Source organism: Anolis sagrei, chromosome Y (assembly GCF_037176765.1).
Source record: "Anolis sagrei isolate rAnoSag1 chromosome Y, rAnoSag1.mat, whole genome shotgun sequence".
Classification (NCBI taxonomy): domain Eukaryota; kingdom Metazoa; phylum Chordata; class Lepidosauria; order Squamata; family Dactyloidae; genus Anolis; species Anolis sagrei.
This window is the reverse complement of record NC_090035.1, coordinates 38,299,454-38,371,542: the sequence shown is the minus strand read 5'-3', so window position 1 is coordinate 38,371,542 and position 72,089 is coordinate 38,299,454. Positions and strand designations below refer to the sequence as shown.

Below are 72,089 nucleotides of genomic sequence, written 5' to 3'. Positions count from 1 at the left end.
CAGTTGGCACACAGGTTTTAATTGTGCAAAGGCCCTCCTGGCCACCTCCGACAGCTGGGCCTCCAACACTGAGTACAGGAGGCCCCCCAAATTGCAGACCTGTGTTTTCAGGGGGAGTGTGACCCCATCCAGCGCAGACTGGATCCCTATTCCCTGGATTAATTTTGAACTTGTTTTCCCTCATCCAGTCTATTACTGATGACAGACAGTGGGGTCAGGACAGCTTCCTTGGCATTACTTACTTATTTACTTACTTACTTAGGCAAGCTCTCATTGTCCGAGTAAGATTGCCCTCCAAATGTGGTGTCCTGGCGGTGGGTGACTGTGGCCCTATTCTTGATCTGCATGTTCTCCTCCATTCGTGCCTCTTCAAATTCTACAACACTGCTGGTCACAGCTAACCTCCAGCAGGAGCGCTCAAGGGCCATGGCTTCCCAGTTCTCGGTGTCTATGCCACGGTTTTTAAGGTTGGGTTTGAGCCCATCTTTAAATCTCTTTTCCTGCCAGCAACATTCCATTTTCCATTCTTGAGTTGGGAGTAGAGTAACTGCTTTGGGAGCCAGTGACCGGACATTTGGACAATGTAGCCAGTCTAGCTGAGTTGATGGTGGAGGACCATCACTTCAATGCTGGTAGTCTTTGTTTCTTCCAGTACACTGACATTTGTCCTCCTGTCTTCCCAAGAGATTTGTAGGATTTTTCAGAGGCAACGTTGATGGGATCGTTCCAGGAGTTGCATGTGATAGTCCACATTTCGCAGGCATATAGCAGGGTTGGGATTGGCATTAGGTGGAAAGGAATAGTAGACCTGGGTGTCATCTGCATATAGGTGGCACCGTTCTCCTACCTTTTGCCCTGCCTAATCCTGGGCTTTGCAGAGGCGACATGACTCACCAAAGGGCTGACCCCTGGCCTCCAGGCCATCTTTGTTTCCTTGTTTCTCTTTCTCTGGAATCCAATCTGATGCTTTGCAGGCAGGAAGAAAAGCGCATAGGCAAATTCTGAGATGGAAAGGCCCAGTGGCATCTTGGGTGGGAGCCAGGATGATAAAGATGGATCAAGATACCTTGGCAATCTCTACACCTCTGCCTCCTGCAACAGGAGGGTGAGCTCAATTACCTGGGAGGTAAACCCAAGGATCCCTTGAGAAAAGAGACACCCCCCTTTTTTTGACTTGGGGGGCTTTTCCTGGCCATGAGCCTGAGACCAGGCAGTCCCTCCAACAACGCTCAGCTGCAAGCGCAGGTGCTGGCCAGGTGCAAAAGTGGGACCCATCCCCCCAAAAAACACCAATTTTCCCTGGTGTGCACCCAAAGATGATCCAGCCCCAATCAAGAGACCTCTGCCCTCCCCCCTTCTCACCATCACAGCGCGGGAAGAACTTCATTCCAAGTCAGACGGGATGTTTTCAACAATTTGTTCTCAGCCAATTATGTGGTGCTGTGCCAAAGAATGAATGTTTTGATGGAGGAAGAATAGATGACAGAGACCTTATTCCAGGAATGGAGGCCGTGTGAGGCGGCCCTTTCCCTTCCTGGTGAATGCATGAGTAAGTGAATGAGTGAGTGCACACCGCAGAACTGCCAGGTTTTCCAAAGGGAAACCAGGGAAAGTCGAAAGTGGGATTTGAAGGGCTGACCTGTGAGGAGAACAAAGTGGACTAGTCTCTTAGGAGCCTTGGGACTGTTGCAGTTTTTAAATACTCAACTGCTGTTTTCAGATCTCAATTCCTTGGGAGTGGAGAAGGAATCTCAGGGCAAGAGCACTGCTTTGAAAGGTAGGTGTGCTCTATGTTTGTAGAACAGTGATGAAGTGAGAAGAACAAAGTGGACTAGTCTCTTAGGAGTCTTGGAACTGTTGCTGTTTTTATTACCCAATTGCTGTTCCCAGATCTCAATTCCTTGGGAGTGGAGGAGGAATCTCAGGGGAAGAACACCACTTTGAAAGACAGGTGTGCTCTGTTACTGTTTGTGTGCATTGCTCTTGGTGTTTTACAGCTATACTTGGGGTTAGCATAATATAATGTGTGTCATGACCATCCTAGTGCATGTCATAGTCTTAGAACCAAGCTGCCCATTAATTGCCTAAGTAGGTTATTGGGAAATATCTATGTATTGTTGGAGGTTTTCATGGCCGGAATCACTGGGTTGTTGTGAGTTTTCCGGGCTGTATGGCCATGTTCTCACCTGAACTCATAACCTCTAAAGAAGCCTGCCATAGAAACAGGTGAAATGTCAAGACTCAGGAGAGAATGCTTCTGGAACATGGCCAAACATCAACCCAGTGATTCCGGCCATGAAAACACGAACATGAAAGGCACTGCAGACTACTTCAACCAGAGAAGTCAGCCATAGCAGAGCACCTGATGAACCAACCTGGACACAGCATATTATTTGAGAACACAGAAATGCTGGACCACTCCAACAACCACCATGTTAGACTACACAGAGAAGCCATTGAAATCCACAAGCATGTGGACAATTTCAACAGAAAGGAGGAGACCATGAAAATGAACAAAATCTGGCTACCAATATTAAAAAACTCTAAAATTGCAACAGCAAAACAGCAGAGAGGAAACAACCAGGCACATCTTAACACCTCTCAACAGAACATTTTCCCATGCTCAGCCAGGCCTTCAAATGCTAATGAAGGTGGTCAGCTGAAACATTCACACCTAGCTTCAGCAGAGAGCTCTTTGCCCCACCCCAGTCATTCCACAGATATATAAACCCATTTTCCTATTTCCAACAGACCTCACTACCTCTGAGGATGCTTGCCATAGATGCAGGCGAAACGTCAGGAGAAATGCCTCTAGAACATGGCCCTATAGCCCGAAAAAACCTACAAGAACCTAATACATAGATATTTCCCAATAACCTACTTAGCCAATTAATGGGCAGCTTGGTTCTAAGACTACGACACGCGCTAGGATTTTCTTGCTTCTTGGCTTTGGGTTAGACTGGATAGCCTACGAGGTCTCTTCCAACTCAAGGATTATCTTCCAACTCAAGGAGAGCTCCTTCAGGACGAAGAATAAGACGAGAGGAAAAAGGAGAGGAGGAAGAAGGGATCCCTCTGCCCCCCTCCCCCCCCCCCCCCTTGTGCTCGGCGGCGGGGTCTCTGCGTTGGGCTGCACTCACGGCGCTCCAGTCCAGGTTTTGCATCCGTCGGGCGCTTTTTTTGGGCAGGGTCCCGTCGTAGGAGGAGGCGGAGGCGGGGAGGGATTCCCTCCGTCCGTGGGAGTCCGCGCGGGGCGCCTCCGAGAGGCTGCCAGGCTACCTTCGGAGACAAGGAAAGAAGGAAGGACGGAGTGGCGCTGGAGGAGTGGGAAGAGCCGTCCGCGCAGAAGCACGGATGCCCAGGTGACTCTGGGGACCCGTCGTCTCGCCCGCCCTCCTGCCTGCCTACCTACCTCTTTTGCAGAACGGGGAGAGGACCCTCCCACAGCAAGCCTGTCCTGCTCTGAGCACAGGTCCGAAAGCCCTGGGCAGACAAGACAGGCAGAGGGTCATCTTCTTGAGCAACTCCGAGGTAAGGCAGCCCTCAAAGGGGAGGAAACAGAGGGTCTCTTTTTTGGGGTGGGGGTCGTGCTCAGCAGGGGGGCGAAGAAGTCAGGCGCCCCTTGGGCTGTGAGGGGAGGGGGCAGGCAGACGGGGAAGGAAACTAAGCAGTATTAAATGTATTTTTGTGTGTGCCATGAGCGACCTGTGAAACTGCAAGTCGCTTCTGGTGTGAGAGAATTGGCCGTCTGCAAAGACGTTGCCCAGGGGACGCCTGAATGATTTGATGTTTTATCATCCTTGTGGGAGGTTTCTCTCACGTTCCCGCATGAGGAGCTGGAGCTGATAGAGCGAGCTCATCCGCCTCTCCCTGGATCTGAACCTGCGACCCGTCGGTCTTCAGTCCTGTCGGCACAGGGGTTTAACCCAGTGCGCCACCGGGGGCTCCATTAAATGTATTAAATGTATTGTCGGAGGTTTTCATGGGTTGTTGTAGGTTTTTCGGGCTGTATGGCCTTGTTCTAGAAGCATTCTCTCCTGACGTTTCGCCTGCATCGCATCTGTGGCAGGCATCCTCAGAGGTTGTGAGGTCTGTTGGAAACTAGGAAAATTGGGTTTATATATTTTTGGAAAGGACAAAATCTGGCTACAGTGTTTTAAAAAACTCTAAAACCTAACTGTAAATAAAGAACAACATTCAAAAACAGGGGAATTCCAGACAAGAAACAATCAGGGCTGTCTAATCATATCCCAACAAAGGATTCCCCCAGGCAGGAATCAGCCAGTCTTTGAAGCTGCAAGACCATCAAATGATAATCAAAGTGGCCAATTGCAACATTCACACCTGCCTCAAACAGGCAAGAGTTCTGAGGATGCCTGCCTCTGAGGATGCCTGCCACAGATACAGGTGAAACGCCAGGAGAGAATGCTTCTAGAACATGGCCATACAGCCCGAAAAGCCTACAACAACCCACTAAGCAGTGTTAAGTAGGTAAAGGTTTTCCCCTGACATTAAGGCATTTAATGGCCTTGCAGCTTCAAAGCCTGGCTGATTCCTGCCTGGGGGAATCCTTTGTTGGGATTATATGGCCCTGATGGTTTCTTGTTCCATGTCCAACTCTGGGGCATTGGTGCTTATCTCCATTTCTAAGCCAAAGAGTCTGCGTTGTCCATAGACACCTCCAAGATCATGCAGCCGGCATGACTGCATGGAGCGCTTTTACCTTCCCACCAGAGTGGTACCTATCGATCTACTCACATTTGCATGTTTTCAAACTGCTAGATTGGTAGAAGCTGGGGCTGACAGCGAGATTCAAACCTGTGCATTCGAACCTGCAACCTTTCGGTCAGCAAGTTCAGCAGCTCAGTGGTTTAACCCACTGTGGCATCGGGGCACAGTGTTAGCCCTGGTTGAATTATTGCCAAATAATACCAGGTGCTGTTGGCTTTACTTCTAAGGAAGGAAATGGCCAAACCACAGCTGAGTGTCCCTCAACTTTTACCACTTCATAACATTTACTAAATCCCATTGAGTGCTACACTTAAAAAGTCTTAAGCCACAGTGTTCATCACAATAGGTTGGGTTCAAATGTAGGGTGGAGCATTCTTTGTGTTACACGCCTCTTGAGAATGCCGGTCTGCAAACTCGGGGTCCTTCTGGACTCAATGCTGACTCTTAATTCTCAGGTTTCCATAGTGGTTGGGAGGGCCTTCGCACAGTTAAAGCTTGTGCACCAGCTGCGACTGTACCTCGAGAGGGCTGATTTGGCCACAGTGGTCCAAGCCTTAGTTAAATCCAGATTGGATTACTGCAATGCACTCGACGTGGGGCTACCTTTGAAGATGGCCCAGAAACTACAACTGGTGCAAAGATTGGCTGTCAGATTGCTAATTATAAGGAGTGGATGAAACCCCTATTAAAACAGCTCCAATGGCTGCCAATAAGTTTCCGGTCCCAATTTAAAGAGCAGATAATCTATATAAATAAAAATGTAATGTTCGTTTGTGGGATTAACATAATTCAAATTGACAAATTTGAAATTTGGACATAATGCACGTATCAGGCCAATGAGTGACCATCACTTATTCAGCGGAAGCAAAAAGACACTACAGCACATGCGCAAAATGACTCCCCATGGCAAACAAAACACACAATAGCATATCCACACTCTACAGCTCCCAACATCCCCTACACCAGGCCATTTAGGAGAGGAGGATGATCCAAATGCACTACTTCCAAGCTACAAACTTTCTTCTCCTTGGATTTCTTTTAAGAGCATCCCAATCTCTGCATATCTCCAATTTCCTATTCCTGGACTACAGCTCCCAGCAATCCTCCAGATAGCTAAGATAGATAGATTAAATAGAGATAGATAGATAGATAGATAGATAGATAGATAGGTAAAAAGATGGATCAGGAGGAGTGCTGGGAGTTGCAGTCCAAGAATAAAGAAAGGAGAAAGGAGAAAGAGGAAGGGAAAGAAAAAGCGGGGGGGGGGGGGGAGAGAGGAAGAGAAGGAAGGTAGGAAGAAAGGAGATAATGTATTTTCGAAGGCAACAGACCTCACTACCTCTGATACTTGCCATAGATGCAGGCAAAACATCAGGAGAAAATGCCTCTAGAACATATAGTCTGGAAAACCTACAACAACGAAGGAGATAATGAAAGAAAAAAGGGAAGAAAAGAAAGGGGGAAGGAAGGAGAGAAAGAAAGGAGAAAAGGAGGGAGGGAAGTTTGGCCAAAGCAACACGTCGTGGGTGCAGCTAGCCACCTATAAAGCCCTAAATAGTTTGGGCCCTGCCAATCTTCATGACTGCACCCCCCATGTACCTGCGCGAATGTTAAGATCTGCTGGGGAGGCCTCCCCACGGTCCCACCATCGACACAAGCACGGTTAGTGGGGACGAGGGAGAGGGTCTTCTTGGTGGTGGCTCCCAGCTTTGAAACGCCTCCCCGGGAGATTAGGCCGGCCCCTCCCCTGTTCTCCTTCCAGAGGGAGTTGAAGACTTGGATGTTTAGACAAGCCTTTGAAAATGTCTAGCCCAGTGGTTCTCAACCTCCCTAATTCAGTTGTTCATGTTGTGGTGACCCCCAGCCATAAAATTATTTTTGTTGCTACTTCATAACTGTAATGTTGCTACTGTTATGAATTGTAATGTAAATATCTGATATTCATTCACTGGACCAAATTTGGCATAAATACCCAATATGCCCATATTTGAATACTGGTGGGGTGGGGATTGATTTTGTCTTTTGGGAGTTGTAATTTGCTGGGATTTATAGTCAAAGAGCATTCTAAACTCCACCAACAATAGAATTGGGTCAGATTTGGTCCAACAGAAAATGCAGGAAGGATTTGGTGGACATTGACCTTGAGTTTTGGAGTTGAAGTTCACTTGCATCCAGAGAGCACTGTGGACTCAAACAATGATTGATCTGGATCAAACTTGGCACGAATACTCAGTAGCTCAAATGTGAACTGGTGGGGTTTTGGGAAAAAAGGCCTTGACATTTGGGAGCTGTAGTTGCTGGGATTTATAGTTCACCCACAAAGAGCATTCTGAACCCCACCAACGATAGAATTGGGGAAAACTTCCCATACAGAACCCCTATGACCAACAGAAAATACTGTGTTTTCTGATGGTCTTTGGCAACCCCCCTGACATCCCCTTGCGACCCCCCCTAGGGGTCCCAACCCCCAGTTTGAGAAACACTGGTCTAGCCAAATGGTCTGCATTCATGATACAGCCCAGCACTTTCATCTCATGCCTTTGTTCCTTAGCAACAACTTGCACTATCCCTTTCCCTTCCTCTTGTTTACAGTTTGTCATGTTTTTATGATAGTTGACACCATAGGTTATTGGGTGCCATTTTGAGTCAAACTGTTGTTTTATATACTACTGGTTTATCTTGTAATGTGTTGTGTGTTTATTCTATTTTATGTATTGTTTTAGGCATTTTGTGCCATGTGTAAGCCGCCCTGAGTCCCTTTGGGGAGAGGGAGGCGGGATACAAAGATAAAGTTATTGTTATTATTACTAAGCGTGGGGGCCAGCATTCTTTTCAAATGTTTCAAGAGGTGGTGGGGAAGTGGATTTTTGGAAATAATCTGGATGTTTGGCCAGTTCTGTAATGTGATGACATTCGTTGCTCTCAGGTTTAAAATGAAATGTTTCCCCAATTTGTGAGAGGGGAAATTGTGGGAGGAGTCAAAAGTAGCCTTGTTAGGGAAAGTTCTGCCATTAACTTTTACTTAGCCAGAACAAAGTCTTTTTTTTTTAAATAGCCTTTCTGGGCCCTTCCCTTTCCTGGGAAGTTATAGTCCTGGGAGTTAAAGGGCCCTTCCATGCAGCCCTATATCCCAGAATATCAAGACAGAGAATCCCACATTATCTGAGTGTGGACTCAGATAACCCAGTTCAAAGCAGATATTGTGGGATTTTCTGTCTTGTTATTCTGGGATATAGAGCTGGGTGGATGGCCCATAGTTTCCCAAGGTTCGCAGCCTCCTCTGGGTGCATCTACACTGGAGAATAAATGCAGTCGGGACCCACTTTAAATGCTGCTGCTGCTGCTGTTATTATTATTATTATTATTATTATTATTATTATTATTATTATGCCATGTCTTCAAGCTGTGCAGTCCTGGGAGTTATAGTTTTGGAACACAGTACTCACGATCGTGTTAAAAAAAAAAGTATGGATTGTCGATGTTGCAATTCCAGGCAACAGCAGGACTGAAGAGAAACAACTGGAAAAGCTGACACGATACGAGGATTTAAAGATCGAACTGCAAAGACTGGCACAAGCCAGTAAAGGTGGTCCCAATGGTGACCGGCACACTGGGTGCAGTGCCTAAAGACCTTGGCCTGCACTTAAACATGATCTGTGCTGACAAAATTACCATCTGTCAGCTGCAAAAGGCCACCCTACTTGGATCTGAGCACATTATTCGCCGATGCAATGCAATCGGATGAAGATTCTGGGAAATAAATACGGAGGATTTATGTTTTATTGATTTTATTGTTTATGGAATATTAAGGATGTTTATATGCTTTCAACTGTTTATATTATTGTGGCATCGAATTCTGCCAGTTTTGTAAACTGCTCTGAGTTGCCCTCAGGCTGGGAAGGGCAATATACAAATATAGTAAATAAATAAATAAATAAATACATCACACAGTCCTAGACACTTGGGAAGTGTCTGACATGTGATCCAATACAACAGCCAGCGGAGTGATATTGTTTGCTGTGTACTTATCTTTTTGTGTTTCAAATAATAATAATAATAATAATAATAATAATAATAATAATAATAATTATTATTATTATTTGATTTCTTACCCACCTCTCCTCCTGGCTCAAGGGCAGCACAGTCAAAACGCACAACCATTGCAAAAATTTATTGTCGAAGGCTTTCATGGCTGGAATCACTAGGTTCTTGTGGGTTTTTTCGGGCTATAGAGTCATGTTCTAGAGGCATTTCTCCTGACGTTTCGCCTGCATCTATGGCAAGCATCCTCAGAGGTAGAGGTCCAAAAAATTCTATAGAGGTGCAAAAATTCTATAAATATGGCTGTTAAAAGGTAGTTCTATTAAAATACATAATAAAATGTATTTTTAATATGAAATGCATATTAAACACACAAGACAGAGATTAGAACACAGGACACAAGTTCAAAATCCATGCTTAAAACTGCCGTAGCCTCACCTGTCTAGCCTGGCTTGTTCCCAGGGAATGAGAAGGAGCCACATTAACCCTAACAAGGTTGGCCCCTGGGATGCTGCCGAGACTCCATTGGTTTTTTTTTTGTTTCTTCTGATGCAATTTTAAACACTAAGGGAATGCTCCAAAGGAAGCACTTAGCTTTCTGTCAGGTCCTTCCTCTCCTCCTCCCTCCCTTTAGGCCAGTGGTTCTCAACCTGTGGGTCCCCAGGTGGGGTTTTTGCCTACAACTCTTAGAAATCCCAGTCAATTTACCAGCTGTTAGGGTTTCTGGGAATTAAAGGCCAATATATCTGGGGACACATAGGTTGAGAACCATTGCTTAGGCTTTTATGCCCTTGGGATTGGTCTTTGGTCACTTGAATGATCCTGAAGGAAACAGGTGCCTGGTTGTAGAGGCATTGGCCATCAATACAAAGCCTTCCCCCTCTATACAGTTCCCAGTTCTCTTCCTTGCAGGAAGGAGAAGGCAAAATGAGGGCCAAGGGGATGGTGTGGTTGCTGGGCATCCAGAGTGGATGAGTTGTCTTTGGATTTAGAGCAGCTTTAGTCAAACCCTGGCAGGGACCTATTAAAACCTCTATTTATGAAAGCAGATTCCTTTCTTGCTGTCCAGGAGGAGAGGGATGCCTTGGCAGGAGGCAGTTCAGCGTCAGCACTGCATCATCCCGACCCAGGGGCCAGGGCCAAGAGAAACAAAGGGAGCATGCTGGAATGGGCAAATGGCATGACGGGGAGGGGGGAGCATCAGGAGGGGGAGCATCCTGGGGGGGAGGATGGCTGTTGTCCCCAGGGTTGGTGTTGGAGTGGCTTCAAGAACAGTGGGACAGCAGCCCACACCAAAGTGGACCAGAGAGGAGGGGCAAGCAGGGAGAAGCAGCCAATGGCCCTCACAACTCTGTGTGTGTATGTGTGGAGGGAAGGGAAGGGAAGCTCCCCCTCCCTCCAACCCCAGACTTGCCTCCCTTGGTGTGGAGCAGGAGTGGGACAAAGCTGTCCCTGCCCCCTTTTTCCAGTTCAAGGCTCATTCCTCTAAGGCTGGACTTAGGCTGCCATTTCTCCCCTGGGAGGCGGGATGTCCATACACGGAAAGAGACCAAGCTCATTGCTCTCCCTCTTTCTTGGAAGGGAGTCCTGGAAGTGGTTTTCGCAACATTTATTTATTTTATTTATTTCAATTACTTCTACCCCGCCCTTCTCACCCCCGAGGGGGGACTCAGGGCGGCTTACAAACGAAGGCACAAGTCGATGCCTAAATCAATAAACAAACAATACATAAAAGCAATTTAAACGATTAACAAGTTAAAAACATTAATACATAGTAAAATAGCAAAACAATCTCATGCTCAGTGTTCAGAGTCCGTTTATCCATTCCATTCCATTCGCCCTTTTTTATCGTCAGATCTTTCCTTAGCTGCCAGAAAATCCAAAAGCTTGGTCCCATATCCAGGTCTTCAATTTTTTTTCTGAATGCCAAAAGGGAAGTCGCTGTTCTAATCTCCCCGGGGAGTGAGTTCCACAGGTGAGGGGCCACCACTGAGAAGGCCCTGCTCCTTGTCCCCGCCAACCTCACTTGTGATAGTGGCGGGGTCGAGAGCAGGGCCTCCCCAGATGATCTTAAATTTCGAGATGGGATGTAGAGGGAGATCCGTTCGGACAAATACACTGGGCCAGAACCATATAGGGTTTTGTAGGTCAAAACCAGCACTTTGAATTGTGCTCAGAATTGGATCGGCAGCCAGTGGAGCTGGCGTAACAGAGGGGTGGTATGCTCCCTGTACGCCGCTCCGGTGAGTAATCTGGCTGCTTCTCGCTGGACTAGTTGAAGTTTCCGAGCAGTCTTCAAAGGCAACCCCACGTAGAGTGTGTTGCAGTAATCCAACCGGGATGTAACAAGAGCGTGGACCACCGTGGCCAGATCTGACTTCCCAAGATACGGGCGCAGCTGGCGCACAAGTTTTAATTGTGCAAAAGCTCTCCCAGCCACCGCTGAGACCTGGGGTTCCAGGCTCAGCGATGAGTCCAGGATCACTCCCAAGCTGCGAACCTGCGTCTTCAGGGGGAGTGTAACCCCGTCTAACACAGGCTGTAATCCTATACCCTGTTCGGCCTTACGACTGACCAGTAGGACCTCTGTCTTGTCTGGATTCAATTTCAATTTGTTAGCTCTCATCCAGTCCGATACAGTGGCCAAGCACCGGTTCAAGGTCTGGACAGCCTCCTTGGTGACAGGTGGAAAGGAGTGACAGATTTGGACATCATCTGCGTAAAGATAACATCTCATTCTGAAACTCCGGATGATCTCCCCCAGCGGCTTCATGTAGATGTTAAATAACATCGGGGACAGAATTGAACCCTGTGGGACCACACAACAACGGTCGTGGAGCTGAACAGGTGTCACCCAGTAACACCTTCTGGGTCCGTCCCTCAAGGAAGGATCGGAGCCACTGCAAGGCAGTGCCCCCAAGCCCCATGTCGATGAGGTGCCCCAGAAGGATACCGTGATCGACGGTATCGAAGGCCGCTGAGAGGTCCAGCTGAACTAACAGGGACACACTCCCCCTGTCAAGCTCCCTGCGCAGATCATCTACCAAGGCGACCAAGGCTGTCTCAGTTCCATGTCCCGGCCTAAAGCCATACTGTGCCGGATCTAGATAATCAGTGTCTACCAGAAACCCCTGGAGTTGTGTTGCCACCACACGTTCCATGACTTTGCCCAAATAGGGAAGATTGGAGACTGGCCGATAGTTGTCGAATTGAGTGGGATCCAGTGATGGTTTTTTCAACAGCGGTTTTATAATAGCTTGTTTTAAGCTCGCTGGAAATTTTCCTTCCTGTAAGGAGGCATTAACCATCACCTTCACCCACTCTGCCAATCCCCCTCTGGTTTTCTTAATCAGCCAGGATGGGCAGGGGTCTAGGATGCATGTGGTGGGTCGCACCTCTCCAAGGATCCTGTCCACATCCTCAAGCTGAACCAATTGAAAAGAATCCAACAAAACTGGACAAGCAGATGCTCTCTTTACATCCCCAGAGACTGCCGTTAACATGACGTCAAAACCCGACCGAATCCGCTCAATTTTATCCGCGAAGGATCGAGCAAATGCTTCACAGTGAGCCACCGAGTTGTCCGAGGCCTCGCCTTTTGGCGAATTTAACAGGCCCCTGACAACTCGGAAAAGCTCAGCTGGACGATTCTTCGCTGATGCAATATTGGCTGTGATGAATGTTTTCTGAGCTGCTGTTATTGCCACACTGTAGGACCTTAAGAAGGCATTCAGGTGTGTTTGGGCTGGATTGGTGGGGTTCTGGCGCCACACGCACTCTAACCTCCTCTTCTTTCGCTTCATTGCTGCCAGCTCCTCAGTAAACCAAGAGGCTGGTTTAGCTCGGTTACTCGAGAGGGGGCATTCCGGAGCTATTGTGTCAATTGCCCTGGTCAACTCACTAATCCAGCGAGAGACCAGAGCATCGACAGCGTCGCTAGCCAAGGAGGTGGAAAAATCCCCAAGAGCCGTCAGGAGTCCATTTGGATCCATAAGTCTCCTGGGGCGGACCATTCTAATGGGTCCACCACCCCTGCGAAGGTTAGAAGGCACAGTTAGTCTAAAACTGATCAGGTGGTGATCGGTCCATGGCAATGGAGCGATGGTCGGCTCCTCCATCCTGTCACCTTCATCCCATCCTTGGACAAAGACCAAATCCAAGGTGTGCCCGGCACTATGGGTGGGACCAGATATTAGCTGGGACAGGCCCATGGTTGCCATGGTGACCATGAAGTCCTGAGCCGCACCAGAAAGAGAGGCCTCAGCATGGACGTTGAAATCTCCCAAGACCAGAAGCCGTTGGAAGCTCAACGCCATGTCCGAGACCACTCCCGCTAGCTCAGGTAAGGAGACTGTAGTACAGCGGGGTGGTCGGTACACTAACAGAATCCCTATCCTGTAGGCCTGTTTGATCAAGAAAAAATTTGTTTCTAAAATCGATTTGTAATTGGGGTGTTTTTTTGTTTCGATATTTAAAATATTTACAAAACTTTCCAAAAAAATGTTTTGTTATTTACGAAATTTCGTAAATATTTACAAAACATTTTAGAAACAATTTTTTTCTTGATCAAACAGGCCTAATAAATAATAAATAGCCTGAGTAACTTTGAGGAGCCACCTACCTGCTTGGCCAAAAGATCCCCCTCCAGAACGCTATCACTTTGCTCTCCTGGGCGCCACCATCTTTACTGCTCGACGGCGTGAGCAAAGCATCCCTTTCCCTGCTTCACCTACGGAAAGCCTGAAGGGACATACTTTCTTCCTCAAAAAAAAAAATACGTATTTGAATACTTGCTTGGTCTGTGAAGCTTGGTTGGCAGGTTGAGGCGTGTGTGGGGAGGGAAACTGATGGTCAAGGCGAAGGCAGGGGAGAAGGGCGCGCGCGAAAGGGAGGGAGATGTGATTGGCCGGCGGGGCAGATGATTGACAGAAACAGGAGAAGGTCGTTGCAGCCAAGCGAAGAGAGAGAGAGGAGGGCGCAGCAGCCGGAGCCGATCGGATGGCGCGCGCGGTCCTGCGCCCTCCTCCTCCTCCTCCTCCCAGCTGTGTTGCAGGAAGTGCCAGGAGGAGGAGGAGGGCGCAGGACCGCGCGCGCCATCCGATCGGCTCCGGCTGCTGCGCCCTCCTCCTCCTCCTCCTCCTCCTGACACTTCCTGCAACACAGCTGGGAGGAGGAGGAGGAGGAGGAGGGCGCAGCAGCCGGAGCCGATCGGATGGCGCGCGCGCTCCTGCGCCCTCCTCCTCCTCCTCCTCCTCCCAGCTGTGTTGCAGGAAGTGTCAGGAGGAGGAGGAGGAGGAGGGCGCAGGAGCGCGCGCGCCATCCGATCGGCTCCGGCTGCTGCGCCCTCCTCCTCCTCCTCCTGACACTTCCTGCAACACAGCTGGGAGGAGGAGGAGGAGGAGGAGGGCGCAGCAGCCGGAGCCGATCGGATGGCGCGCGCGCTCCTGCGCCCTCCTCCTCCTCCTCCTCCTCCCAGCTGTGTTGCAGGAAGTGCCAGGAGGAGGAGGAGGGCGCAGGAGCGCGCGCGCCATCCGATCGGCTCCGGCTGCTGCGCCCTCCTCCTCCTCCTCCCAGCTGTGTTGCTCGCGCTGCCCCTTCACGCCGCCCGCCCCATTTACTGCTGGGGTGCTTGGGAGCACCGGATTGGCTCCCAGGCACCAGCAGCACAGCAGCCTCCATCCCATTAACGAGACGAGCTGAAGCTCGTAAAAAAAATGGGGCTGCTGTTTCGATATTTTTAAACCCTTCCGGGTTTGAAAATATGTTTTGAAATCGCGTCGGATATGGTAAAAATAACGATTAAATTACGAAATAACGAATTAACGAACTAAAACCGACAGGCCTACTATCCTGTCCCGGTCACCAATCCTAAAACCAGCACATTCAAAAGAAGATGATTGTGGGATGGGACACCTGATCAGGGGGATAAAATCCTTATAGACCACTGCGACTCCACCTCCCCGCCCTCCAAGCCTTGGTTGGTGCTGAACAGAATAGCCTGGTGGACAGAGTTGGGAGAGATTAACCCCTCCCCCCTCGTCCAGCCAGGTTTCTGTTATACAAGCCAGGTCGGCTCGTTCTTCTTGAATTAGATCTTGAATAATGGACGTTTTTCCATTCACCGACCTGGCATTGAGCAGCACCACCTTTAGCTTGGAGGGGCCACCATCCTGGCACCTCAGTTGTATTTTGTCAGAAGAAGATTTTGGAATTGCCAATCTGTTTTTATTAATTTCGGGCCGAATAGTAGTGGTAATTTTTGGAGTTGCCAATGTCCTATTGAAAATTTTGGGCCGAATTTGCTTTTGTCTTTGATTTCTAACATCTTTAGAGGTTGCCAATTTGTCATTGTAAATTTTGGGCCAAAATCGATGTTTGGTTCTCCCTTTCCCATATCTCCCTCTACCAGTCACCACCTCTATGGCGGCCACCCCACCCGTAGCCCCATACCCCCCGGGAACGCTCCCTCCATTTCCAGTAGTTGTGATCTCAATACTCGACGCATGCTTATAGTTATGGTTATCTGTCTCTGGGTTCCAATATTCCCACCCCTTAGTGCAAAAATTAGGGTGTGCATTACATAGTAATCTTAGTGCTGAGCCAAAGCAAAAGGGGAAGCTGCTTCAGGAACACAAGGAGCTCCTATTTGAGGGACCTCATCTCTAATTTAATGGCTAGGGCTCAATGTTATGAGATTCATGGATTTTTAGTTTAGTGACGCATTAGCATCCTTTAACAGAGAAGGTTCAAAGTCTTGTCAGACAACGGCCCCCATGACTCCAAAGCAGTTAAAGTGGATTCACTCTACAGCATAGTTGCACTTCAAGGTTAACTTCCCATTGCTTGAAGCTTTGGTGCTTTAACACTTTTGTTTTTTAAAAAAGAAGTCTAAGCTGGCTTTAGCACAGCAGGTTAATCACCAGCTGCAACTGCAGTAAATCTTGCCAACCAAAAGACTGACAATTCGAACTGGGTCAGGGTGAGCTCCTGACCTTCAGCCCAGCTCTCCCGCCCATTTGGCAGATCGAAAACAGCAGTGTGAGTAGATGAATAGGAACCATATTAAGCAGGAGGTATTTTAGGCATGGTGTTTTGGAGGGAAGTTTACACACAAAGAAAGATCTTCAGCAAGGAGATTGAGCGACAACACCCCCCTGTGGCCAGAACCAAACACAGCCTCCAAAAGGTGCCGAATTATGAGAAAAAGCCTAAATATACCTCTATTTCTTATCTGTCTAGTCATTGTAAAATCGGAATTGAATGTTTGCCGTATATGAGTTCTGTGATTTGCCCTTCAGGGTGAGAAGGGTGGAATATATAGACGTGAAATATAATATATCGTGATGAATTGAACACAAAGACATAGTTTTATAATTTTTATAATTTTATTGCTTTTATGGTTTTTAAATGTATTATTATGTAATTTTTTGCTTTTAAACGATGTATGTATTTATATATGGCATCTAATTATTGCCGATTTTTACGCCCTGGGTCGCCTTCAGGCTAAAATGGGCGGGATAAAAGTGACGTAATATAATATAAAATTATATAAGTACTGTAAATAAAATATATAATAAATAAGCAAGCCAGAAACTGTACTACACACATTTTTTGGCCAAATTACAAAGAGTGAACTTTTTGTAGCTGTGCATGACATTAGGCAGCGAATAATTTTTGGTTTCAGGGTTTTGAACATGGAGGTGCACATTACATTCGATGGTGCATCAGATTCAAGTCAAAACCATAGGCTTTCAGGCAACTACATCACATACACATATACAGAGCCAGGGCCAGTCAATGTGAGGGCCATTGACTGCCTCTTCCTGCCTGCCCCTCCTCTCTGGTTCACTTTAGTGTGGGGCGCTGCCCCACTGTTTCTTGAAGCCATCCCAACACCAACCTTGAGGACAATACATTAGAAAAGGAGATTTTGATGGTTGCAGTCCGTTTTCTGGTATCCTTTAAAGTCTTTTACATCGTGTGTAAAGCAATGGATTATAAATTGTTGCTTATAAACTGTCTTAATCTTCTCTCCTGTGAAGCTTAGGCTGGCCAAGAGTTTCTGTTGTCCTTTGGACTGTGGGTATAAAATACTGCTAAATGCAGCAGATGCTAAAAATGCCTGTTTGAATTGCTTGGGCCTAGAACTACCAAACAATCCCAAGCTTAAGTCACAGTAGAGAGAGGAGGAGCCCAGCAAGAGCTCTATACAGGGAAATGGAATAGATCAACTAAGGCTAACCTTTGAGGGGTGTTATGCTCCACCCAAAAACTAATACAAAGGTGTCTACACTATTGGGAAAATCTATGAACAGGGGGAACTGAAGCAAAGGAGAGGAGAAGGCAGAGCCAAGATTTCACACAACTACATATCATATATATGTATACAGAGCCAGGGCCATCCAGTCTCTAATACCAGATGGTTCTATCTGTAAATGGGTCCTGCACCCTTGGGCTTTGCCCAACAGGCTTTGGGATGGCTCATGGTTTCATGGCTGTTGCCATGAAGTAGACTGCTGCTGCTGCTGCCACAGGGGTCCTGAATCCTTCCATCCAGCTTGGCTGTTCCCTGGACTACTTGTGAGTAGGAGAAGCCCCAAGCCCTTTCCAACTGGGTGTGACTCAGCAATCCTCCAAGGAGGGAGTGACTATAAAGCTGTGTTGCACCTGCCTTGGCCTAGTCTCAGACTGCTGCTGCTGCTGCCACAGGGGTCCTGAATCCTTCCATCCAGCTTGGCTGTTCCCTGGACTACTTGTGAGTAGGAGAAGCCCCAGGCCCTTTCCAACTGGGTGTGACTCAGCAATCCTCCAAGGAGGGAGTGACTATAAAGCTGTGTTGCACCTGCCTTGGCCTAGTCTCAGACTGCTGCTGCTGCTGCCACGGGGGTCCTGAATCCTTCCATCCAGCTTGGCTGTTTTCTGGACTACTTGTGAGTAGGAGAAGCCCCAGGCCCTTCCAACTGGGTGTGACTCAGCAATCCTCCAAGGAGGGAGTGACTATAAAGCTGTGTTGCACCTGCCTTGGCCTAGTCTCAGACTGCTGCTGCTGCTGCCACAGGGGTCCTGAATCCTTCCAGCCTAAACGTAAAACCAGAAGCTCTGCCCGCTCGTGACTCAGTGATTTTTAGTACAATCCTCAGAGCTCTATGCTAAAGAACTGGACACTCATTCCTTCACACTGCCCTCTGTGACCAAGATAATAAGTGTAAATAACATCCTTCACACATCGGGTAACCTGCAATTTTGTGCTGCTAACTAGCAAGAACTGCACCTATTGTCTTCACTACTGCACTTTGTGTCATCTCCGCACAAGACGGTCAAGAAGAACCGGGGCCTGGCCTTGGGTGCCGGCTTGTTTGCTCCACGGGCCCAAGGAGCCGGGTTCTTTGGTGCAATTTGTCTGTCTTGTTGAATGGTTTGAAAGTGAATTTACTTATAGAAGACAAAAAAATTTTGCATTATTTTGCACTATAGAACTATCTCAGCACGAAATCACTTTTATCTAAGCACTTTAGATCCCCTGCCAGAACCCATACCATTACCAAGTGGTCCAAAGTATCAGATCAAGTAGCTACAACGATTGCACTTTATGTTTCGAACTCTGGGTTCCCACACCATCACCTGAAGTTAATTACATATACTAGTAACATCAGTATATTACCTCTATGATAATGTTTACTTTACCCTTGCTGCTATTGATATTCCTCCAACCTTCAGCACAAGTGCACTTTATAATAACCTCAGCACAAGTGCACTTTACAGCCTTTGCCATACTTTGGCTACTTTTTTTAGCCAAAAAAAGTATTAGATTCAAGTAAAATATTTCCCCTCTTCCAGGCACAAATCCAGGACTCTCTAGCAGACGTTTGGTGCCAAAGGTCTGCCTGCTGTTCTTTCTGGGGCCAGGATTCTGCCTACTGGAAAGAGGCAGAGACCTCCTTCCAAACCCATGCCCCATGTTTCCCCTTTGAGCAAGGGGCATCTGAACCATCTACTTTCTGTGAACCCCCATTCTTTGCAACCCACTTTGGGATGTCCTCTTTGTTGGGGAATCTGAGCTGTTAGGCTGAATAATAACCCCCAGCTGGGGTGATTCCACCATAAATATAGCAGAGTACCAGAAGTACACTTCATAACCAGCAGAAACTTATGTGTATTGAGCTGGGAAAAGCTTCTATTCCTTAGGATAGTTTTGGGACCTGCCTATCTTCGCGACTACATCTTCCCTTATGAACCTGCACAATCTCTAAGATCCTTCGGGGAGGCTCTCCTCTCGCTCCCACCTCCGTCACAAGTGCAGTTGTTGGGGATGAGGGAGAGGGCCTTCTCGGTGGTGCCCCCCCCCCCCCCCCAGCTCTGGAACTCCCTTCCCAGGGAGATTAGGGTAGCACCTACCCTGTCTATCTTCCACAAAAATCTAAATACATTGATGTTTCGTTGTCCTTTTGTGTTTGCCTTTTATGTTTGGAATCTGCCCTGAGTCCCTTTGGGGAGATAGAGCAGAATATAAATAAAGTTTTTATTTATTTATTTATTTATTTATTTGACAACTCCCCAGATATTTTAACCCAGCTAGGGCCCAAAATCTCTTCCTCACACTTTACTACCTTTCTGTACTCAAAACTATAATGCTCCATTTTACATTGCCCCTATCCTTACTGTTGCCATTTGACTTCGTGCTTTATCCATCAGGCCTATCCTCACAATTGATTTGAATTAGTCCATTGCCTACCCATGCCCAGAAATTGATTATTAATCGCATGTTTATTGGTTGTGGTTGGTTGTGGTCTCTGATTCGCCAGCCTGAAATTCCAAGATTCTGATTGGCTGGGCAGCGGTGCTATTTGCATATGGTCTCTGATTGGCCAGCATCAAGAGGAGCCCCTGGTGGAGAAAAGAGTGCATGGCAGAAACCGGGACATGAGAAGGAAATTTGCATATGGTCTCTGGTTGGCCAGCCTCAATTCCAAGATTCCGAGATGACAAAGACAGGAAAGGAAAAGGCTAGGGGCTGAGTCAGAAAATTACTAATACAGACCACACTTGGCACACAGAGCCTGCAAGACCGACTCGACATCCTACTGCAACCATGGATGATGGGACTTGCAGTACCATCACTCACATTCTGAGACCGCTGTTAACCTCATCCAATGACTGATCAGGACCAAACTTGGCACATAGACCTCTCATGACCCACCTTATGTCCTGGTGTGGTTTGGCCGGGGATGGACCATGGATTATGGGACTTGCAGTACCTTTGCTCAATTCCTGAGACCACTGCAACCCTCATCCAATTATCGATAAAGACCAAACTTGGCACACTGAGTCTCCATGATGCACTCCACATCCTGGTGCAGTCTGGAGGAGGATGCACCATGGACGATGGGACTTGCAATACCTGCACTCCCTTCCTAAGACCATTACAACTGCCAACAATGATGGATCAGGACCACAATTTACAGTGAGTCCGCATGACCAACTCTACATCCTGTTGCGATTAGGAAAAATGTGTCAATGGATGATGGGACTTGCAGTCACTTCACTCACTTCCTGAGACCACTGACTGATCAAGACCAAATTTGGCACACAGAGTCCCCATGACCCACTCTACATCCTGGTGTACCTTTGAAGAGGACAGACCATGGATGATGGGACTTCAAGTACCTCCACTCCCCAAGACTGCTGCAACCCTCACCTAATGTCCGATCAAGAACAAACTTGGCACACAGAGCCCCCATGACCCACTCTATATCCTGCTGCAGTTTTGGAGGAGGACGGACAATGGATGATGTGTCTTCCAGTATGTTCACTCACATTCTGAGACCTCTGTAAACCACATGCAATGACTAATCAAGACCAAACTTGGCACATAGACCTCTCATGACCCACTTTACATCCTGGTGTCATTTGGAAAAAAAATGGAGATGGATGATGGGACTTGCAGTAACCTCACTCACTTTCTGAGACCACTGAGACCCTCGCCAATGACTAATCAAGACCAAACTCGGCACACGGAGCCCCAATGACCCACTCTACACCCTGGTGCAGTTTGGAGGACAGACAATGGATGATGGGACTTCAAGTACCTCCACTCCCTTCCCAAGATTGTTGCAACCCTCATCTAATGACCGATCAAGACCAAACTTGGCACACACAGCCCCCATGACCCACCCTACATCCCGGTGCTGTTTGAAGGATGGACGATGGATGATGGGACTTGCAGTACGTTCACTCACTTCCTGAAACCATAGCGACACTCATTCAAAAACCAATAAAGACCAAACTTGGAACATAGAGCCCCCATGGCCAACTCAACATTCTGGTGAGGTTTGGGGGAATACAGACTATGGATGATGGGACTTCAAGTACCTCCACTCACTTACCAAGACCTCTGCAACACTCAGCTAATGACCGATCAAGTCCAAACTTGGCACACAAAACCCCCATGACCCACTCTCCATCCTGGAGCAGTTTGGAGGGGGATGGCCCACAGATAATGGGACTCACAGTAACTTCACTAACTTCCTGAGACAACTGTGAGTCATATAAATAACTGATAAAGACCAACCTTGATACACAATTCCTTTCTCAAATAACCTGGGCAGCGCCGGGTCCCCAAGCTAGTCTATGTATATAATAAAGGTGAAAGTTTGTATGCGGCGGACAAAAGTGTGGCGGTGCGACGGGAGGAGTATGTGCCAGCGTTTTGATTGGCCAGCCTGAAAGTTGCAAGATTCCGATTGGCTGGGCAGCGGTGCTATTTGCATATGGTCTCTGATTGGCCAGCTGCAATAAGAGCCCCTGGTGGAGAAAAGAGTTCATGGCAGAAACGGGGACATGAGAAGGAAATTTGCATATGGTCTCTGATTGGCCAGCCTCAATTCCAAGATTCCGAGATGACAAAGAGAGGAAAGGAAAAGGCCAGGGGCTGAGTCAGACAATTACCAATACAGACCACACTTGGCACACAGAGCCTACAAGACCGACTCGACATCCTACTGCAACTATGGATGATGGGACTTGCAGTGCCATCACTCACATTCTGAGACCGCTGTTAACCTCATCCAATGACTGGTCAGGACCAAACTTGGCACATAGACCTCTCATGACCCACTTTACGTCCTGGTGTGGTTTGGCCAGGGATGGACCATGGATTATGGGACTTGCAGTACCTTTGCTCAATTCTTGAGACCACTGCAACCCTCATCTAATTACCGATAAAGACCAAACTTGGCACACTGAGTCTCCATGACCCACTCTACATCCTGGTGCGGTTTGGAGGATTATGCACCATGGACGATGGGACTTGCAATACCTGCACTCCCTTCCTAAGACCATTACAACTGGCAACAATGATGGATCAGGACCACAATTTACACAGAGAGTCCGCATGACCCACTCTACATCCTTGTGCAGATTGGAAGAATTTCACTATGGATGATGGGACTTGCAGTCACTTCACTCACGTCCTGAGACCACTGAGACCCTCGCCAATGACTGATCAAGACCAAACTTGTCACACAGAGTCCCCATGACCCACTCTACATCCTGGTGCACTTTCGAGGAGGACAGACCATGGATGATGGTCTGGGAAGGGAGTACGTCCACTCCCTTCCCAAGACTGCTGCAACCCTTACTAATGTCTGATCAAGACCAAACTTGGCACACAGAGCCACCTTGACCCACTCTACATCCTGGTGCACTTTCAAGGAGGACAGACCATGGATGATAGAACTTCAAGTACCTCCACTCCCTTCCCAAGATTGCTGCCACCCACATCTAATGACCAATCTAGACCAAACTTGTCACACAGAGCCCCCATGACCCACTCTACATCCTGCTGCAGTTTTGGAGGAGAGTTGACCATGGATTTTGCGACTTGCAGTACATTTACTCACTTACTGAAACCACTGCGACCCTAATCCAATGACTGATCAAGACCAAACTTGGCCCACACAGCCACCTTGACCCACTCTACATCCTGGTGCACTTTCAAGGAGGACAGACGATGGATGATGGGACTTCAAGTACCTCCACTCCCTTCCCAAGATTGCTCAACCCTCATCTAATGACCAATCTAGACCAAACTTGGCACACAGAGCCCCCATGACCCACTCTACATCCTGCTGCTGTTTGGAGGATGGTGCACTATGGATGATGGCACTTCAAGTACCTTCACTCACTTCCTGAAAACAATTCAGCCATTATCCAATGACCAATAAGGACCAAACTTGGCATACAGAACTGCCATTACCCACTTTCTCTAATAACCCGGGCAGCGCCGGGTCCCCAAGCTAGTATATAATAAAGAAGAGTGTTTGTATGGGAAGGACAAAGGTGCGGAGGGCGGAAGGTATATGTGGCAGCTTTCTGATTGGCTGCCGCTGTGGTGCTATTTGCATATGGTCTCTGATTAGCCAGCTTCAATAGGAGCCCCTGGTGGAGAAGAGGGTTCATGGCAGAAACGGGGCATGACAGAAGGAAATTTGCATATGCTCTCTGATTGGCCAGCCTCAAATCCAACATTTCGAGATGAGAAAGAGAGGAAAGGAAAGGCCGGGGGCTGGGTCAGAACACTACCAAAACAGACCGAAATAGGCACACAGAGCCCCCATCACCGACTAGACATCCTACTGCAGTTTGGAGGAGTATGAACCATGGATGATGGGACTTGCAGTACCACCACTCACATTCTGAGACCGCTGTTAACCTTATCCAATGACTGATCAGGACCAAACTTCGCACATAGACCTCTCATGACCTACTTTACATCCTGGTGTGGTTTGGCCGGGGATGGACCATGGATTATGGGACTTGCAGTACCATTGCTTAATTCTTCATACCACTGCATCCTTCATCCAATTACCAATAAATACCAAACTTGGCACACTGAGTCTCCATGACACTCTACATCCAGGTGCAGTTTGAAGGAGGATGCACCATGGACGATGGGACTTGCAATACCTGCACTCCCCTCCTAAGACCATTACAACTGCCAGCGATGATGGATCAGGACCACAATTTACACAGAGAGCCTGCATAACTACATCCTGGTACAGTTTGGAAGAATTTGACAATGGATAATGGGACTTGCAGTCACTTCACTCACTTCCTGAGACCACTGAGACCCTCGCCAATGACTCATCAAGACTAAACATGGCACATGGAGCTTCAATGACCCTCTCTACATCCTGGAGCAGTTTGGAGGACGACAGACCATGGATGATGGGTCTTCAATACCTCCACTACCCAATACTGCTGCAAAACTCATCTAATGACCAATCAAGACCAAAGTTGGCACACAGAGCCCCCATGACCCACTCTACAGCCTGCTGCAGTTTTGGAGAAGGGGGGATAATGGATGATGGAACTTCCAGTACCTTCACTCACATTCTGAGACTTCTGCAAATGTCATCCAATGACGGATCAAGACCAAACTTGGCACATAGACCTCTCATGACCCACTTTACGTCCTGGTGTTGTTTGGAAAAATTTGGAGATGGATGATGGGAGTTGCAGTACCTTAGCTCACTTCCTGAGACCACTGAGACCCTCGCCAATGACTAATCAAGACTAAACCTGCCACATGGAGCTCCAATGACCCACTCTACATATTGCTGCAGTTTGGAGGAGGACAGACCATGGATGATGGGACCTCAAGTACCTCCACTCCCTTCCAAAGATTGCTGCCACCCTCATCTAATGACTGATAATGACCAAACTTGGCACACAGAGCCCCCATGACCCACTCTATATCCTGCTGCTGTTTGTAGGAGGATGGCCCATGGATGATGGGACTTCAAGTACCTTCACTCACTTCCTGAAAATAATGCTGCCATTATCCAAAGACCAATAAAGACCAAACTTGGCATACAGAACCGCCATTACCCACTTTCTCTAATAACCCGGGCAACGCCGGGTCCCCAAGCTAGTATATAATAAAAGTCAAAGTTTGTATGCGACGTAGGGCAGAGGTAGGTAGGATGTAGGGCGGATGTGTTTGGCAGCTTTCTGATTGGCTATCGCTGTGGTGCTATTTGCATATAGTCTCTGTTTTTGGCCAGCTTCAATAGGAGCCCCTGGTGGAGAAGAGGGTTCATGGCAGAAATGGGGCATGAGAGAAGGAAATTTTCATATGGTCTCTGATTGGCCAGCCTCAAATGCAAGATTCCGAGATAACAAAGAGAGGAAAGGAAAGGCCTGGGGCTGGGTCAGAACACTACCAATATAGACAAAACTTGGCACACAGAGCCCCCATCACCCACTCGACATCCTACTGCAGTTTGGAGGAGTATGAACCATGGTTGATGGGACTTGCAGTACCACCACTCACATTCTGAGACCGCTGTTAACCTTATCCAATGACTGATCAGGAACAAACTTCGCACATAGATGTCTCATGATCCACTTTACGTCCTGGTGTGGTTTGGCCAGGGATGGACCATGGATTATGGGACTTGCAGTACCATTGCTCAATTCTTCAGACCACTGCAACCCTCATCCAATTACCAATAAATACCAAACTTGGCACACTGAGTCTCCATGACGCAGTCTACATCCAGGTGCAGTTTGAAGGAGGATGCACCATGGACGATGGGACTTGCAATACCTGCACTCCCTTCCTAAGACCATTACAACTGCCAACGATGATGACTCAGGAACACAATTTACACAGAGACCCAGCATGACCCACTCTACATCCTGGTGCGGTTTGGAAGAATTTAACAATGGATGATGGGACTTGCAGTCATTTCACTCACTTCCTGAGACCACTGAGACCCATGCCAATAGACCTCTCATGACCCACGTTACGTCCTGGTGTTGTGTGGCAAACTTTGGAGATGGATGATGGGACTTGCAGTACCTTTGCTCACTTCCTGAGACTACTGAGACCCTCGCCAATGACTAATCAAGACTACACTTGGCACATGGAGATCCAATGACCCACTCTACATCCTGGTGCAGTTTGAAGGAGGACAGACCATGGATGATGGGACTTCAAGTACCTCCACTCCCTCCGAAGATTGCTGCAACCCTCTTCTAATGACCAATCAAGACCACATTGGCACACAGAGCCCCCATGATCCACTTTACATCCTGCTGCAGTTTGAAAGGGGATGGACTTTGGATGATGGGACTTGCAGTACCCTCACTCACTTACTGACACCACTGACACCTCATCTAATGACTGATAAAGACCAAACTTGGCACACAGAGCCCCCATGACCCACTCTATATCCTGCTGCTGTTTGTAGGAGAATGGCCCAGGGATGATGAGACTTCAAGTACCTTCACTCACTTCCTGAAAATAATGCAGCCGTTGTCCAAAGACCAATAAAGACCAAACTTGGCATACAGAACCACCATTACCCACTTTCTCTAAAAACCCGGGCAATGCCGGGTCCCCAAGCTAGTCTATATATCTATCTATATCTATATCTATATCTATATATATAATAAGAGTGTTTGTATCGGACAGAGAAATTGTGGAGGGCGGTGTATGTGGCAGCGTTCTGATTGGCTGCCGCTGTGGTGCTATTTGCATATGGTCTCTGATTGGCCAGCTTCAATAGGAGCCCCTGGTGGAGAAGAGGGTTCATGGCAGAAACGGGGCATGACAGAAGGAAATTTGCATATGCTCTCTGATTGGCCAGCCTCAAATCCAACATTCCAAGATGACAAAGAGAGGAAAGGAAAGGCCGGGGGCTGGGTCAGAACACTCCCAATACAGACCGAAATAGGCACACAGAGCCCCCATCACCCACTCTACATCCTACTGCAGTTTGGAGGACTATGAACCATGGATGATGGGACTTGCAGTACCACCACACACATTATGAGACCGCTGTTAACCTTATCCAATGACTGATCAGGGCCAAACTTCGCACATAGACCACTCATGACCCACTTTACGTCCTGGTGTGGTTTGGCCGGGGATGGACCGTGGATTATGGGACTTACAGTACCATTGCTCAATTCTTCATACCACTGCAACCCTCATCCAATTACCAATAAATACCAAACTTGGCACACTGAGTCTCCATGATGCATTCTACATCCAAGTGCAGTTTGAAGGAGGATGCACCATGGATAATGGGACTTGCAGTCACTTCACTCACTTCCTGAGACCACTGAGACCCTCGCCAATGACTCATCAAGACTAAACATGGCACATGGAGCTTCAATGACCCTCTCTACATCCTGGAGCAGTTTGGAGGACGACAGACCATGGATGATGGGTCTTCAATACCTCCACTACCCAATACTGCTGCAAAACTCATCTAATGACCAATCAAGACCAAAGTTGGCACACAGAGCCCCCATGACCCACTCTACAGCCTGCTGCAGTTTTGGAGAAGGGGGGATAATGGATGATGGAACTTCCAGTACCTTCACTCACATTCTGAGACCTCTGCAAACGTCATCCAATGACGGATCAAGACCAAACTTGGCACATAGACTTCTCATGACCCATGTTACGTCCTGGTGTTGTTTGGAAAAAATTGGAGATGGATGATGGGACTTGCAGTACCTTAGCTCACTTCCTGAGACCACTGAGACCCTCGCCAATGACTCATCAAGACTAAACTTGGCACATGGAGTTTCAATGACCCACTCTACATCCTGGAGCAGTTTGGACGACGACAGACCATGGATGATGGGACTTCAAGTACCTCCACTACCCAAGACTGCTGCAAAACTCATCTAATGATCAATCAAGACCAAAGTTGGCACACAGAGCCCCCATGACCCACTCTACATCCTGCTGCAGTTTTGGAGAAGGGTGGACCATGGATGATGGGACTTCAAGTACCTTCACTCACTTCCTGAAAATAATGCAGCCGTTATCCAAAGACCAATAAAGACCAAACTTGGCATACAGAACCACCATTACCCACTTTCTCTAATAACCCGGGCAACGCCGAGTCCCCAACCTAGTATATAATAAAGGTGAAAGTTTGTATGCGGCGGACAAAAGTGTGGCGGTGCGACGGGAGGAGTATGTGCCAGCGTTTTGATTGGCCAGGCTGAAAGTTCCAACATTCTGATTGGCTGCCGCGGTGGTGCTATTTGCATATGGTCTCTGATTGGCCAGCTTCAATAGGAGCCCCTGGTGGAGAAAAGAGTTCATGGCAGAAATGGGGACATGAGAAGGATATTTGCATATGGTCTCTGATTGGCCAGCCTCAATTCCAAGATTCCGAGATGACAAAGAGAGGAAAGGAAAAGGCCAGAGGGGGCTGCGTCAGACAATTACCAATACAGACCAGACTTGGCACACAGAGCCTGCAAGACCCACTCGACATCCTACTGCAGTTTGGAGGAGGACAAACCATGGATGATGGGACTTGCAGTATCATCACTCACATTCTGAGACCGCTGTTAACCTCATCCAATGACTGATCAGGACCAAACTTGGCACATAGACCTCTCATGACCCACTTTTCATCCTGGTGTGGTTTGACCGGGGATAGACCATGGATTATGGGACTTGCAGTACCTTTGCTCAATTCTTGAGACCACTTCAACCCTCATACAATTACCGATAAAGACCAAACTTGGCACACTGAGTCTCCATGACGCACTCTACATCCTGGTGCACTTTGGAGGAGGATGCACCATGGATGATGGGACTTGCAGTACCTTTGCTCAATTCTTGAGACCACTGCAACCCTCATACAATTACCGATAAAGTCCAAACTTGGCACACTGAGTCTCCATGACGCACTCTACATCCTGGTGCAGTTTGGAGGAGGATGCACCATGGATGATGGGACTTGCAATACCTGCACTCACTTCCTATGACCATTACAACTGCCAACAATGATGGATCAGGACCACAATTTACACAGAGAGCCCACATGACCCACTTGACATCCTGGTGTGGATTGGAAGAATTTGACAATGGATGATGGGACTTGCAGTCACTTCACTCACTTCCTGAGACCACTGAGACCCTAGCCAATGACTGATCAAGACCAAACTTGGCACACAGAATCCGCATGACCCACTCTACATCCTGGTGCACTTTTGAGGAGGACAGACCATGGATGATGGGACTTCAAATATGTCCACTCCCTTACCAAGACTGCTGCAACCCTTAATAATGTCCGATGAAGACCAAACTTGGCACACAGAGCCACCTTGACCCACTCTACATCCCAATGCTGTTTGGAGAAGGACGGACGATGGAAGATGGGACTTCCAGTGCAGTTCAAGGCAGGATGGGCCACTAATGATGGGATTTGCAGTACCTTCACCCGTTTCACTTCCCACAGAACATTGTAGCCCCTACAAATGACAGACCAGGCCCAAACTTGGCACACAGAGTACTCATGACCCACTCTACATCCTGATGCAGTTCTAAGGGGGATGGACCATGGATGATGGGATTTGCAGTAATTTTACTCACTTACTGAAACCACTGTGACCCTCATCCAATGACCAATCAAGGCCAAATTGACACACAAAGCCCCCATAACCCACTCTACATCCTGGTGCACTTTCGAGGACGGACCATGGATGATGGGACTTCAAGTACCTCCACTCTCCAAAACTGCTGCAACCCTCAACTAATGACCAATCAAGACCAAACTTTGCACACAGAGCCCCCATGACCTACTCTACATATTGCTGCAGTTTTGGAGGAGGATTGATCATGGATGATGGGACTTTCAGTACCTTCACTAACATTCTGAGACCTCTGCGAACCTCATTCAATGACTGATCAACACCAAACTTGGCACATAGACCTCTCATGACCCACTTTTTGTCCTGGTGTCGTTTGGAAAACTTTGGAGATGGATGATGGGACTTGCAGTACCTTCACTCACTCACTGAAACCACTGCGACCCTCATCCAATGACTGATAAAGACAAAATTTGGCACAGAGCCCCCATGACCCACTCTATATCCTGCTGCTGTTTGGAGGAGGGTGGACCATGGATGATGGGACTTCAAGTTCCTTCATTCACTTCCTGAAAACAATGCAGCCATTATCCAATGACCAATAAAGACCAAATTTGGCATACAGAACCGCCATTACCCACTTTCTCTAATAACCCGGGCAGCGCCGGGTCCCCAAGCTAGTATATAATAAAGGTGAAAGTTTGTATGCAGAGGACAAAAGTGTGGCGGTGTATGTGCTAGCTTTCTGATTGGCTGCCACTTTGGTCTCTTGGCACACAGAGCCCCCATGAGCGACTCTACATCCTGGTGCTGTTTGGAGGAGGACGGACGATGGATGATGGGACTTGCAGTACCTTCATTCTGTTCCTGAAACTACAGCGACACTCATCCAAATACCAATAAAGACCAAACTTGGCACAGAGAGCCCCTATGGCCAACTCAACATTCTGGTGATGTTTGAGGGAGACTATGGATGATGGGACTTGCAGTACCTTAACTCATTTTCTGAGACCACTGTGACCCTCATCCAATGACTGATCAAGACCAAACATGGCACACAAAACCCCCATGACCCACTCTCCATCCTGGTGCAGTTTGGAGGAGGATGGACCACAGATGATGGGACTCGCAGTAACTTCACTAACTTCCTGAGACCACTGCGAGCCATATAAATAACTAATAAAGACCAACCTTGACATACAATTCCTTTCTCAAATAACCCGGGCAGCGCCGGGTCCCCAAGCTAGTTTATAAATAAACTCCACAAGTGCCTTGCCAATAAATATGACACCAATTTGGACAGGGTTAATAAGAACACAGAGAACATAGAGTAGTGTTTATCTTAGCAACGATATGGGGACTGCTTACTATTGGTCATTTGTACTTCCTATAAATGAAATTGGCCATAGCTATACATGGTTGGGTTTTTTTGGTGTGTGTGTTAGAAGTGACTTGAAAAACTGCAGGCCCATTCAGGTACCTGCTAAATAATGTCCAGCTAAGAAGCTTTGCTTTGGGAGAGTGAGTATTGCAATATTCTAAAACTCATCAACTAACAGAAATGTTTGGAGGAAATCAGAATTTTTTTAAAATGTCAGGAGTGACTTGAGAAACTGCAAGTGGCTTCTGGTGTGAGAGAACTGGCTGTATGCAAGAACATTGCCCAAGGTCCGCCCGGAAGTTTTGATGTTTTATCATCCTTGTGAGAGGCTTCTCTAATGTCCCCTCATGAGGAGCTAGAGCTGACAGAGGGAGCTTATCTGCACTCTCCTTGGATTCGAACCTCTGACCTGTCGGTCATCAGTCCTGCTGGCACAAGGGTTTCACCCACTGTGCCACCGGGGGCTCCACATGGCCTATTGCTTGGTGGTTTTCCATACCTCTTGGTGCATTTAGGACACTAAATTGTTTTGGGATAAGCAGTATATGGGCCCCAAGGTTGTTTCTCTGGCTCTCAGTACTTTCAGAACTCCTGAAGGGGCTTTTATGGTCATAAAAAGAGAACAAATTGCCTTTAGATGCAAGATTTTGCCCTTTAAATACATTCTAAGGTTTTGAAATTGGTTAATAGCACTTAGGAGACTTATATTATATTGCTAGAGTTATACCAGGGACAGGCAAAGTGTGCAAGGATGATTGCGTGCCCTTGACAAAACTCTTCCTGGCCCATAAAAGGAGAAAATTGCCTCCATGTGCAAGAATTTACCTTTAAAATACATTACAAGTTCTTGTATATTGAGAACCAGATGTGGGCATCCAACCATTTTGGATTTTTCTGTTTTATTTTTCAGTTCTCCATATTGTTCCAGAGGTTCTTGGGCCTAAAAATGACTCAGAGACCAGCTTCACTTCTCATATCATTCCTTCTTTGCAAAGCTGGGTTTCAAGGAGCCTTGTAAGTGTTTACAAAATGCAAATGAAGGCAAATATGGATAAAAATGCACAGTTCTGTTTCCAATGGACATTAACTGTTTGTAGAATTAAATACCATCCAAATACATCAGTCTGAAAGCAAAGCGTAAACATAAGAGCATTATTGTATGGCAAAGCAGTTCTGGAGAACAGTTTGTAAATCTTAGGTAAGGTAAAGGTTTTCCCCTGAGATTAAGTCCAATCATTGGTGTTCATCTCCATTTCTAAGCTGAAGAGCCGGCGTTGTCTATAGTCAGCTCCAAGGTCATATGGCCGGCATGACTGCATGGAGCGCCATTACCTTCCTGCTGGAGTGGTACCTATTGATCTACTCACATTTGCATGCTTTGGAACTGCTAGGTTGGCAGAAACTGGGGCTAACACACTGCTCTCATGATTCGAATCTGTGACTTTTCGATCAGCAAGTTCAACAGCTGAGCAGTTTAACCCACTGTGCCACCGGGGCTCCTTGTAAATCTTAACCAGTACATTTAATTTAAGCTATTGTGAAAAGGGAGTTGTGTATTCATCTTAAGCTGTCCCAGCTAGCTATTGGGTTGCAAAGATAGAATCCTAGAGTCAAAAGGGACCCCAAGGGGACACCTAGTCTGGTCCCCTCTTGCCATCCAGCCTCAGCTCAAAAACCCCATCTATCTTGCACAAATAGGCTGCACAAAGCTGTGTTTACAGAACAGGTGAGCGAATGTGCCTTTCTTTCTGCTTGGAAACCCACTGGCTCCCTAGCAACTCTTTTCTTTTCAGAGAGGTTGCTAAAACGAATCCTGAGTGGCATGGGGAAATGAAGCTGAACAATATTAAATTGTCTTATGCATTCAAGGCTGCTGAAGATCTAAAACTACAATTCCCATGACTCCATAGCATTTAATTAATTGTGTCAAGCTTCATTCATTCTAGATCAACGTTTCTCAACCTGGGGTCGGGACCCCTGGGGGGGGGGCATATTTCTGATGGTCTTAGGAATCAAGTTTGGTCCAGAGTCATCACTGTGTGAGTCCACAGTGCTCTCTGGATTTAGGTGAACTACAATTCTCAAACTCAAGGCCAATGCCCATCAAACCCTTCCAGTATGTTCTGTTGGTCATGGGAGTTCTGTGTACCAAGTTTGGTTCACTTCCATCATGGATGGAATTCAGAATGCTCTTTGATTGTAGGTGAATTATAAATCCCAGCAACTACAACCCCCAAATGACAACCTCAATCCCCCTTCCAACCCCACCAGTGTTCAAATTTGGGTGCATTGGGTATTTGTGCCAAATTTGGTCCAATGAATGAAAATACGCCCTGCATATCAGATATTTATATTATGATTCATAACAGTAGTAAAATTACAATTATGGAGCAACAATGAAAATAATGTTATGGTTGGGGGTCACCACAACATGAGGAACTGTATTAAGGGGTCATGGTGTGAGGAATGAATGTTTGAATGCATGTAGAAGAGAAGAAACAGGCCTGAAGAAAAACCAACATGGAGTTCTCCCAAGGCATGATATAGGACGAACTTGGCAGTCGAAGCGAGGAGGCAGTAAGGCATAACAATGGACAATAAGGTGTGTGACCAAGCATGTAAGGAGTGTGCAGGTGTACCCCATAAGTCATGAGGCCTGGATTGAGGATGTCCTGGACTGGAACAGACGTTTTTTTTTTAATAATTGATTTTTTATTAAAGTTTTCCTTTTAACATCGAAAGAGTGGGAACAATCTCAGTGATAGTAAAGTGGGAAGATAGTTGAAGTGGGGGTTCGAAGTGGGGGCAGGTTGGGAAGAGATTGGGTAAAGGAAAGGGGGAAGAAGGGGGGATGAAGAGGGGAGAGGGAAGGGTTAGAGTAGATCTCTGGTAACTTCCGTTCGGTCCACAGAGGTTGTAGTTTCCAGTTTAGATGCTTCTATTTGGTCTTGTTTTAATTCTTTACTCTGGATGAGTCTTGTAATTTAATGTTATATACTGATTATATTTTTTGTTTTTAAGTATTCTTTAAATTGATTCCAGTTGATTGGGTTCCTCTTGATTTTCCAGTAGGCTTGAAAGTCTGTCCATGTCCATAAAGTCTATAGCCTTCCTTATCCAGTCGTCATTTGAAGGTGTTTCCATTGTCTTCCATTTTTGGGCAATTAGTATTCTTGCAGCTGCTGCCAGATAGAAAAGAATCTTTTCCTCATTTCTCTTCAAATCCAAGTTTGTTATATTTAGTAGATAATATTCGGGCTTCATATCAAACTTTGTTTTTAGTATATTTTGTACATATCTGTGGACCGATGTCCAAAATTTTTGGATCTCTTTGCAATTCCAGAACATATGGAAGTATGTTCCTACTTCTTTTCTGCACTTCCAGCATAAATTATTCTGTTTTTTATTAAATTTGGCTAGAACCGCTGGTGTCAAATGCCATCTATAAAATACTTTGTAGCAGTTTTCTACTATTGTGGTGGCTCTTGTTAGTTTTATTTTGCTCTTCCATACTTGTTCCCACTCTTTAAATAGTATGGAGCGGCCTATATCCTTCACCCATTTGTTCATGGTTTCCTTTATCAGTTCTCTCTCATTGCTCCACTCAGGCAACTTCTGGTATAGGATTGTGACCACTTTCTTCTCTCTTTTCATCACCTTGTCCCAGCACGTATCATTTTCATTAAAGCCTTTCTTTCGAACTTCATTGTAATGCTCTTTGGCCTGTAGGTAGTGGAACCATCCTATCTCTTCGTCTGTTTCTCTAAGTTCTTCCATGGTTTTAAGGCGCCACATGCTATTGTCTTTTATCAAAAGATGTTTATAGCTTAGCCATCTCTCCTTGGGTAACTCCCTTCTATGAAAAGCCTCCATTGGAGATAACCATCTGGGTGTTCGGAACAGACTTGAAAGGAACAGAACAACCTGATTATTAGAAAGAAGAAAAGAAGAAAAATTGATTTTGGCCTATAAATGCAGGGGACACCAAGAAGATGCACGCTTCCTGGTCTGCGGCAAAGGGGAACGTCCACACCTTCTCAGAGGAAAGCTGATCATCTTCGTCTGGAGAAGGCCTATGTATGCGTGAGTATGTGTGAATGTGTGTGTGTGTGCGAGAGCTCTCCTTGATATGATTCTGATATGATTCTGTGATGATTGTATTTCAATAAATGTTACATGACTAGTGTCAAAACCAAATTTGGTCTCTAAAGTGTCTCATTGGTCTAAACTACCTTACTATTCCTTGAACACTCTGCACAAAAGAACAGGAACCTCTTTGGATTCATAACAATGGCATTAGGAAGGTTGAGATGCACCTCATATCATGGGGGGATGGGGTGGAACATTTTGTTCAATGCGAGTGTGCCTTTGCCTTCTCTCTGAGGCTGAGAGAGTGTCACTAAATGGATTTCCACATTTGAGTGAGGATTTGAAGCCTGCTCTCCCAGTATCCTAGCCCAAATATAATACTGTATTTCTTCCTTTGTAAGAGCTGGGTAGGTTTAGCTTGAAGAAGAGAAATCTAGAAGGAACATGAGAGCCGTGTTTGAATATTTCAAAGGAGGTCCCATTGAGTAGAAATTTGCAGGCTTGTTTTCTGCTGCTTTGAAGACTAGGATTCAGTGGATTCAAACTGCAGTAAAAGATGTATTGTCGAAGGCTTTCATGGCTGGAATCACTGGGTTTTTGTAGGTTTTTTTGGGCTGTATGGCCATGGTCTAGAGGCATTCTCTCCTGACGTTTCGCCTGCATCTATGGCAAGCATCCTCAGAGGTAGTGAGGTCTATTGGAACTAGCAAAAAGGGGTTTATATATCTATGGAATGACCAGGGTGGGACAAAGGACTCTTGTCTGTTGGAGCTAGGTGTGAATGTTTCAACTGACCACCTTGATTAGCGTACAATGGGCTGATTGTGCCTGGAGCAAACTTTTGTTGAGAGGTAATTAGATGTCCCTGCCTGCTTCCTCTCTGTTGTTGTGCTGTTGCAATTTTAGAGTTTTTAAATACTGGTAGCCAAATTTTGTTCATTTTCATGGTTTTCTCCTTTCTGTTGAAATTGTCCACATGCTTGTGTATTTCAGTGGCTTCTCTGTGTAGTCTGACATAGTGGTTGTGAGAGTGGTCCAGCATTCCTGTGTTCTCAAATAAAATGCTGTGTCCAGGTTGGTTCATCAGGTGCTCTGCTATGGCTGATTTCTCTGGTTGAAGTAGTCTGCAGTGCCTTTCATGTTCCTTGATTCGTGTTTGGGCAATGCTGCGTTTGGTGGTCCCTAGGTATACTTGTCCACAGCTGCATGGTACATGGTAGACTCCTGCAGAAGTGAGAGGATCCCTCTTGTCCTTTGCTGAATGTAGCATTTGTTGGATTTTCTTGGTGAGTCTGTAGATGGTTTGTATGTTGTGTTTCCTCATCAACTTCCCTATGCAGTCAGTGGTTCCCTTGATTTATGGCAAGAACACTTTTCCTCTGGGTGGATCTTTGTCTTTACTCTCATGCCTTGTTCTTGGTCTTGCAGCTCTTCTGATGTCTGAGGTGGAGTATCCATTGGCCTGGAGAGCCCAGTTGAGGTGGTTCAGTTCATCTTGGAGGAGGTGGGGTTCACAGAACACCTAAACATTAGGAAGAAACCCTTGATGGTAAGAGCTGTGCGACAGTGGAATATGGTTCCTGGGAGTCCAGTGGAATTGCCTTCACTGGAGGTTTTTAATCAGAAGCTGGATGGCCATCTGTTGGGAGGACTTAAGTTGTGTCTTCCTGCCTGGAAGAATGGGGTCAGACTGGATGGCCTTTGTAGATTCCTTCAAACTCTAATTCTATGAATTTTCAAGATGCAATGGATGGTGGTGGAGTTGCCTTCTCTGGAGTTTTTTAATCAGAGGCTGGATGGCCATCTGTTGGGAGGGTTTTGATTGTATCTTCCTGCTTGACGGAGGGCAGACTGGATGTCCTTTGTAGATTCCTTCCAACTCTATATAATTCCATGAACTTTCAAGATGCGGTGGTTGATGGTGGTCGACTTCTCTGGAGATTTTTAATCATAGGCTGGATGGTCATCTGTTGGGAGGGCTTTCATTATATCTTCCTGCCTGGAAGGATGGGATCAGGCTGGATGGCTTTTGTAGATTCCTTCCAACTCTGTATGATTCCATGAACTTTCAAGATGTGATGGATGGTGGTGGAGTCGCCTTCTCTGGAGGTTTTTAATCAGAGGCTTGATGGCCATCTGTTGGGAGGGCTTTCATTGTATCTTTCTGCCTGGAAGAATGGGGTCAGACTGGATGGCCTTTGTAGATCCCTTCCAACTCTATATGATTCCATGAACTTTCAATATGTGGAAGTTGATGGTGGTCGCCTTCTCTGGAGTTTCTAATCATAGGCTGGATGGCTATCTGTTGGGAGGGCTTTCATTGCATCTTCTTGCTTGGACGAATAGGGTCAAGCTAGATGGCTTTTGTAGATTACTTCCAACGCTATATGATTCTATAAACTTTGAAGATGCAATGGATGGTGGTGGACTCGCCTTCTCTGGAGGTTTTTAATCAGAGGCTGGATGGCCATCTGTTGGGAGGGCTTGAGTAGTCTTCCTGCCTGGAAGAATGGGGTCAGACTGTAGGCCTTTGTAGATCCTTTCCAACTCTATATGATTCCATGAACTTTCAAGATGTGATTGAGGCCATCTGTTGGCCTCATGAGCCATCTAGTCCAACCTTCTTCTGCCAGGCAGGAAGACACTATGGCCTGGCATCCCACCAATGGCCATCCAGTTTCTTTTGAATCCTAGAACCTGAAAGTTGGAAGAGACCCCTAAAGGACATCCAGTCCAACTCTTTTTGCCAGACAGGAAGACACCATCCAATCCCTCCTGAGAGATGTTTCTACAAACTTGCAGTATGCAATGGATGGTGTTGGAGCAGCTTTCTCTGGTGGGTTTTAATCAAAGGCTGGATGGTGATCTGTCTGGAGGGCTTTGGTAGTGTGTCTTGAACAGGGTCAGATTGCATGACCTTTGAGATGTGTGTACTCTCTTCCACTCTAGGATCCTATGAGTCAACCCAGCCTGGACGTCAAGGCCTGCCTTGCTCCTCAGGATGCTCCTCAGGACGTGCCAAGTCAAGCTGATACACCTGGGGAGCCAGTCAGGAAGAGCTGGCGCAGAGGTGCTCCCGGGAGGGTGGGGCTTGGCAGGTGAATCACTGGCTCCTGCGGGAAGGAGAAGGTGGAGTTGGGGGCTCTTTTGTTCTGCAGAGCCTGAAGAGCTGGTCAGACAGGAAGAGCTGACTCCTTGCAGCAGCAATAGGAGAGAAAAGAAGAGGCTGGCCAGGAGAAGGAACTTGGATGGTGATCCAGGTGTACCAAAACCAGGTGCATGAATGGGGCGATGAGGAGTCAACACTGATCAGATGCTGTAGGGCAGCTTGGATGGCCTGATCTCCCAAGAACTACCATGTGTTGCCTGGGTGAGTGGCCACCTTCCCAAGGTCAACAAGGAGGAGCGCCAAGGAAGGAATGTACCAGGGCCAGAGATAAGGGGCAGATCCATATTCGGGGTTGGACTAGATGACCTTTGGAGATCCTTTCCCTCTCCTGGAAGGCAGCAAAGTGTTGAGCCGAGATGATATCCAAATAACGCTATGTAACAAAATTTGAAAAAAATCTGGTCCTGGTTTGAAAGTGTTATTTCTAATTTAATTCTGTGGCACCTACTTTGAAAGTAGTCATTCTACTCCAGAAACTTAGTTTTTTGTGGCTGTGCACAAACCATGCTGAATTGCTTGAGGCTTGATGAGAGATTCATTGAAAAACTATCACAACATGTGCTGCAGGGTGTCCTGCAACAACAAAGTTTTTGTAGTTGAACCAACTTTTCCTATTTTAAAAAATGATATAACCAATTAGCAAACAACAACCCGGCCCAAATTACCTGTCCAAACGCATCTCCCTCTATGTACCATCGCGGAGATTAAGATCCTCCGGGGAGGCCCTGCTTTCCGTCCCACCGTTGTCACAGGCGCGATTTGTGGGGACGAGAGACAGGGCCTTCTCGGTGATTGCTCCCCGGCTATGGAATTCCCTTCTTTGTGAGATCAGGTCGGCCCCCTCCCTCCTGTCCTTTAGACGGATGGTCAAAACTTGGCTGTGGGACCAAGCTTTCGGGACAGGGCAATGAAGCGACAATGGGAAAGATGACTAGGCCAATTGGATTTGATGCAATGGCTAGGACGGTTTTAAATTGTGTTATTTTAAATGGTGTATTTTAATATTTAGATAAATGTTTTTAATGTTTATGTATTGTATCCAGGCATTGAATGTTTGCCATGTAAATGTTGTGCTGCGCTCTGAGTCCCCTTCGGGGTGAGAAGGGCGGAATATAAATGTTTTAAATAATAAATAAATAAATAAATATTTATAACCAAAGGACAAAAATTATGTTACATAGTGTAATTTCTGAATTTTTGGGGTTGGATTAGATGGCACTTTGTGGTATTTCTCTTCTTCTGGGAGGTGGCAAAACACAAACCAAAGCGGCATCTGAATAATATCTGCATTGCCAAGGGTTGGATATCAATTTATTTTGTGAGACGGGTAAATTTTGTTATTTTGTTCCTTGTCCAGCACCTTACGGCATTGAATGTTTGCTGATTTGTTGTAAACTGCCCTGAGTCCCTACTGCAGCGTTTCTCAACCTGGGGGTCAGGACCCCTGGGGGGGGGTCACAGAGGGGTCGCCAAACACCATCAGAAAACACAGTATTTTCTGTATTGTCGAAGGCTTTCATGGCTGGAATCACTAGGTTCTTGTGGGTTTTTTCGGGCTATAGAGCCATGTTCTAGAGGCATTTCTCCTGATGTTTCGTCTGCATCTATGGCAAGCATCCTCAGAGGTAGTGAGGTCTGTTGGAATTAGGACAATGGGTTTATATATCTGTGGAATGGCTGGGGTGGGGCAAGGAGCTCTTCCCTGCTACAGTTAGGTGTGGATGTTTCAGCTGATCACCTTCATTAGCATTTGAAGGCCTGCCTGAGCCTGGGAAAATCTCTTGCTGGGAGGTGTTAATCTGTGCCTGGTTGTTTCCTCTCTGTTGTTTTGCTGTTGTAATTTTAGAGTTTTTTAATACTGGTAGCCAGATTTTGTTCATTTTCATGGTCTCTTCCTTTCTGTTGAAATTGTCCACATGCTTGTGTATTTCAATGGCTTCTCTGTGTAGTCTGACATGGTGGTTGTTGGTGTGGTCCAGCATTTCTGTGTTCTCAAATAATATGCTGTGTCCAGGCTGGTTCATCAGGTGCTCTGCTATGGCTGACTTCTCTGGTTGAAGTAGTCTGCAGTGCCTTTCATGTTCCTTGATGCGTGTCTGGGCGCTGCGTTTGTTGGTCCCTATGTAGACTTGTCCACAGCTGCATGGTATACGGTAGACTCCTGAAGAGGTGGGAGGATCCCTCTTGTCCTTTGCTGAACGTAGCATTTGTTGGATTTTCTTGGTGAGTCTGTAGATGGTTTGTATGTTGTGTTTCCTCATCAGCTTCCCTATGCAGTCAGTGGTTCCCTTGATGTATGGCAGGAACACTTTTCCTCTGGGTGGATCTTCGTCTTTACTCTCGTGGTTTGTTCTTAGTCTTGCAGCTCTTCTGATATCTGAGGTGGAGTATCCATTGGCCTGGAGAGCCCAGTTGAGGTGGTTCAGTTCATCTTGGAGGAGGTGGGGTTCGCAGATTCTTTTTGCACGGTCTGCCAAGGCTTTAATGGTGCTTCTTTTTTGACTTGGGTGATGGTTGGAGTTTTTATGTAGATATCTATCTGTGTGTGTGGGTTTTCTGTAGACGGTGTGACCCAATTGTTGATCTGGTTTGCGGATGGGTCACACCGTCTACAGAAAACCCCCACACACAGATATCTACATAAAAACTCCAACCATCACCCAAGTCAAAAAAGAAGCACCATTAAAGCCTTGGCAGACCGTGCAAAAAGAATCTGCGAACCCCACCTCCTCCAAGATGAACTGAACCACCTCAACTGGGCTCTCCAGGCCAATGGATACTCCACCTCAGACATCAGAAGAGCTGCAAGACTAAGAACAAACCACGAGAGTAAAGATGAAGATCCACCCAGAGGAAAAGTGTTCCTGCCATACATCAAGGGAACCACTGACTGCATAGGGAAGCTGATGAGGAAACACAACATACAAACAATCTACAAACCCACCAAGAAAATCCAACAAATGCTACGTTCAGCAAAGGACAAGAGGGATCTTCCCACCTCTTCAGGAGTCTACCGTATACCATGCAGCTGTGGACAAGTCTACATAGGGACCAACAAACGCAGCGCCCAGACACGCATCAAGGAACATGAAAGGCACTCAGACTACTTCAACCAGAGAAGTCAGCCATAGCAGAGCACCTGATGAACCAGCCTGGACACAGCATATTATTTGAGAACACAGAAATGCTGGACCACACCAACAACCACCATGTCAGACTACACAGAGAAGCCATTGAAATACACAAGCATGTGGACAATTTCAACAGAAAGGAAGAGACCATGAAAATGAACAAAATCTTGCTACCAGTATTAAAAAACTCTAAAATTACAACAGCAAAACAACAGAGAGGAAACAACCAGGCACAGATTAACACCTCCCAGCAAGAGATTTTCCCAGGCTCAGGCAGGCCTTCAAATGCTAATGAAGGTGATCAGCTGAAACATCCACACCTAACTGTAGCAGGGAAGAGCTCCTTGCCCCACCCCAGCCATTCCACAGATATATAAACCCATTGTCCTAATTCCAACAGAACTCACTACCTCTGAGGATGCTTGCCATAGATGCAGGCGAAACGTCAGGAGAAATGGCTCTAGAACATGGCTCTATAGCCCGAAAAAACCCACAAGAACACAGTATTTTCTTTTGGTCATGGGGGTTCTGTGTGGGAAGTTTGGCCTAATTCTATTGTTGGTGGGTTCAATGGGCTCTTTGATTGTAGGTTAACTATAAATCCCAGCAACTACAACTCCCAAATGTCAAGGTCTATTTTCCCCAAAGTCAATCAGTATTCACATTTGGACATATTAAGTATTTGTGCCAAGTTTGATCCAGACCCATCATAGCTTGAGTACACAGTGCTCTATAGATGTAGGTGAACTACAACTCAAAAACTAATCAATGCCCATCAAACCTTTCCAGTATATGGGAGTTCTGTGTGCCAAGTTTAGTTCAATTCCATCATTGGTGGAGTTCAGAATGCTCTTTGATTGTAGGTGAACTATAAATCCAAGCAACTACAACTCCCAAATGACTAAATCAAGCCTCCCCTCCCCCCCCCCCCACCCCACCAGTGTTCAAATTTAGGGGTATTGGGTATTTGTGCCCAGTTTGGTCCAGTGACTGAAAATACATCCTGTATATCTGATATGTACATTATGATTCAAAATTACAAAATTATTAGCAAAATTACAGTTACGAAGTAGTGACAAAAATAATGTTATGGTTGGGGGCCACCACAACATGAGGAACTGTATCAAGGGTCACAACATGTGTCCTAACCTTTTCCTTATTAATTGCAATATTTCTACATTAAAAGGTCTCAGGGTTGCTTGTCATAAAGTCAACTGAAAACTATTTAAAAGATGCATCCAGCAATGCAGCAAGTTCACACAAGCTGAAAACAGTTCATCAGTAACATTTCCTAAAGCAATGATTCTAATCCCACCCTCCCTTTTCTTGGCAGAAAAAGGCCTTATGGGTTAAAAGGTGTGTCCTTTCCAATGTATTGTCGTTGGAAAGGTTGTTGTGAGTTTCCCAGTCTGTATGGCAATGTTCCAGAAGGATTCTCTTCTGGCGTTTTCCCCCACATCTATGACAGGTATCCTCAGAGGTTGTGAGGTCTGTTGGAAACTAGGCAAGTGGAATCTGTGGAATTAGGTCCAGTGTGGGAGAAAGAACTCTTGCCTGTTGGAGGCAAGCGTGAATGTTGCCATTTGCCACCTTGATTAGCATTAAATAGCCTTGTGGCTATTCAATTCCAGGAAGGAAACAATCAGAGCTAGTTAACACCTCCCAACAAAGGATTCCTCCAGGCAGGAAGCAGCCAGGTTTTGAAGTTGCAAGGCTATTCAGTGCTAATCAAACTGGCTAATAATGTGTTGTCAAATGCTTTCATGGCCGGAATCATTGAGTTGCTGTGGGTTTACAACCATGTTCCAGAAGCATTCTCTCCTGACGTTTTGCCGACATCTATGGCAGGCATCCTCAGAGGTTGTGAGGTCTTGCAGCCTTGCAGCTATTCAATTCCAGACAGGAAACAATCAGGGCCAGTTAACACCTCCCAACAAAGGATTCACCCAGGCAGGAAGCAGTCAGGTTTTGAAGTTGCAAGGTTATTCAATGCTAATCAAGCTGGCCAACTGTAACATTCACTCTTGCCTCAATCGAATGGCCATGAATAGTCCTGCAGCTTCAAAACCTGGCTACTTCCTGCCTGGGGGAATCCTTTGTTGGGAGGTGTTAGTTGGCCTTGATTACTTCCAGTCTGGAATTGAATAGCTGAAAGGCTATTCAGTGCTCATCAAGGTGGCCAAAGGCAACATTCACACTTGTCTCCAACAGACAAGACATTATTCCACAGACATATAAACCCCATTTTCCTAGTTTCCAACAGACCTCACAACCTCTGAGTATACCTGCCATAGATGCAGGCAAAACATCAGGAGAAAATGCTTCTAGAACATGCCGGTGCAGCTCAGAAAATTCACAACAACCTACTGTCCTTTTCAATGTTTTCTCCCGATGCAAGGATGGCAATGTGATGGCAGCCGCCAGGAAAGGCTTTCTCCACACCCTTTGTCTTGTGTAAATCCAATAATTTTCCCCAAAATCCAGATCCCACCTGCCTGGCATATTGGATGGCACCAAGGCTTTGAGATCTTCTAATGAAAAGATAATGACCTCTGTTCCCATTCGATGTTTAACAAGTGGCTAATCTTTAAATACACTGACTTGTTTGTGAAGGAAATGCCACATTACCTGGGACTTATGGCCCTTAGGTCAACATACTGATATCGAGCTGCTTTTAGGAGGGTCTCCCCAGCCGAGGAGATCCCTGAGGACCGCACCAAAGAGAGTCCTGGAATCTTGGTGAGGCCAGCGAAGCCAATTTCAGCAACAAAAAATATTAAAAATAATAAATCCTCATCAAAGTGGAAGAAGTTTCAGTGACCAAGGTGTTTTATTAGCGATTCAGCTGCAATCGGATGCATTGTAGGGATAATTCCACCACAAACATGCAGGAGCACAGTGATGCAGGCATATTTATACAATTTTTGAAAACCCAGAGTTCAAACTTCCCGCCCCAGCTCCTCTGACATTCCCCGCTGTGATTGGGCAGCAGGGCGAGCAGCTGGGGAGGAGCCTCCCATCCCCTGGGGTCCTGGACCAATCAGGGAGCTTCAGGGGCATGCTGGATCCAAGGGGGCGGGCTCCTGTCGCCCGCTGGCCAGCAAGTCAGAAGAGGGGAGGCGGGATGACAGAACACAAAGAGAGTTCATGAATGGGTCAATGGAAACTGGCCATGTGCTCAGCGAAACAAAGGAAAAATGTCTCCAGCTGATGCAGCTTATTGTCCTTTGAGTGGTGCAAATCACCATATATAAGGAAGTCTGGTTGTTTTCCAGGCTGGCAAACAGAGTGTTTGTGGAGATGAGACTGATACAATTGTGTTGTCGTGAAGGTGCAATTGAGTAAATCAAGGGGAGGGCAAAAGGGAACTCTTTGTCCTCCTGGTAGGAATATGATATTTCTGCTAAAGGGCAAGCTGAAATGCCTGGGCTATCCTCCGAGGGGCAAAACAGCTGGCCGGATCTATTATCCATGCAAAGGTGAAATGATTGATAAACATTCTGAATGATTTGCAGCTCAATAGCTCTTTTCTGGTGGGATTTCTTCATGGGTTTGAGGGGAAACAAAGGCCAGGAGGAGGGAAAGGGGTTCTTGCCATGAAAGGATCAGAAGTATAATTTTTATACATATAAAAAACCCAAAAGGATAGAATTTTTATAAAGGTAATCCATGCAGGGGACAGAAAGGAGTTCATAGTAAATGGCAAAGAAATGTAATTTTGTCATAAACAAGGTATTGAAAGATGAAGAGGGAAGATATATAATAATATATGGGGAAGTAGGGGAGGAAAAATATGTATTAGTAAATGTATACGCACCAAATGTAAAACAGCAAGAATTTTATGAAAAAGTGTTAGAGCAAATAGAGAATTACCATCAACAAAATGTAATATTTGGAGGAGATTGTAATTGCTATATGGATTTAAAGAAGGATAAAACTACGATAGCATCAAAAGCTAGAAATATTGAAACAACGGAATTAAGTAGAGTAATGAATAAATGGCAATTAAAGTATGTGTGGAGATTGGTAAAAGGGAGTGAAAGTAGATATACATTTTATTCATCGGTACATAAGGTGTATACAAGAATTGATTATATTTTTGTCTCCAAAAATATGACAAGTAAAGTGCTAAATGCTGATATAGGTATGATTAAGATTTCGGATCATGCTTTGGTTTCAATTGAGATTGTGTTGAAATGTGATTATGACAAAATGAAAAGGTGGAGGTTAAATACAAAAATACTAAATCATAAAGAGATAGTAGATAAAGTGCAAGCAAAATGGCAAGAAATATGGGGCTTTAACGAAAAGGGGGTGACAAAAGGAGTTCTATGGGACACTATGAAAGCAGTGACCAGAGGGTTATGTATAAAAGAGACAATAAACTTAAAAAGAAAGCAAGAAGAAAAGAAAAGGAATTTAGTAAGAGAAATAGAAGAGATTAAAAAAGCATATGTAATAAAGAGAGATACACGAATTTATGCTAGGTTAAGAGCAAAAAAAGAGGAATTGGATAAAATGGAAATAGACGAAGTACAAGAAAATTTAATTTATTTAAGGAGGGAATATTTTGAGTTTAGTGATAGGAATTCAAAGATGCTAGCCAAATCAACATAGGAAAAGAAAATGAAAGGAATGATAAATACGATAAAAAATAAAACAGGTAAATTATGTAGAGCTATGAAAGAAAAATTGAAAGTATTTGAAGAATTTTATAAAGAACTATATCAAACCAAAGCAAGCCCCGTAGAGGCAATTAGGAAATATGTGGAGGAAAATTGGGAGAGTAAGCTGGAGGAGAAAGATAAAGAGTTACTGGAACAACCTATTAAGAAAAAAGAAATAGAGGAAGTTATTAAGAAATTAAAAGTAGGGAAAGCTCCAGGCTTGGATGGTCTAGGGACAGAATATTATAAAAGTTTTAGAGAAGTTTTAACCCCAAAACTATTAGAATTATATAATGGAATAATGAAGGGAGATAAGATACCCGAATCATGGAGGAGATCATTAATAATATTAATACCTAAACCTGATAAAGACTTAACAGACCCAGGGTCATATAGGCCCATATCATTAATTAATCAGGATGCAAAGATATTGTCCGCGATAATAGCCAATAGAATGAATAAATGCATGTATAAGTACATAAAAGAAGATCAGTGCGGGTTTGTAAAAGGAAGACAAATGTCAAATTTGATTGGGAGAGTATTAAATAAAATTCATTGGGCTAAAGAGGGAAAGGAAAATGCAGGGATATTATCATTAGATATTTTTAAAGCATTCGATTGTGTGGAATGGGAGACATTAAGGGAAATTTTGAATAAATTTGGAAATAGAATAAAAGGAGTACTAAAACAATTTTACTCAAGGAACTCAGCAGTGGTAACTATAAATGACGGAGTGACAAACGAAATAAAAGTGACTAGAGGAACTAGACAAGGGTGCCCTTTGTCTCCGATACTATTTGCTATGGTGATAGAACTGTTTGCTAATAACATAAGGAACGATAAAAATTTAGAAGGGTTAGGAAAAAGGAGAAACAGAAGGTGAGCTTATTCGCTGATGATACATTGTTATTTATAAAAAATATAGTGGAGAAAATGGATAGAATAAAAGAATATTTGGAGATATTTGGGAAAGCAACGGGTTTACAAGTTAATTGGAACAAGTCAGAAATGATGCTACTTAATTATACAAGAGAAGAAGAAAAAGATTTTATAGAACAGAGTAAAATGGGAATAAGAATTAAGAATAAATTAAAATACTTGGGAGTAATAATAACTAAGGATTTAAAAGAGATAGAGGAAGTAAATGTAGTAACATTAAGGAAAGAAGTTCAGAAAAAGTTAATAGAGTACGAAGGTATACGCTTATCCTGGTTTGGAAGAATAGCATTAGTAAAAATAAAAATACTTCCAAAAATAAATTTTATATTTAGGATGCTACCACTTCAAATCACAGTAGAAGAACTAACTAGATGGCAACAAATGATTAATAGGTACTGTAATGGAAGTAAAAGAAATAGACTAAATAAACGGTTATGGTACAGATCGCAAAAGGAGGGTGGACTAGCGCTACCTAATATAAAAAAAATATTATGAAGCAAGTAGATTAAGTTTGGTTATAGAAGGAATGGTTAAAAAAGAGGGAATAGATTGGCTTAGTAATGATTCAGGAAAAGTGGAAGACGAAACTTGGAATATATTTTTTAAACAGTTTACTAGAAAAGAAATGAGGGAAATGAGAAACCCAATGCTGAGTAACATACTGGAAGTATGGAATAAATATAAGGGGAGGTTAATAAAGGAGGGATCAATTATAACCCCAATAGTGATGGAAAAGAAGTTCCCAATTTTTTTTAAAAAAGTAATGGATAAAAAGGTAAGGGAAATAAATTTAGATAGGATAGGGGATTGGATGAAGGTGGAAATGAAGAGGGAAATGATGTTGGAAGAGTTTAAAGAAATAAAATTGTCATGGTTTCATTGTATACAATTAGAACAATGGTTAATAAACTGGAAAAAAAATAATAGAAATGGAAGCCAACTCAATCAATTTGAACAAATAATACAGAAGGGAAGGGCTGTAGAAGAACATGAAAACTTGAGAGGTATAATTAGCAAAATTTATAAGATACTAATTGAAATGAAGGATGAAAAAATAAAAAAGTGTACCCTTAAGGAGATTTGGGAAGAGGATTTAGGGATGAAAATAAGTGAAACAGAGTGGCAACAGTTATGGGGACAAAGACATTTAAAAATTTTATCGATACGAGTTAAAGAAAATTATTACAAGTTAATATGGAAGTGGTACTTGACACCGGTAAGAATAGCATATATGAATAAAAATAACTCAATAAATTGTTGGAGAGGGTGTCAAGAACCAGGAACATATATACACATGTGGTGGCAATGTAAACATGTAAATAATTTTTGGGAGAAAGTATTTAGAGAAATAGAAACTATAATGAATATGAAAATAGATAAAAGTCCTAGTATAGCCTTACTATCATTATATAACAATAAGCAATTGAAAAAGGAGGATAAAGAAGCGATAACAAACTTACTAACTATAGCAAGACTGCTCATAGCAAGGAATTGGAAAAAAGAAATGAATATACAAATAGAGGAGTGGTAGAAGGAAGCATGGAAAATAGCAATAAATGATAAATTGACATGTATATTAAAGGTTAAAAAAGGTACATGGAAACAAAGCGATTTTGATGCTGTATGGGGAAGATTTGTGGTAAATGGATTAAAAAATAAGGAAGGAAAATTACCGTCACAAGAAGAAATGAAATTTTGGACAGATGAAATGTAAGAATTGTGGCTTGAGACGGGTGGAGGGGAGCACTGTGGTGATAAAAAGGAAAAAAAAGAGAAAAGGGGGAGGGGGGGAAATGTCAAAGCAAAACAATAAAACAACATGTTAAAGAGGCTGATGTACAAAATGCAATAGTATGTAATAAATGTGATAAATCAATAAAAATTATTATAAAAAAAAGTAAATGGCAAATCCATAAGAATCAAATGATAAATCCACAAAAGTATTGTCCCTAGGTTCATAAGAGACTTTCAGGAAGGATCCCAGGAGCCCTACGCTCCTGCTGGCCCAATGCTGCCCTTGTCCTTAGAGAACTATAAGTCACTATCCCTTATTTTGGGGGGAGTGCTCGACATCATTCCTCCCTTCGAGGCTGGAAAATGGTCATGCTCATTTTCCCAAGCCTCGACAATTCTTTAGCACCCGGGGCCTCTCTCTAGACAGATTAGATTGTATTCCGTTGATTATTTTGAGGCCCAACTTAAGCGACAACAGCAGGACCCAGCAGGGTGTGAGAGACCAGTAGCAGAGTGTCCTTTGGTTTGGAGTAATAAGGATTGAAGTAAGATGGTGGAGACGGTGGAGGCAGGGGATGATGAAGTCTGTGATGAAGTCTGGAGCACTCAGGGGTCCTGAGTGAGTCCCCAATGGAGAAGGATGGCACATGATGGAATTCCCCCATCTGGCAGTGGTCCTCAGGCCTCCTGGGGGTGCTGGCTCCTCCCTTGGCACTTGGGGGAGGGAGACGATGGGGCACAGCTTTGCTACCCCTTCTGGCGTGGCACCTCCTGGTGACCGCAGACAGGTCCGGCTCTCCATCATCACAGAGACTCAGGGGTAATGTCTAGGACAGTCAGAAAGAAATTTTACAGGGCCCCCCACCCACCCCCTTCCCAGCCCAAGGGTAGTTAGTAGGGAAAAGTTTGAGAGGCGGGGCTTCCTAGTTATCCTATATAAACCAGCGTCTGAACCCAAGGGGCAGCTGGGCTCCCACAGAAGTTGAGGAAGCAGGAATCCATTTGTTTCCTTCTGCTTCAGGATAAGCTTTGTTTAAATTTAACTGCTTTCAGTGCTGCTTTGTTTGAGAGGCGGGGCTTCCTGAGTTTAAAAATTAACTGCTTTGTTTGAGAGGTGGGGCTTTCTCGTTATCCTATATAAACCAGCGTCGCGCGCGCCTGACGCTGCGCGCGAACTTGTACACTCAGTAACCTATACTTTCACCCCTGCATACAGACAACAACATAAAACACACACCAAGAGGAGGTAATTAGCAACCTCCAGATGGAACAAACACGAAAACTTCCCATCTCATGCACAAGCTGTGGCATGTTCAGCTTTTTCACACTACAATTACTCAATTACATCTGCCCCAAGTGTAAACAGATCACTCGCATGGAACACAGTATCCGACAACTCGAGGACCGTATTAAGACCCTTAAGGACATTCAGGAACTTGAGCCGTTCTTAGACACCACACACCACACTGTCCTAGACATGCAGCCCATATCACACCAACATTACGGGGAGGCTCAAGAGAACAGCACCTCAGAAGTGGACAACCCTCAGGCTTGGAGAAATGTCACCCTTAGAAGGACACATAGGACCTGGAAGCCTCCTCAGAATACTTCCGCTCAGCTGCAGTTACATAATAGATTCCAAATTCTCACACAACTATCACCTGACCAAGAAACACAACATATTGGGGAAGACAAGAATGGCTTAGATACTGATCAGTGGCTCGTCCTTGACCAGTGTGAGGGGGATAGCCCTGTTTGGGACAACACTTCACAACATTCACACTTACACAATCATGCAGGTGTACCATCCCCAACCATAGACCAGGTGCAACAGGAACACATACAGGAGAACCATAGGCTCTTGGACGAATCTCAATAGATTGTCCTTGACGAATGCACCGGGGATGTCGAGGAGGAGGACAACACTTTTCACCTACACAATACACACCAACAGGATGACTTTTCTGGAGACCTACACACTACATTGCACAAAAGGGGCCCTGTCATTCCCGAAAGTAAACAGGTCTTGGTAGTAGGCGACTCCCTCCTTAGAGGAACGGAAGCTGTCATTTCCAGACCAGATGGGATGGCTCGAGAAATATGCTGCCTACCGGGGGCAAAAATACACCATATCACTCAGAGGCTCACCAGGCTCCTCAAGCCCTATCACCGTCCTCCCCTCATGTTGATTCATGTAGGAACCAATGATACTGCAAGGCATACGTTTCAAAAGATCACAAATGATTTTTGAGCTCTAGGAGCAAAGCTAAAAGAATGTAATGTACAGGTGGTCTTTTCATCCCTCCTCCCTGTTGTAAGACACGGACCCACAAGAGCCAGAAAAATAGTACAGGTCAATAACTGGCTTAGAAAATGGTGTCAGGAGGAACGCTTTGGCTTCCTTTGGCACTGAGTCTGCTGTGCTTGCTGTGAAGGGGCAATAAAGATCTCCAGCCTGCTCCCAGGACTCCTTGTGAGTAGACAGCAGCCCAGGCCTCCTCCAGTGGGGTGTGACTCAGCAACTGCAAGGAGGCCTCTACATCTATAAAGCTGAGCCCACAGGCCTGCCAGGGATTGAGTCTGCTGTGCTTGCTGTGAAGGGGCAATAAAGATCTCCAGCCTGCTCCCAGGACTCCTTGTGAGTAGACAGCAGCCCAGGCCTCCTCCAGTGGGGTGTGACTCAGCAACTGCAAGGAGGCCTCTACTTCTATAAAGCTGAGCCCAGGGACAGAATAGGGCTGTTGTTGGTGTACCGACCACCCCGCTGCACCACGGCCGCCCTACCTGAGCTTGCAGAGTTGGTCTCAGGCCTGGCATTGGAGTCCCGGCGGCATGTAGTGCTGGGGGACTTCAATGTTCATGCAGAGACCACTCTTTCAGGAGCGGCTCAGGACTTCATGGCTTCCATGGCAACTATGAGGCTGTCCCAATTAATATCTGGCCCTATCCACTCTGCTGGACACACACTTGACTTGGTCTTCTGTCAGGGCTGGGAAGAAGGTGGCGGTGTGGAGGAGTTATCAATCTTCCCTTTGCCATGGACTGACCACCACCTGATCAAGTTTAGACTTGCTGCAACTTCTAACCTCCGCAGGGGTGGTGGACCCATTAAGATGGTCCGCCCCAGGAGGCTTATGGATCCAGAAGGACTCCTGATGGCTCTTGGGGATGTTTCCGCTGCCTTGGATGGTGATTCTGTCGATGCCCTGGTCGCTCACTGGAATAGGGAGTTGACTAGGGCAATAGACACGATTGCTCCGGAGCGCCCCCTCTTAAGTCACCGAGCGAAACCGGCCCCTTGGTTCAACGAGGAGCTGGTGGAGCTAAAGCGAACAAAGAGGTGGCTAGAGAGCGTGTGGAGGAAAGAGCCCAGCGAGTCAAACCGAACACGCCTACGCCTCTATCTAAGGGCGTATGGCGCGGCAATAGAGGCCGCGCAAAATGCTTTCTACTCGGCCAATATTGCGTCCGCAAGGAACTGTCCGGCAGAGCTGTTCCGAGTAGTCAGAGGGTTGTTGAATCCCACCTTGAGTGGGTCCCCTGACGACTCGGCAGCGCGCTGTGAAGCATTTGCTCAGTACTTTGCGGACAAAGTCGCTTTGATTCGCGCGGGCTTTGACACCACATTAACTGCAGTCTCTGAGGATGTAACTCAAGCATCTGCTTGTCCAGTTTTGTTGGATTCGTTTCAATCTGTTCAACTCGACGAGGTCATCAGGGTTCTGGGAAAGGCGAGGCCCACCACATGCATCCTAGACCCCTGCCCTTCCTGGCTGGTAAAAGAAGCCAGAGGGGGTTTGGCAGAGTGGGTAAAGGTGGTGGTTAATGCCTCCCTTCGGGAAGGCAAGATTCCAGCCAGCTTAAAACAAGCTGTCATCAAACCGCTGTTGAAAAAACCATCACTAGACCCCACTCAATTCGTCAACTTTCGGCCAGTCTCCAATCTCCCCTACTTGGGCAAAGTCCTGGAATGTGTGGTGGCCTCGCAACTCCAGGAATTCCTGGTGGACACGGACTATCTAGATCCGTCACAGTCTGGCTTTAGGCCGGGACATGGTACTGAGACAGCCTTGGTCGCCTTAGTTGATGATCTGCGCCGGGAACTGGACAGGGGGAGTGTGTCCCTGTTGGTTCTGCTGGACCTCTCTTCGGCCTTCGATACCGTCGACCACGGTATCCTTCTGGGACGCCTCGTGGGAATGGGTCTTGGGGGTACTGCCTTGCAGTGGCTCCGGTCCTTTCTCGAGGGTCGCTCCCAGAAGGTGCCACTAGGGGACTCCTGCTCAACTCCTCGGCCATTGCACTGTGGAGTCCCGCAGGGCTCAATATTGTCCCCTATGTTGTTTAACATATACATGAAGCCGTTGGGAGAGATCATCCGAAGTTTTGGGGTGCGATGTCATCTGTACGCAGATGATGTCCAACTCTATCACTCTTTTCCACCTGCCACTAAGGAGGCTGTTCAGGTCATGAACCGGTGCTTGGCCGCTGTCACGGACTGGATGAGGGACAACAGATTGAAACTAAATCCAGACAAGACAGAGGTACTCCTGGTCAGTCGTAAGACCGAACAGGTACGGGGTTTCAGCCTGTGCTGGACGGGGTCACACTCCCCCTAAAAGCACAGGTACGCAGTCTGGGAGTTCTCCTGGATTCATCGCTGAGCCTGGAACCCCAGGTTTCAGCGGTGGTCAGGGAAGCATTTGCACAATTAAAACTTGTGCGCCAGCTGTGTCCGTACCTTGGGAGGGCTGACTTGGCCACGGTAGTACACGCTTTGGTTACATCCCGCTTAGATTACTGCAACGCTCTCTACGTGGGGTTGCCTCTGAAGACTGCCCGGAAGCTGCAGCAAGTACAACGCGCGGCAGCCAGATTACTAACGGGTGCGGGGTACAGGGAGCACACCACTCCGCTCTTACTTGAACTCCACTGGCTGCCGATTAGCTTCCGAGCACAATTCAAAGTGCTGGTGTTAACCTATAAAGCCCTAAACGACTCCGGCCCTGTTTACCTCTCCGAACGTATTCTCCCCTACGAACCATCAAAACCACTAAGATCGTGTGGAGGGGCCCTGCTCTCGGTCCCTCCGCCTGCACAAGCACGGCTGGTGGGGACGAGGGACAGGGCCTTCTCGATGGCGGCCCCTCGACTTTGGAACTCCCTGCCATTAGAGATCAGAACTGCCCCCTCCCTCATGACGTTTAGGAAACTAACAAAGACCTGGTTGTGGAACGCGGCATTTGACAACTGATTTAATTCTTTGCCCACATGAAAGGAGGATGATGAATGGGATTGTGATGGTGTCAGACGAGTTGGCTCTTTTAACTGTGATGATAATGTTTTAACGTGTATAGTGCTGATATTTTAACCGTGTAATGAAGTGGCATTGTGTTGTTATTGTATATTTTTTGTATGTTAACACATGTTGTGAACTGGTCCGAATCCCTCTTTGAAGGTGAGAGGGTCGGTATATAAAACCTCGAAATAAATAAATAAATAATTCCTTGACCATGGCCTGCTTTTCCAGGAGGATGGCCTACTGGCAAGTGATGTGGTGCATCTCACACAAGTAGGAAAACACCTTTTTGCTCACAGACTCGCAAACCTCATTAGACGCACTTTAAACTAGGTCCGCCGGGGGAGGGGGACAACAGCCTTGTGAACACTACTTTACCCATAATGTCTGGGAATCGCCAGAAGGCTAAACGGAGGGCTGCACAAACACAACAAGGACCAAGAACCAAAAGCACAATAATCCCAATTAAACAGCTCAAGGGAAATCTCAGGGGCTCACATGTGTTTACACTAATTCACAGAGCATGGGAAATAAACATGACGAACTCCAACTTTTAGCACAACACCACAAATATGATATCATAGGGATCACTGAAACCTGGTGGGATGACTCCTATCGCTGGAATGTAGATATCGAGGGGTATAACCTCTTTCACAGAAACCGAACAAAGGGGAGAGGAGGCGGAGTAGCCTTATATGTCAAAAACTCTTATGCTGCAGAAGAGATACAGGACAGCAATCTGGGAAACCAGCTTGAAATCATCTGGATAAGAATCAAGGGAACTGGGACTCAAAAAGATGTCGTTGTAGGCGTCTACTACAGACCCCCAAGCCAGGAGGAAGAACTTGATGAAGTCTTCTGCCAACAGTTGACCAAACAGGCACAGAGAAGAGATGTAGTAGTCATGGGCGATTTCAACTATCCCGATTTTTGCTGGAAAACAAACTCGGCCAAGAGTACAAGGTCCAACAAATTCCTCGCTTGCCTTGCAGACAATTTCATGGTCCAGAAGGTAGAAGAGGCAACAAGGGGATTGGCTACTCTTGATCTCATCCTAACAAATGCGGAGGACCTGATCGATGCGGTCGAAGTGGTAGGATCCTTAGGGGCAAGTGACCACGTGCTCCTGCAATTTGAGGTACAAAGGAAGGCCGAAACTAAGACAAGTCAAACCCGCATTTTGGACTTTAGGAGAGCTGATTTCCAAAAAATGAAGGAAACGCTGAGCAGCATTCCGTGGACACAGATACTAAAAGACAAGGGAGTTACGGATGGATGGGAATTTCTCAAGAGTAAAATACTCAAGGCAAACCGTGCCAACAAAGAGAAAAAATAGGACAAGTGCAAAGACCCAAAAGGATAGAATTTTTATAAAGGTAATCCATGCAGGGGACAGAAAGGAGTTCATAGTAAATGGCAAATCCATAAGAATCAATGATAAGTCCACAATGATAAGTCCACAATGATAAGTCCACAAAAGTATTGTCCCTAGGTTCATAAAAGACTTTCAGGAAGGATCCCAGGAGCCCTGCTGCCCTTGTCCTTAGAGAACTATAAGTCACTATCCCTTATTTTGGGGGGGGGGGGGGTGCTCGACATCAATACCAGAATTCCTGATCTGGGGAATATGAGAAATAAAGTTAAATAAAGTTTTGCTATGGAAATGTAATGAAAATGAACAAAGAAGGAAACAATAATTTAGGAACAACATGGTTTTAGATGTGCATATGAAGAAAGGTTCTTACATTAATTGATCAAATTTTTTGAAGATGTATATGCAAAAGTTCAGTTTATATGAAATGGTTCATGTAATTGCAATGACGATAATGTGATTACTTACCATTGTAATTGTGAAAATGTATTTTGGTTTAAGAAACTGAAATGTGAGACAACTAACATTTAGAAGTTTCCTTACTATATGTTGCATATCGATTTAAAAAATGAAATCAATATGCAAGAGGGGGAATATGTAATAAGAAATCCAATGTGCAAATTTGATAAATGTGAATTTAATAATGATGTGTGGGAATGAATGGAAGAATGGAAGGATGTGTGGTTGGAGTTAATAATTTTGGAAACACCAGTATAATATTAAGGCCTGCAATGACTAAACTACCTGCTTGCTGCTTTGTGATTAAAACCTATTAATGAGATCTGAAGAGTAAACTCTGATAAGAATGGGACAGTGATAAAGGAAATGTTTGCAACATTTCTTAAGTTAAGAAGGAAGTCAACATAAGATCAACACCAATCAAGAAGAACAAACATCTGGCCAGGAAACTGGGATGGATCCAGGATGGAAGACATCTATCATTTATTTACAACTTTGGGATTACAGAATTTTCCTATAAAAGACTCAGGCTAATTATGCTCAAATTGTGACAGACAGAGGCGCTGTTCATCCGCCATGCTCTGCTCCATGGGAAGGACAGCAATGGTGTGCCTATGGAGAGAGGCAGATCTGCAAAGGAGCAGTCTGGTCACTTTGAGGCTTCTTTCTCAAGGGAAGAGGAAGAAGTGCGCTTTTGGAGTCTTAGATTTTGTGCAGGGAGTCAGGTTCTGCTGTATGGAAAACAGATATCTGGTCCTTGGCATTGTTCTTAGGGAAAGGAGTTTTGGCATTTCAGCATTTTGAAGTTTTGGCGTTATGGAAGTTATGGAACTATGCTTTGAAAGGCTGCAGGAAATCAGGGTCTGGCCGAACAGGTCTTTCTCCAAGGAGTGAGAAAAGGATATGTTAATATTTTGGATGCATGTGGATGAATGCATGTACGTGTGTGTGAATTCCCCTTTGTTTGTTTGTTAACCAATGTAATTGTAAATCCAATGTAGTTGCATAGAATCTGTATGTCTGTATGTCGAAATGTTTTTCTGTAATCTGATATACCTTCTCACACTGCAAATTGCAATAAAAAGAATATATGCTTTAACATCATTGAAAAGTCATTCATGACAGGATTTTATGCTGGGAAAATAGCTGGCTGATAAGATCCGAATCTGGAGCCTCAGGGCAGAAATGTGGCTGGTATCTGTGTGCGTGCCTATTGTCTCCCATGCAGTGGTTTTCCTTGAAAGGGGGCAGCCTGGCAGTTATGCCTCGAAAGCAAATTCAGCTGTGGATTGCCTGCATAAGTAGAAAGTTGGGCTAGATGATCTCTGAGGTCCCCTCCAACTGGAAAAGTACTATGAAACTTCCTTTTTACTGGCAAAGGGTATGTCTACTAGGGCTGGGCAACCATGGAAAAATTTGTTTCTAAACTCGCTTCGTTTCCAGGGGGCGCCAGCGTTTCTAAATTCTAAAGACTTCCAAAATTTGAGATTTCAAAGTTTCGTTATTTACGAAATTTCGTTATTAATTACGAATCGATTTTTAATGGTCGACACGATTGCGCAATACACGAAAAAAAACCTCCAAACGGGAGAGGAAGAACCTCTGAAGCTTCCCTTCTCTCTCTGTTGTTGACTGTTGGTAATAAAACTAACAACAACTAACCAAAACCAAACTATATTACATTACATTACATTATATTAATATTATATTATTATTATTAAGAATGGATGGCCATCTGTCAGGGGTGCTTTAATATACAATTATATTAATATAATATAATAATATACAATTATAATAACATAATAGGAGGAGGAGGAGGAGGAGGAGGAGGAGAAGGAGGAGGAGGAGGAGGAAAGGCAAAGCTGGCATCTTTTCTCTCCTTCTTTCCCCTTTTCCTTCTCCTGGAGGAGGAGGAGGATGAGGATGGGGAGGAAAGGCAACACCAGACATACGAAAATAATTACGAAAATTGGAAAAATTGTTTCAATTCTTAATTACTCCTCACAGTATTCCTGCATGGCTCAATATTGGATCGTAAGCTAATTTAAATACGAATCAATAACGAGTAACGAACATAACGATCGAAACCTCCCAGCCCTAATGTCTACACTGAAAAATGAATGCAGTTTGGCACCAGCTCAGACTGCCATGGCTCTATGCCAGTGGTTTTCAACCTTCCTAAGACCGTGACCCCTTAATACAGTTCCTCATGTTGTGGTGACCCCCCAACCATAAAATTATTTTCGTTACTACTTCATAACTGTAATTTTGCTACTGTTATGAATCCTCATGTAAATATCTGATATGCAGGATGTATTTTTATTCACGGGACCAAATTTGGCACAAATACCCAACACACAGAAATTTGAATACTAGTGGGGTTTGGGGGTTTGATTTTGTTATTTGGGAGTTGTAGCTGTTGGGATTTATAGTTCATCTACAATCAAAAAGCATTCTGAACTCCACCAGTGATGGAATTGAACCAATCTTGGCAGTCAGAACTCCCATAACCAACAGAAAACAGTGGAAGGGTTTGGTGGGCATCAACCTTGAGTTTGGGAGTTGTAGTTCACCTACACCCAGAGAGCACCATGGGCTTAAACAATGATGTATCTGGACCAAATCTGGCACGAATACTCAACATGCCCAAATGTGAACACTGATGGAGTTTGGGGGAAAATAGACCTTGATCTTTGGGAGTTGTAGTTTCTGGGATTTATAGTTCACCTACAATCAAAAAGGATTCTGAACTCCATCAACAATGGAATTGAACCAATCTTGGCACATAGAGCTCCCATGACCAACTGAAAATACTGGAAAGGTTTGATGGACATGGACCTTTGGAGTTGTAGTTCACCTACCTCCAGAGAGCACTGTGGACTCAAACAATGATGGATCTGGACCAAACTTGGTTCCTAAGACCATCAGAAATACGTGTTTTTTGGGTGGTCTTTGGCAACCCCTCTGACACTCTCTTTATGACACCCCCCCCCCGGGGTCCTGACTCCCAGATTGAAAAAACCTGCTCGATGCGATGAATCCTGGGATTTGTAGTTTTGCACGGTCTTGAGCTTCCTTTGCTCAAGAGTGCTGTTGCTTCCCCAAACTACAACTTTTATGTTCCCATAGCAAAACATTGAGACATGGCGGTTGAAGTGATGTCAAGCTTCATTCATTATGCTGGGTCAATAAAATAAATTAGATTATTATGATTTTTAAAATATTTATCCTGGAAATCCTTGTGGATGGTAACTTGTCCTTTAAACAAGGTTTGATATTAAAAGAAATGCCACACTTTTCATAATCTGAACTAGACTTAACAGACACATTTACATTCCTGTTCCTGATTTTATGCATTTTGGTATATTATCCAAGTGCTGTCCCAAATTGATCAACTTTGCTATTGCAAAATTGGGGATTTTTACTAGAAAGAATATTGGGATGCCTGGTCACTCAGGACTACCAAGCAAGACCTGGATCCTGGGTTGATTCTTTGTGATGCCTTGAGCATGAAGCCCACTTTGCCATGTGCAATTCAGATGTGAAACAAGTCCAACAAGGAAAGTATATAGACCAGGACTGGGCAAACTTTGGGCCTCCAGGTGTTTTGGATTTCAAGTCCCACAATTCCTAACAGCCTCAGGCCCCATCCTTTCCCCCCTCCGCCGCTTAAGCGCCCATTCTGTCTCTTATTTTACTGAATGTGTCTCCCTTATCATAGAATCCTAGAATTGGAAGGGAATCCCAAGGGTCATCCAGTCCAACCCCCTTCTGTCAGGCAGGAAATGCACAATCAAAGCCTTCCCAACAGATGGCTATCCAGCCTCTGTTTAAAAGCCTCCAAGGAAAGAGCCTCCATCACCGGACCCCCAGGCAGTGAGTTCCCCTGTCAAACAGCTCTTCTTATGGTTGGGAGGTTCTTCATCATGTTCAGGTGGGATCTTCTTTTCCAGGAGAGTGCACCTCCTCTGGGATGTTGGAACTGAGCTCCTTTCTTCCCACTCTTCCAGACCACCTAAGCCCAAGTTGCACCCAGAAGCTCCTGATGAAAACAGGCCTCATCCTGATTGTCATCGGCCACCTCAACATCACCTGGGCTTTGGTACATGGCACAGTGCTGCGCCACATCGCCAACCCCAGGGACACCATCTCCTTGCAGTACGCCGTCTCCAACATTGTGACCGTCATCTCCGCCATCTTGGTATGCATACTTTCCTTGCATCCTTTTTATGGTCATAGGGAGTCATAAGAAAAGGCTGTTGCATATATATCCCATTGCATATATGACCCATGTAGTAATTTTATTGATTAGCCCTTAGGCCATATCACAATACCAAACTAATTAAATAAATAAATATTATAAGATATTATAAAACCTAGTATATACATCATATTTCCTTATCACATCTACTATTTACCCTCGTCAGCCCCACATATGTGGCTCTCATATTGTTTGACTCATTGTATATGTGTCCCATGGCATATGTATCCCATTCCATATATGTACCTTGCATATATGTACACTTACATATATGTACATATATGTACCATTGCATATATATTCCATTATATATATGTCCCACTGCATATGTGTCACCTTGCATATATGTACCCTTGCATATATATACCCTAGTATTTATGTTCCATTGCATATATATCCTGTTGCATCTATGTCACTTGCATGTATGTCCCATTGTATATGTGCCCCATTGCATATGTGTCCCATTGCATATATGTACCCTTGCATATATGCGCACTTGCATATATGTACCCTTGCATTTCTGTCCCATCGCATAAATGTCCCTTTGCATATATGTCCCATTTCATATATGTACACCTGCATATATATACCCTTGTATTTATGTCCAATTGCATATATGTCCCATTGCATATGTGTACCCTTGCATATCTGTCCCATTGTATATGTGTCCCATTGCATAAATATCCCCTTGCATATATATATATATATATATATATATATATATATATATCTCCTTGTATTTATGTCTAATTGCATATATGTCCCATTGCATATGTGTTCCATTGCATATGTGTCCTCTTGCATATCTTTCCCATTCTATATGTATCCCATTGCATAAATATCACTTTGCATATGTCCCATTGCATATGTGTCCCATTATATATGTCCCACTGTGCTTCTTACATGCTTTTCAATGGGTTGCCATTAAGCTATATGTATAGGGGTGCTCTTGGTTACCCCAGAGCACCCCTATAAATGTTACCTTCAATTCAGGAGGAAAGATGGGATGTACGTAAATCAAATAAGCATATAAATACCCATCTTAAAGTATCATCTCATGGTTCTTTTCTTGGTGGGAAAAAAGTTAGACTATAGAACAAGTGGCACAGTTTGCTCAAGGAAGTTTCCATTTACCAAACCAAAGCAAAGCTATCATATGTTTGTGTAAATGCCTTCAAGATGTCTGCCTACTTATGGAGATCTCTGTGGATTTTCCATTAGATTTTCTTCAACAAGGAATATTTAAAGTGGTTTTGCCAATTTCTCCCTCTGATATAAAGCCCAAAAGAACCTGGGTTTCATTGGCGGTCCTTTTAAGCTTGGACTTTTGGACTGCCGTTCTCAGAGTCCCCAAACTTGGTGGATTCTGGGAGCGACAGCCCCAAAACACTCCTGGTACCTTGGAAGATCTATACTGCGCCATTTAGGAGAAAGGGACCAAGGCTAGATCTCATGGATGGATGTACTTTCAAATTGCCTGCTGATACATGGTAACCCCATAAATTTCATAGGATTTTCTTAGGCAAGGAATGCCCATTCCTTTCTCTGAAATATAGCCTATAGTATTGATTTCTGGTTTCCCATCCAAATACTAGCCAGGACTGACCCTGCTTAACTTCTAAGATAATATCGGTTCTGGTGCCTTTAGAAAAGTGTTTCTCAACCTTCCTAATGTGGCGCCCACTAATACAGTTCCTCATGTTGTGGTGACCCCTAACCGTAACATTATTTTCATTGCTACTTCATAACTGTAATTTTGTTAGTTATGAATCGCAATGTAAATATTAGGGCTGGGCGGTTTCGTTCGTTAATTTCGTAATTCGTTAATCATTCGTTATTTTTCTTGATAACGAAGCGATAACAAACCATCCAGGAGCAACTAAAAAACGAAACAAATGTTTAAAGCTATTTCGTAATTGTTTTGTAATTATTTCGTTATTATTTCAGCTCCTGGCTGCAAAGGGGCCCGAGCAGGGGCAAGGAGAAGGGAAGGCAGGCGAGAGAGAGAGACTGAGTGAGCAAGCTCCCTTCCCGGCCTGGCTTCCTCCCCTCGCTCCCCTGGCTCCCCCCGCCCCCTTCTTCCCCCTTTCCCCAGCTCACCTGGGCATGCATACCCCACTGACATCTTCACATGCCCGGCCCGGCGCAGGGGTGGTCCGGCGTGCCCGCTCGGCGGGGCCCTGGCATCCGCCGCCCTGGGAAAGACCCCCGCCCAGCAGCAGCGGCAAGGCCGACGATGCTGCGGTTGCTGACTCCCCCGATCGCCTCCCCCGCCGGGAAAAGGAAACGCAGGAGGAGGCGCAGCAACAGCAGCGGAGCAACCCGATTCTTCTCTCTCCCTCTCTCTCTCTCCCTCTTTGCTCAGGGTTGGGCTAAAGGAGCAGCTCAGTGTGTGTGCGTGTGTGCGTATGTGTGCCTCTATCTCTGGCTGTGCGCGCGCTGCTTGCGCGAGACGGAGGCGACCGCGCGGGTGGGAGGGAGGGAGAGGGAGGGAGGGATAGAGAGGGGGTGGGTGCACGCGCGCTCTCTCTAGGTCTCTCTCGCTCTCTGTCTTTCCCCGACTGTCTCCCAATCCGATCCCGGGGCTGATGAATATGCAAATTTCTCGGCGGCGTCTATGTTGGTAGGGAGGAGGGAAAAGAGGGAGGAGAGCGAGCACGAGCTTGTCAAAGTGACCTGAGCCGAGTGCAAGTTTTATGTCTGGTGCAAATTTTATAGTTGTTTCCCTCCCCTCTCTCTGGTTGCAAGCGGTCGGCATTTACCCCACTTCTGGGTAAACTATTATTTAAAACTATTATTTAAAACTAATATTTTCATGTTGCGCAACCGCGTCCGCCATTTTAACGAATTGATTCGTTAATATTAACGAAATTTCGTAAATATCAAACTTTTTAAAAGGAAAATTTTGGAATTCTTTTAAATATCGAAACGCAAAAAACCCTAAAAAACGAATCGATTTTAGAAACAAATTTTTGCGTTGTTACCCAGGCCTAGTAAATATCTGATATGAAGGGTGTATTTTCATTCACTGGACCAAACTGGGCACAAATACCCCATACACCTAAATTTGAATTCAAGTGAGGTTAGGGGGGATTGATTTTGTCATTTGGGAGTTGTAGTTGCTGGGATTTATAGTTCAACAACAATCAAAGAGCATTCTGAACTCCACCAATGATAGAATTGGGCAAACTTCCCACACAGAACCCCCATGACCACCAGAAAATACTGTGTTTTATGATGGTCTTTGGTGACCCCTCTGACACCCCCTCAGGGGTCCTGACTCCCAGATTGAGAAACACTGTTTTAGGGTATTTCAAACCTTTGCTGTTCTTAATAAGCTTCCATTCATAAGGCTGCTATAATTTGAAGCGGATTTGATAGTTCATAGTAAGCACCCATGCTTTTGGGCTTAATGGGTCTCTTCTGTGGTCAATATTTTTCCTCCCAAACTCTGTTTTATCGTAGCATAAGGCAAAATGGTTGCCTTATTGTTGTTCTTATTGGGACCCTATAATTGGCCTGGAGAGGCATCAAACACTGCTCCATTGGTGTGTATTCATTCTCCCCTGGAGATGCAGGTGGGATTTGGGAGCTCCGCGAGAGCAATGTGGCATGGATATTGTGTCTTATTCCCTGACATCTATGTTCTCTTGGCAGACAATCTCCTGTGGCATTGCAGCCATTGTACTCTCTCGATACATCTCCCGGAAACCGCTGGTAAGAAATGCCTGCTTTCTCTTCAGTTGCCAGTCGTCTTTCAGAGCAAGAAAGACCTGAAATATGCTGAGTTTCTGATGGAAGGCATATTTGGACATACAGCTTGAGCATCCAGAATTCTGAAATCCAGAATCCCCAAACCTGGGGAGCTGAAATAGTAGCACCTTTGCTCTGCAATAATTCAATGTACACAATATTTTTTAAAATGAACAAAATTATGAATAATGTTGTTGTATGAAATCACCCCTTGAAGGAGCTGGGGGTGGTGACGGCCGACAGGGAGCTCTGGTGTGGGCTGGTCCATGAGGTCACGAAGAGTCGGAGACATCTAAACGAATGAACAACAATGAAATCACCTTCAAACTTTATTCTAATGGGGAATTAATGCAGTTTGATGCCACTTTAACTGCCGTGGCTCAATAGGATGGTGTCCTGGGAGTTATAGCTTTACAAGGTGTGCCCATAAGTGTTTGGGCTTCGCCAAACTGCAACTCCTAGGACTCCATAGCATTAAACTATGGCTATTGAAGTGTAGAAGCACCCAATGAAACATAAATGTATCTCACGCTTCAACGTTGGTGCCATATCCAAGGTAGCACATTATATCTGTGTATGCAAATACAAGGGGCATTCATTAAAGATTTCCCCTGACCCACTTCCAGTGGACTGAGAGCAATGAAACTTGGCCCAGTTCTGACTCCTCCTCTCCATAGGTGCCACCTAGGGACACATACTTCTCCCATCTTTTTAATCAGCTGTAAACACCTCGCTTGTAGAAGTCAACAAGTTGCTCCAAAAGCCACGTTGTGGCTTTGGAAATCAGAGTCTCATGATCTGAAAAATGCTTGGCCTTCAAAAATAACTTCACTGTTGGAAAGAGGTGGAAATCCAATGTTGAATAGGGGGATCAGGTGAATAAGGGGGATGGGGTAGAATTTCAAAGCCACAGGAGAATGCTTCCATTTGGGCAACATGTGAGTTGTGAACTGGTGCACTGTCTTGAAGAAAGCAAGCATGCCACATTGTCTCTTGGTTTTGATGGTCTACAATGTCCGCAACAGTGAAGTATAGTATGCCTCAGTGATCATTATACCTTTTGCTAGGAAATCCAACAATACTACTCTATGCTGTTCCCAAAATACTGTGAGCATGACTTTGCCTTCTGAGAGTTGGGCATGTGACTTCTTTGGAGGCAGTGAGCTTTCATTGCATCGACTGGACTTTAGCCTCAGGATCATAGTGATGGACCCATCTTTCATCCTGTGTGATCAATCTGTTGACAAAATCCTCCTGGTTTCCATGGCACATCATTGTCAATGCAGCCTGAGAGCATTTAACTCGTTCCTGCTTCTGGAAAGGTGTGAGCAGCCAGGAGACCCAGTGAGCGGATACCTTATGCATGTGAAGATGGTCTTGGACGATTTTTTTCCATGGACCCCACACTAATCTTGACATTTTGGGGTAAGTGGCGATTAGTTATGTGGTGATTTTCCAAAATGGTGACCTCCACCTGATAGATTGTGTGTTTATAAATAGCGGAGTGGGTTCACCCTGGAATTGGAGCTGTTTGCCCCAAAGTCTGGCCACATTTGAATTGACTATACCAGTTCTTGACTATATCATACGATGGGGAAATCATCACCATATACCTCTTCCATCTCATCAAACATCTCCTTTGGTGTGCAGCCTTTCAAGTAAAGGAACTTGAGGACTGCTTTGTATTCCACTGGGTCCATTATGAAATCTCACACCACTTCAGAACCTGTAAAATCAAGACCGTTATTAATTCTGAGTTGTAAATTGGCACATAACCCATCGAGACTTATATCATTACACATGTACAGTTTCAGCGATGTGTGATAAATAGAAGTGGGTCAGGGGAAATCTTTAATGAATGCCTCTCGCAAAATCCCAAATCTGCATAATTATAAATTTGGATAAAAGGTAACCAACCTGTAATGTTCCAGGTTTAAAAATGGCTCAGGAAGAATAATATACTTTTGTGGGATTTTCTGCATCCATCTAATTAATATCACACAGTGGAAGGAGCACACTGCAGAAAAAATGACGTCATGTTTGTGCATATAATAAAATAATGCATTTTCTGTTTAGGAAAGGAGCTTCCTAAACAGGAAACTCAATTTCCTGTCTGGGGAACCTGTTTTCTCTGCAGATATATATTATGCACAAGATTAGAAGATGTTTGGATACAGGGAGAAGTTGCAGGCCACTGTTTTTCTTCTCCAACTTGCAGTTATTCAGTTAGTGAAGGATTTGCCTCCCTGTCTGCCAGAAGTGAGCAACTTGCATAAAGGTGTAAATCTGCTTTTTATTTGCTCCTTGTCATGGCACAAGCTTGTCATGGCACATTGCCACCTGCTACACCCAGAATATCAGATAATGGCTTGGAAAGCTTGGTCTTTCCGAAGTTCATTAAATCTGCTGTTGGAGACTTCAGATATAAATGCCACACCCAAGAAGGGTGTTTTCCAAAGCTGTTTGTTTATGATCTTGAACTCATGAAATCGCAAGTCTAGGGCTCCAAAGTCCATTTTCTTCAAAGAGCTTAGTGCATGCATGCTTCCCTCCTTCTGTGTTTGCAAAGTCCTCATAGGGCACAATCCAGACAGGAGATTTTTGAGACCTATTGTAATGAATGGGAACCATGCAAGAGCACCATTGCCCCCTGTTATCCCCAGGGCTAAATGAGGCCCTGATCAGAACCCCTAAAAGCTTGGCAGCTGCAGGACAGAGATGTGGAATTATTATTATTATTATTATTATTATTATTATTATTATTATTACTATTTGATACACAACAAGATTAGTACACAGCAAACAAGATTATGCTGCCTTTGTATTACATCACACGTCAGACACTTCCCAAGTGTCTAGGACTGTGTGATGTATCCGCAAATAATGCATGCAGATTCGAGTAGGGTGGCCTTTTGCAGCTGACAGATGGTAATTTTGTCAGCGCCGATTGTTTTTAAGTGCAGGCCAAGGTCTTTAGGCACTGCACCCAGTCTGCCGATCACTGTTGTTGTTTGATGGTGATGATGATGATGATTGTTGTTGTTGTTGTTGTGTTTATTTATACCCCACTTTTCCTAGCCACAAAGGAGACTTGAAACGGCTAGAAATGCCCATGCAGTTTCTCAACCAAGAACCATGTATTTGTTGGATTCTTATTTTGGGATCAGGTGGAACACTGCAGAGAAAGTGTCCTTCCTTTTCCTTTCAGTGTCCCAGTTTCTTTCCTTCTTCTATTTCCCCCTTACTTCAATTGCTGCAAATTGAGCTGAAACTGCAAAAAATAACACCATGTAAGACAATTTTTGTTCCTTGGTTATAAATGTCGTTTCCTAATTGGTTGTATGATAAAAAAAACATGGAAAAGGTGTATTAAACTGCAAAAACTTTGTCTTTGCAAGAGATACATCCTGCAGCAGCACATTTTGCTATAATTTTTCAATGAATATCTCATTGAGTCTCAATCAATTCAACAGTTTGTGGCAGCAACAAAAACAAAGTTTCTGGAGTGGAACAATTACTTTCAAAGTAAGGACTGGACACTTAAACAGGAAATAACACTTTCAAATCAGGAACAGATTTTTTTTTTCAAATTTTGTTGCATATTGTAATTTATGGCCAGGATGGCCCAAAACAAAGCTCTGTGGAAACGACAGTCACAATGCTAACTCCTCCATTGGGAAAATAGCTTAGAAAGAAGGAGTGTAATTTGTGCTCAGGCTGGTTCTACATTGCTGAATTGATACAGTTTGATGCCACTTGAACCGCCATGGCTCAATACTATGGAATCAAGGGATATGTAGTTTGGTGAGGCACGAAGCACTCTACACTGTCAAATTAATGAAGTTTGACACCACTTTAATGGCTATGGCTCAATACTATGGAATCATGGGATTTGTGTTTTTATAACCTCTTCAGCCTTCTCTGACAAAGAGTGCCAGTACCTCACTAAACTACATATCCCTTGATTCCTTAAGCCCCCGGTGGTGCAGTGGGTTAAACCCCTGTGCTGGCAGGACTGAAGACCGACAGGTCGCAGGTTCAAATCCGGGGAGAGGCAGATGAGCTGACATGACAAAAAATAACAACAAACTAAACTACAGATCCTTTGAATCCATAGTATTGAGCCATGGCAATGAAAGTGGCGTCAGAGTAGAGCTAACAGTAGAGCTAACTCTGTAGAAGGCAGAGCAGAGGAAGCGTGAAATTTCAGTCTTCCCAGTTGAACAGGGCAAAAGCAAACAGCTGCAGCCTCTCCAGGCTTGTGCATAAGAGTACACAATTAATAACACTATGTCACAAAATTTGAATTTTTTTTCTGTTCCTGGTTTGAAAGTATTGTTTCCTGTTTAATTGTGCAGTCCTTACTTTGAAAGTCATTGTTAAACTTCATAAACTTCTATTGTGGCTGCCACAAACGATGTTGAATTGGTTGAAACTTTGAAAAACTAGAGCAAAACATGTTGCAGAATGTCCCGCAGAAGCAATTTTTTGGCAGCTTAACCATCGTTTTCCATGTTCTTATGATAGATTAGAAAATGAGATTATTGTATTGTCAAAGGCTTTCATGGCCAGAATCACTGAGTTGAGGACCTCACAACCTCTGAGGATGCCTGCCATAGATGAAGGCAAAACGTCAGGAGAGAATGCTTCTGGAACATGGCCATACAGCCCAAAAAACTTACAGCAACCCAATGAGATTATTATTAGGAAATGACATTTATAATCCAGGGACAAAAATTGTGTTACATAGTATTAACTGGCCATGTTAGCCACACTCTGACGCTGCTTGGTCAAATCTGGTTTTCAATTGGGCAGGAGAGTGCCTGGTACACTTTGGGCCCCACCTTTGTTTTACTATCCAAGAGGGTTTGGATTCTGCATCTCACTGCTTGACCCACAAAGAGATGTGTTTCTTTGGGCCTGACTCTTTCCCTCTTTCCAGAAATGGGCCGTCTTCTCCCTGAGTGTGGGCAGCACCCTGCTGTCACTCTTCTGCTCCGGAGGGCTGGCGGTGGCCATCGTGGTGACCTTTGCCAACCGGGGCCACACCCTCCTGGAGCTCTGCACCTTCGCCAACATGGACCTCATCCAGATCTCCCATGAGTGCCCCTTCGATCCCACCCGCGTCTATGTAAGTCTGCAGGAGCCCCTGTGCGCAGATGCTTCTATATATGGAGGGTTTGTTTGTAAAGGAAACCTTTGAAGGCAATGGCAGTTCCCCCTAGGTTCATTACGGGAGTCAACATGTTCTTTTCTGGATGTTGTTGGGTTGCACCTTTGGGTGTATCTACATCAGTGGTTCTCAACTTACCTAATGCCATTTATTTATTTGTCGTGTCAGAGCAACCAGTCCATGACCCCCAACCATAAAATTATTTTTGTTGTTACTTCACAACTGTAATTTTGCTACTGTTATGAATCATCATGTAAATATCTGATATGCAGGATCTCTTTTCATTCAGTGGACCAAATTTGTCACAGATACCTGATACTCCTAAATTTGAATATGGTGGGATTGGGACGTGATTGATTTTGTCATTTTGGAGTTGTAGTTGCTGGGATTTATAATTCACCTGCAATCAAAGAGCATTGTGAACTCCAACAACTATCGAATTGAACCAATCTTGGCACACAGAACTCCCATGACCAAAAGAAAATATTAGAAGGGTTTGGTGGACACGGACCTTGAGTTTTGGAGTTATAGTTTACCAACATCCAGAGAGCACTGTGGACTCAAACAATGATAGATCTGGACCAAACTTGGCACAGATACTCAATATGCCCAAATGTGAACATTGGTGGAGTTTGGGGAAAATAGACCTTAACATTTGGGAGTTGTAGTTGCTGGAATTATAGTTTAATTACAATCAAAGAGCATTCTGAACCCCACCAATGATAGAATTGGGCCAAAGCTCTCACATGAACCCCCATGACCAACAGAAATTACTGTGTTTTCTGATAGTCTTTGGCAACCCCTTTGACACCCACTCACAACCCCCCCTACCCCCCGGGGTCCTGATCTCCAGGTTGAGAGACACTGATCTACTTTGTAAAACAACTGCCATTGGATCCCACTTGAACTGCTATGTCTTCGTGCTATGGAACCCAGAGAAATTTGTAAAGTACCAGCCCCTCTTTTGCAGGATAGCTTAAAGTCCTTGTAAAACTACAACTCCCATACCATGGGGCCCTGGCCGTTCAAGAGGTATCAAACTGCATTTATTTCACCGGTTAGATCCCCCCCTTGGGTTAATTGACACTCAAGAAAAACATTTTTTTTTCTACCAGTTTTGGATTACACTATGTAACACGATTTTTGTTCCTGGATTATAAATGTCATTTCCTAATTGGTTGTATAATAAAAACATGAGAAAAAAGTTTATTGCACTGCAAAAACTTTATTTTTGCAGTCTGCACAAAAGGTTCAAAATGGCACATTGAAAGGTTAAAAATGGCAGCCACAAAAATGAAGTTTCTGGAGTATAACTACTTTCAGAGTAAGTACTGTGCAATTAAACAGAAAATAGCATTTTCAAACCAGGAGCAGACTTTTTTTTGTTACATAGTGTTATTTTCCAATCCCATTGCATTGCTGGTTAGAGGTACCATCTGGTAGCTGTTGGTTTGGGGATGGCAGAAGGGCATCTTTGCTTCAGAGTGAAAAAGAGGGGACAAAATGGGGTGCTTAGATCTCCCCAAGGGCTGTAATGTCTCCAGCTGTTGTGGGACAGCACCTCCTAGCATACCTAAGTCAGGGATGACAATACTGGGAATTGGAGTCCAACCATCTCCAAGGAGCTGCTTGATCCATCGTCTCTCCCATCCCTGAGTCTACAGCCAAGTACTGAAGAGAATTGTTTCCACACAAAAAAGTCTTTTCTGCCCCCCTCCAGAGCTCTGCCTTGGCCCTTTGGGGGCTTTCATTTATCCTTGACTCCATTGAGATCGTCTTCAGCATTTGCTGCTTTCTCATTGTTTCAGGGCTCCTCAACTTGAAGCTCTGTTGCAAAGGGATGCGCAAGAAGAAGGTAGGAGGAAAACGCTTAGAAACACCCTCTATATTTGGGGGAAGAGATTCCTTTGGGTGCATCTACACTGTTAGAATGAATGCAGATTGATCCTACTTGAACTGCCATGTCTCAAATCTATGGAATGATAGGAGCTCTCGTTTGGGGAGGCAGCAACACTCTTCGGCAGAAAAGGCTAAAAAGATTTTTTTTTTTTTTTTGGTTTCATAGTTGTGAGAATGTATTGTATTGCTTTGAGTGTTCGCTTTGGGTCTCCTTTTAGAGAGATAAAGCGGGATAGGAGTAATAAAGATGGCAATCAAAATAATAATAATAACTATTCTCCACTACTGTCCATTATAATCATTGAATATACAGTGTTCCCTCACTTATTGCAGAGGTTACGTTCCATGACCTCCCGCAATAAGTGAAAAACCCCGATGTAGGGACACTATATTTATTTTAATATTTATACATTATTTTAGTAGTTATACACTATTTTAAGTCTTTATAAACTTAAAATAAAGTGAAGGAGAGGAAGGAAAGGCCCTTCAAGGCTGGAGGGAGGCAGAGAGGAAAAGCGCCTCGGAGAGCAGCGGCAACAAAAACCCCACGAAACAGCGAAAATACTTCAATATATATTTTAAATTAATATTTTTTGAAAACTGCGAAACAGTGAGTCCACTAAAAGTGAACCATGAAGTAGCGAGGGAACACTGTATAGCCAACCGTCTGAATCAACAGCTTGAAAATATTTCAAGTAAAATCCAAAAACTTTGATTTGTCATTGGATATAATGGGACTTGAGCGTCCATGGATTTTGGTGCCTAGAACCAAACCCAAGGATCCACTATAACTCCCATTTATTTCCTAGCCAATAGTAGTTTGTGGGGGGGGGGGGGGAACAATTTCTCTGCATTTATCTAAGCCCTTTTAATGCCATGGGATATTCCTTCCATCTTGTGCCAGGAGTTCCACAGACAATACATTGCACAAAGTTTTCTTCATTACTTTTTCTTATGGGGTGCATCTCCACTGCAAAACTAATGCAGTTCTGTACCACTTGAACTGCAATTCTAGTAAATCATAGGAGTTGTAGTTTCACAAAGTCCTTAGCATTCTCCGTCAAAGAGGGTTGGTGCCTCTCCAAGCTACAAACCCTAGAACTGCAAGACACAGCAGTTCATATGGTGTCAACTGCATTAATTCTATAGTGTAGATCAGGGATGAGCAAACTTAGGTCCTCAAGGTGTTTTGGACTTCAACTCCCACCATTCCTAACAGCTTAAGTGGCTGAGGAGGAAATGGAAAGCACCTGAGGCTGTTAGGAATGGTGAGAGTTGAAGTCCAAAACACCTGGAGAGAGGGCCCAAGTTTGCCCATGCCTGGTGTAAATGACCTGAGTCTGCCAGGATTACTATCTTTTGCTCATAGTAAAACCCGATAGTGCCAGGACCTAGAATGAGTCTTGTAGGGATGAGACTGAGAAGAAAAGACTGAGAGGAGAGAAGAAGGGAAAGCTGAGAGGAGACCTGATGAGGGCCATGTATAAATATTTGGGTGTTTGGGTGTCCTCTTGGATTCATCACTTACTCTTGAGAAGGGGTCCTCAAACCTTTTTAAACAGAGGGCCAGGTCACAAACTGT

The 72,089-nt window shown here is 45.0% G+C and overlaps 1 protein-coding gene across 1 annotated transcript; it reads left to right on the top strand.

The window, feature by feature from the left end:
• The first annotated feature begins 34,534 nt into the window (after positions 1 to 34,534).
• Positions 34,535 to 70,458, top strand: LOC137095598 (transmembrane protein 54-like). The gene is made up of 6 exons (XM_067462372.1): positions 34,535 to 34,645; positions 37,601 to 37,721; positions 59,432 to 59,622; positions 63,340 to 63,399; positions 68,378 to 68,566; positions 70,417 to 70,458. Exons 1-6 carry the CDS (start codon positions 34,535 to 34,537, stop codon positions 70,429 to 70,431), a joined length of 687 nt encoding a protein of 228 aa, XP_067318473.1. The 3' UTR covers positions 70,432 to 70,458.
• The last annotated feature ends 1,631 nt before the right edge of the window (positions 70,459 to 72,089 follow it).

Bases quoted from the DNA above. Each gene is read 5' to 3' on its own strand.
- LOC137095598 (XM_067462372.1), top strand. From the start codon at position 34,535: ATGCAGGGGACACCAAGAAGATGCACGCTTCCTGGTCTGCGGCAAAGG. The intron at 34,646-37,600 runs GTGAGTATGTGT...CTTCCACTCTAG, and splicing joins TGGAGAAGGCCTATGTATGC to GATCCTATGAGTCAACCCAG. The intron at 63,400-68,377 runs GTAAGAAATGCC...CCCTCTTTCCAG, and splicing joins ACATCTCCCGGAAACCGCTG to AAATGGGCCGTCTTCTCCCT.